Consider the following 72089-nt stretch of genomic DNA (forward strand, 5'->3'; position numbering starts at 1 on the left):
TTTCCATTCAGTTTTATATTTTGCTTCGCAAATTGTCTTGCAAGGTGGCCCCATGGCCAAAGTATGACATTATGTGTTCAGAGTCCCTTAGTCGCAATTTGGTACGCCAGGTTAGGTGAGGCACGGGGTGCTTGTCTCGCTCCTAGGTTCGGGGCGTGACAAACTTGGTATCAGAGCAGTTCTGTCCTAGGGAGTCTACAAGCCGTGTCTAGTAGGGTCTTGTTTATAGATGTGTTGTGCACCACATTATATAAGCAAGGAACTACAGGGCATTTAGGAGTTGGTTACACTTCTTTGAAATCTAAATCGTGCTATAGAACTGAGTTATAGGAAATTTGAATTAAACTTATGTGTTGGTGTTTGCATGCACAGATGACGGTGACTAGGAAGACTACGGCTAGCCAGAGGAGAGATACAGTAGTAGGTGAGGGGACCAACAGGGTACCCCCAGTAGATGGGGCCCAGTCTGAGGCTCAAGGGGAGACCCCTACTCAGCCATTACCGGCTCCTCCACCAACTACGGAGATTCCTAGGGAAACCGCACATCCAGTTCCCCCTCCACTTCCATCAGATCAGGACTTAAGGAGTGCGGTGCATTTGTTGACACAGTTGGTAGCTACCCAGCAACATGCTAGGGCATCAGCTAGTGCAGGAACTTCTGAGGGGTCTGGGAGTTCAAGGGTCCGAGAGTTTATTGCTTTGAGTCCCCCAGAGTTCACGGGGACAGATCAGAGGGAGGACCCGCAGGATTTCATAGATCAGCTTCACAGGATCTTTCGTGTTATGCATGCCACGGAGAAAGAGGCAGTTGAGCTAGCAGCTTTTCAACTCCGAGATATAGCCATCCTTTGGTATGAGGGATGGGAGAGGTCCAGGGGACGTGATACACCTCCAGCTATTTGGGAGAATTTTTCAGATGCTTTCCTTGACCAGTACTTATCGCGGGAGATCCGACAGGCTCGAGTCGATCAGTTTCTAGCCCTCAAGCAGGGTAATATGAGTGTTCGAGAGTATAGTCTCCGTTTTGACTCATTGGCCAGATATGCACCATCCATAGTTTCTACTATGCGGGACAGGATTCACAGGTTTATAGCAGGGTTAGCCCCAGAGTTAACCGAGGCATGTGCCACCGCTGCATTGCAGGATAGTATGGATATCTCCCGGATTCAGGCATTCGCCCAGAATATAGAAAGGGGTAGGCGTCGGCAGCAGGGTACAGAGAGGGCTGAGCAAGGGCAACGTAAGAGGATGAGATTTCCCAGGTCTCAGGAGCAATCTCAGGGTAGTTATAGGACCCAGTACTTCGGACGGCCACCTAGGCCTCCGCCACCTCAGTTATAGGGTTACGGGTATGACCACTATACTCAGTCAGGACCAAGTGAGAGCTCACGGGCGTCGGGTTTGCAGCGACAATGAGGTTCTGCGCAGACATGGTCATTTCCTCCGCGGTGTGACATCTGTGGTAGAGGACACTTGGGTCAATGCCGAGCAGGTTCTGATGCTTGTTATACATGTGGGCGTCCGGGGCATATGATGCGAGATTGCCCAAATAGAGATTCTGGGGGAATGGCACAACCAGCGAGTTCAGCAACAGGATCGTCTATGTCCGTGCATCCTTCAAGGCGTGAGTCTCAGTCTTCGGCTGGTAGAGGTCGAGGCAGAGGTAGAGGTTCCAGTTCAAGTGGTAATCAGAACCGTATCTATGCTTTAGCGGGTCGACAGGACCAGGAGTCTTCACCAGACGTTGTGACAGGTATATTAACCATTTGCTCTCACGATGCTTATGCTTTGATAGACCCAGGATCTACTTTATCGTATATTACCCCATTTGTCGCGAGGAAGTTTGGTATAGTGCCTGAAATACTAAGTGATCCTTTTGCGGTATCTACACCGGTCGGAGAATCGATTATTGCTAGACGGGTTTACCGAGGTTGTACGGTGACAATTTGTAGTCGTCAGACCTCAGCTGACCTAGTTGAGCTAGAGATGATGGACTTTGATGCTATCATGGGCATGGACTGGTTGGCAGCTTGCTATGCCACAGTTGATTGCCGAGCAAAGGTAGCCAAATTTCATTTTCCGGGTGAGCCAGTCCTTGAATGGGTAGGTAATACACCAACACCCAGAGGTAGGTTTATTTCCTATCTGAAGGCGAGGAAAATGATCGCAAAAGGGTGCATTTATCATATTGTGCGAGTTAGAGATGCAGATGCTGAGATACCTACACTTCAGTCTATTCCCATAGTCAAAGAGTATGCAGATGTGTTTCCAGATGAGCTTCCAGGTATTCCTCCAGAGCGAGAGATTGATTTTAGCATCGATTTGCTTCCAGGAACTCAACCAATATCCGTCCCTCCGTATAGAATGGCACCTGCCGAATTGAAGGAGTTGAAGGAGCAGTTAAAAGATTTGCTGGAGAAAGGTTACATTAGGCCCAGTACCTCACCTTGGGGTGCACCGGTACTATTTGTGCGGAAGAAAGACGGCTCGCTGAGGATGTGTATCGATTATAGGCAGTTGAACAAGGTAACTATTAAGAATAAGTATCCACTTCCAAGGATCGATGACTTGTTTGATCAGTTGCAGGGAGCTGGATGCTTTTCCAAGATTGATTTGAGGTCGGGGTACCACCAGGTCAGAGTTCGGGAAAAAGATATTCCGAAGACAGCCTTCAGGACCCGATATGGCCACTTCGAGTTCCTTGTCATGTCCTTCGGGTTGACTAATGCACCCGCTGTATTTATGGACTTGATGAATAGCCTATTCCGGCCATTTTTAGATCTGTTCGTGATAGTATTTATTGATGATATTCTGGTTTATTCCCGTTCAGAGGATGAGCATGCGGACCACCTGCGAGCGGTACTCCAAACCCTCCGTGATCGTAAGTTGTATGCTAAGTTTTCTAAATGTGAGTTCTGGTTGAAGTCTGTAGCATTCTTGGGGCATATTGTATCAGATGAAGGGATAAAGGTGGACACTCAGAAGATTGAGGCCGTGAAATCTTGGCCTAGACCTACCACTCCGACAGAGGTTCGTAGCTTTCTAGGCTTAGCAGGATACTATCGGAGGTTCGTAGAGGGTTTTTCTTCCCTTTCGGCACCATTGACGAAGTTGACACAGAAAGAAACTAAGTTTCAATGGACAGAGGCTTGTGAGCGGAGTTTCCAAGAGCTTAAGAACAAGTTGACCTCAGCTCCAGTTCTAACACTTCCAGAGGGTCTAGAGGGTTATGCCGTGTATTGTGATGCATCAGGTGTCGGGTTAGGATGTGTCCTGATGCAACATGGGAAGGTAATTGCATATGCTTCAAGGCAGTTGAGGAAGCACGAGAGGAATTATCCGACCCACGACCTCGAGTTAGCTGCGGTTGTCCATGCACTTAAGATATGGCGGCATTATTTATATGGTGTTCATGTTGATATATTTACTGATCATAAAAGCCTACAATATATTTTCAAGCAGAAAGAGTTGAATTTGCGACAGAGGCGATGGCTTGAGTTATTGAAAGATTACGATGTTAACATTCTCTACCATCCAGGGAAAGCTAATGTTGTAGCAGATGCCTTAAGTCGCCGATCTATGGGTAGCTTAGCACATGTAGAGCCCGAGAAAAGACAATTAGCTAGAGATATTCATCAATTGGCTTCGTTGGGGGTTCGGTTAGTAGATTCTGAGGATGGTGGAGTTGTAATCCAAAACACTGCAAAATCATCCCTCATAGCTGAAGTCAAGGAAAGGCAGTACGAGGACCCAGAGTTGGTCGAGTTGAGAGAGCGAGTTCCGCAGCAGAAGAAGCCATTGTTAGAGCTCAAGGGAGATGGGGTTCTCAGATACAAGGGTCGTTTGTGTGTTCCAGATGTAGCAGGGCTACGAGACAGGATTATGTCAGAGGCACATTATTCATGGTATTCCATCCACCCTGGATCGACGAAGATGTATCATGACATTAAGGATATGTACTGGTGGAATGATATGAAGAAGAACATTGCTGAGTTTGTCGCCCAATGTACTAGTTGCCAGCAAGTGAAGGTAGAACACCAGAAGCCCGGAGGGCTAATGCAGACTATAGAGATCCCGACATGGAAATGGGAGGCGATAAACATGGACTTTATCATGGGTTTACCTCGTTCTAATCGTAAGTTCGATTCCATATGGGTGATAGTCGATAGGCTCACGAAATCAGCTCACTTCCTACCGGTCAGATCTACATATACAGCAGAAGATTATGCAAAGTTATATATTAAGGAGATAGTGCGGCTACACGGAGTACCAGTTTCTATTATATCTGACCGTGGGGCTCAGTTTACAGCACATTTTTGGAGGTCATTTCAGAGAGGTCTAGGGACTCAGGTGAATCTCAGCACAGCTTTTCATCCACAGACTGATGGACAAGCCGAGCGCACAATTCAGACGCTCGAGGATATGTTACGAGTATGTGTGTTGGATTTTAAAAGAAGTTGGGATGAACATCTACCTCTTATCGAGTTTGCATATAATAACAGTTACCACTCCAGTATCCAGATGGCTCTGTACGAGGCTTTGTATGGGCGTAAGTGCAGATCTCCTATAGGGTGGTTTGATGTTGGAGAATCTGGGTTACATGGGCCAGACCTGGTTCAGCAGGCCATAGAGAAAGTAAAGGTTATCCGGGAGCGACTGTTGACAGCTCAGAGTCGTCAGAAGTCATATTTTGACGTGCGGCGACGAGACTTAGAGTTCAGGATTAATGACTGGGTATTCTTAAAGGTATCACCTATGAAGGGCGTGATGAGGTTTGGCAAGAAAGGAAAGCTTAGCCCACGGTATATTGGGCCTTATAGGATCATTCGGAGAGTGGGCCAACTAGCTTATGAGTTAGAGTTGCCCTCAGAATTGGAGTCTGTCCATCCGGTTTTTCACGTATCTATGCTACGGAAGTGCATTGGCGATCCTACCCGAGTGGTGCCCACGGATGATGTACAGATTACAGAGGACTTGTCATACGAGGAAATTCCAGTTGCCATCCTAGACCGACAAATCCGCAATCTACGAAATAAGGAGGTAGCTTCCGTAAAGGTTTTATGGAGGAGCAAGAATGTAGAAGAGATGACGTGGGAATCGGAGGAAGAAATGAAGTCTAAATACCCCCACCTATTTCAAAATGAAGATATGGTTCGAGATGGGACGCTACAACATAGCTCTATGTAGGCTAGCAGGTCATCAGGTAAGCTTTTATTTTTCACTTTCAATATTTATGATTTACGGTCGGTGAGGCAAATTGCTGCTATTTATAAAGATTGGCCATGTGTGGCATGCATAGTATGTTTCTGGCTACGTGCAGGTTGGTTTTAACCTAGTGTACGAAGGATACTCTGGAAAAAGTTTCCAAAGTCTCCAAGAGTAAACATTCGAGGACGAATGTTCCCAAGGGGGAGTGATGTTACACCCTATATTTTCGTATGTAAAAATGCGTCGTAAGCAAACTAATGTAGGACAAAAAAATGAGATAATATTTAAAAGTATATAAAGTAAGTTAATCATGTTACCTCTGAGGTTACAAATATTGAAGATCATGAACAACAAGTACAAAGAGGGTTGGACAGTTCAGAAGCTAAAACAATTAAATAAAATAATGTTTCATCGAAAGTCGACAAGTTGGGAATGTTATAACATGTACCTTTGGGGTGAGACTAGGGTGATTAACATGATAAAGAGATTATGTTATGATTTATATTAGTCGTATTACATCCGTGTGTTATGTTTTTAAGTCAAGCGAGTTGTGGAACAAAAGTCGATGAAAGTCATCACAAGTTACATTCATAAGTTTTACTGAAACTTTGGGTCAAATGTAACTGCAATTTTCTCCCAATATACTTAGAGTTATGGTGTGTTCCACCCATCAAATTAAAGATCTATGAGTCTATTTTCCAACGCATTAAACCATTTGTCAATACGACATCGGAGTAGAGAGATATGTGCATTTTTGCGATACTGCGCAAGCTGCTAGGTGACAAGTAGGTGTGTCACCTACTTGCTTAAATGAAAGCCCAAAAATGGGCCATTTCGGGTCGTCCAAAGAGGCCTTTTAAGGGCCTATTTTCTTCATATATTAGACTTAAAATAGAGCATAATAACCAGACATAAACTCTGCAAAGAATCCTCCCAAAAATTTCCCACAAACCCTAATTGATTTTCTCTCCCTTTCAAGTTCCAATTGGAGGTAAAACTTAGAGTTTGAAGAACCAAGATAGGAGCTGAGTTATCCAACAAATAAGGTGAGTTTACTGCTCTCTTTCATCCATTTTTTCTTCTGTAAATTCATGGTAAGTCGTTCTATACTTGTAAGAACTCACGGGATGGTGATCGGAAGCCGTGAGTTCGAGTTATTCACTTGTAGCGGACTGTTTTGTGGACTGTTTTGTGTTGCTGTTGGGCTGCGTGTTTTATTACTATTTTGTGGAGTTTTGGAGGAGGAAGGGGGTTTATAAACACCATATAAATGTAGGGTGGTTGGCTGGTCGTTCGTCATAACATTTTCGGGTCGTTTGACACTACTACGGTGGTCGTTTTGTGTACGAAGAGATTGGGGTGTGTTGGGCTGTTTTGTAGTATTTGATGGTGTATATAGGGCTGGAAAATGATGTATATATGTTGTTATTGTTCTGTCCTTGTATTGTTGGTGTTATCTTGAAGTTGGAGGAAGGGCATATTATAGGGGAGATGCTGCCCGTTTTAATACAAAATAGGTTTGTCGTTCGTTGTGCGATAGTTGTACCTTTCGTAACTTAACGATAGTATTATTATCATTCTTGTAGATTAAGGTGCGAAGAGGTGAGTTCAACTTGGTGATTGAAAAGATTGTGATAAGGTATGTTAAGGCTAAGCCTTCCTTCATTTTGGCATGATCTCGTAGCTACATGTGTTAGTAATGAGACAAAAGAGAAGTTCATATTCATGAATTTATTCACACTATTCTAGTCTCATAAGTTACAATATTATTCCTTATCGAGACTCTATATTCAATTTTAGTATTGTCTTCTTTCAGTCAAGAGAGCAGCAAGCCTATATATACAGTATTACAGTATTTTCATTACCATCGAGCTATAATCGATGGGCAGGCCCCTATTGGGCAACCTCTGATCAGATGGAAAGTTATATACCGAGCCTACTGTGGCCGAGCGCCTATGAGCGAGCCCAGCATGGTCGAGATACATAGCCTAGTATGGCCGAGCGCCTATAAGCGAGCCTACTATGGCAGAGCAGTTATATATATCGAGCCTTATAAGGCCGTACAATTATTTTACTTACTATATTGAAGGAGTTGAGTCAGTATCAGCAGGTAAGTATATCTCCAGATCATCTTTGACTCCCAGTTAATTTCAGTTATCATATTATCAGTTCAGTTTCAGATTTCAGTTATTTTATTGCCTTACATACTCGGTACATTATTTCGTACTGACGTCCCTTTTTTGGGGGCGCTGCATTTCATGCGTGCAGGTTCAGACAGACAGACGGGTAGACCTCCTCAGTAGGTGTTTTCCGAGTTCCGCCTGATCGGTAAGCTCCACGTCTTTCGGAGTTGCCAGGACTAGAGTTTTGTGTACATCTTATGTATATCTGTATATATGTTATGGGTAGGTCGGGGCCCTGTTCCGATCACAGTACATCTATCAGTAGAGGCTTGTAGGCATATCCTGTTGGTTAGTGCATTATGTTGGGTTTGTATAAATTGGTGGTTTGTCAGCTGTAGTAGCTATGACGGCCTTGTCGGCCTAGCTTTATATTGATATTTAGTTAGTGCTAGTTTCCATTCAGTTTTATATTTTGCTTCGCAAATTGTCTTGCAAGGTGGCCCCATGGCCAAAGTATGACATTATGTGTTCAGAGTCCCTTAGTCGCAATTTGGTACGCCAGGTTAGGTGAGGCACGGGGTGCTTGTCTCGCTCCTAGATTCGGGGCGTGACATAAGGTTAATTCCACTACGTGGCAGCCCCCCCTCCCCCATTAAAATTAAGTGCCTTATAAATCTAGTTGAAAGGTGGCAAACTAATATGTTAAACACAAGACACTACATTCTTCTACGTGTAAAGACATACTTAGAAGCTTGGCATTTTGGCTTCATTTGGCCTTTAGATGTTCAAGTAAGTAATCTTATAATGTTCTTCCTATTACAAACATTACAAAACAAACATTAGAATATATAAAGAGAATTCATAACATTTTCCTACTACAACACCAAAATAACCCACAATAGAGCACATGATTTTATAGCATCTTAAGCAACGTGAGATTTTGCGATTCTAAGAGAGTATGGGGCAACCTTACCCAAGAATATCATACGAATATTTTCCTACTCCAGGTATGTCAAGGCTAATCCCTTCTTTCATTTTGGCATGATCTCATAATTACATACGGTTGATAACGAGGCATAAAGAGAAGTTCGTACTCTCGAATTTATATACATTATCCTAGTCTCATAAATTATAATATTCTCCTTATCGGGACTTCATATTTAATTGAGTATTGTCTTCTTCCAGTCAAGAGAGAAGATAGCCTATATATACAGTATTACAGTATTTTCATTTCCATCGAGCTATAATCTATGGGCAGGCCCTTATTGGGCAACCTCTGATCAGATGGTAAGTTATATACCGAGCCTACTATGGTCGAGTGCCTATGAGCGAGCCTACTACGGCAGAGCAGTTGTACATATACCGATCCTTATAGGGCCGGACATCTATTTTACTTATTATATTGAGAGAGTTGAGTCAGTATCAGCAGGTAAGCATATCTTCAGATTATCTTTGACTCCCAGTTACTTTCAGTTATTATTTTATCAGTTCAGTTTTAGCTTTCAGTTATTCTGTTGCCTTACATACTCGGTACATTATTTTGTACTGAAGTCCCTTTCTCTGGGGACGCTGCATTTCATGCGTGCAAGTTCAGACAGACAGGCGGGTAGACCTCCTCAGTAGGTGTTGCCCGAGTTCATCTTTATCGGTAAGCTCCACGTCCTTCGGAGTTGCTGGGTCTAGGAGTTTTGTGTACATCTTGTGTATATATGTATATAGGTTATGAGTAGGTCGGGGCCCTGTTCCGATCACGGTACATCCATCAGTAGAGGCTTGTAGACATAACTTGTCAGTTAGTGCAGTATGTTGGGCTTGTTTGCCTTGTATGTATATTTTGTTAGTTTGTCAGCTTTAGTAGTCATGACGGCCTTGCCGGCTCAGCTTTATATTGATGTTTAGTCAGTTTTGGTATCCATTTAGTTTTATATTTTTCTTCACAAATTGTCTTGCAATGTGGCCCGTGGCCAAAGTATGACATTATATGCTCAGATTCCCTTAGTCGCAAGTTGGTACGCAAGGATAGGTGAGGCACCGGGTGCCGGTCTCGATCCCCAGGTTCGAGGCATGACAAAAGTGGTATCAAAGCAGTTCTGTCCTAGGCAGTCTACAAGCCGTGTCTAGTAGGGTCTTGTTTATAGATGTGTTGTGCACCATATTATATAAATAGAGGACTACAAGGCATTTAGGAGTTGGTTACCCCTCTTTCAAATCTAAATAGTGCTATAGAACTGAGTTATAGGAAATTTGAGTTAAACTTATGTGTTGGCATTTGCATGCACAGATGACGGTGACTAGGAAGACTACGGCTAGTCAGAGAAGAGATACAGCAGTAGGTGAGGGGACCAGCAGGGTACCCCAGTAGATGGGGCCTAATCGGAGGCCTAGGGAGAGACCCCGACCCAGCCATTACCTGCTCCACCACCACCTGAGGAGATTCCTAGGGAGACCACACATCCAATTCCCCCTCCGCTTTCATCGGATCAGGACTTGAGGAGTACGGTGCATTTGTTGACACAGTTGGTAGCTACCCAGCAATAGGCTAGGGCATCCGCTAGTGCAGGATCTTCTGAGGGGTCTGGAAGTTCAAGGGTCCGAGAGTTTATTGCTTTGAGTCCCCCAGAGTTCACAGGGACAGATCAGAGGGAGGACCCGCAGGATTTCATAGACCAGCTCCACAGGATCTTTCGGGTTATGCATGCCACGAAGAAAGAGGTAGTTGAGTTACCAGCTTTTCGACTCCGAGATATAGTCATCCTTTGGTACGAGGGATGGGAGAGGTCCAGGGCACGGAGAAAGAGGACGAATGCCATCCTTGACAAGTACTTACCACGAGAGATCCGACAGGCTTGATTCGAATAGTTTCTAGCCCTCAAATAGGGCAATATGAGTGTTCGAGAATATAGTCTCCGTTTTGACTCATTGGCCAGATATGCACCATCCATAGTTGCTACTATGTGGGACAGGATTCACAAGTTTATAGCAGGTTTGGCCCCAGAGTTGACCGAGGCATGTGCCACCACTATATTACAGGATAGTATGGATATCTCTCAGATTCAGGAATTCGCCCAGAATATAGAAAGGGGTAGGCATCGACAGCAGGGAACAGAGAGGACTGAGTCAGGACAGCATAAAAGGATGAGATTTGCCAGGTCTCATGAGCAGTCTCAGGGTAGTTATAGGCCCCAGTACTTCGAATGGCCACCTAGACCTCTGCCACCCCAGTCACAAGGTTACAGGTATGATCGCTATACTCAGTTAGGATCAGGTGAAAGCTCCCGGGCATCGGGTTTGCAGCGACAACGAGGTTCTGGGCAGACATAGTCATTTCCGCCGCGGTGTGACATCTGTGGTAGAGGACACTTGGGCCAATGCCGAGCCTATTCCAATGCTTGTTATACATGTGGACGTCCGGGGCATATGATGCGAGATTGCCCAAATAGAGATTCTGGGGTTATGGCATAACCATCGAATTCAGCAACAGGATCATCTATGTCCGTGCATCCTTCAGGGCACGAGTCTCAGTCTTCGGATGGTAGAGGTGGAGGCAGAGGTAGAGGTTTCAGTTCAGGTGGTAACCAGAATCGTAGCTATGCTTTAGCGGGTCGACAGGACCAGGAGTCTTCACCAGACGTTGTGACATGTATGTTGACCATTTGCTCTCACGATGCTTATGCCTTGATAGACCCAGTATCTACTTTATCGTGTATTACCCCATTTGTTGCGGGGAAGTTTGGTATAGTGCCTGAAATAATAAGTGATCCTTTTACGGTATCTACACCGATTGGAGAATCGATTATTGCTAGACGGGTTTACCGAGGTTGTACGGTGATAGTTTGTGGTCGTCAGACCTCAGCCGACCTAGTTGAGCTAGAGATGTTAGATTTTGATGCTATCATGTGCATGGACTGGTTGGCAGCTTGCTATGCCACAGTTGATTGTCGAGCAAAGACAACCAGATTTTATTTTTCGGGTGAGCCAGTCCTTGAATGGGTAGGTAATACAGCAACACCCAGAGGTAGGTTTATTTCCTATCTGAAGGCGAGGAAAATGATCGCAAAAGGGAACATTTATCATCTTGTGCGAGTTAGAGATGCAGATGCTGAGATACCTATACTTCAATCTATTCTAGTAGTCAAAGAGTACGCATATGTATTTCTAGATGAACTTCCAAGTATTCCTCTAGAGCGAGAGATTGATTTTGGCATCGATTTGCTTCAGGGAACTCAACCAATATCCATCCCTCCGTGTAGAATGGCACCTGCCGAATTGAAGGAGTTGAAGGAGCAGTTAAAAGATTTGCTGGAGAAAGGTTTCATCAGGCCCAGTACCTCACCTTGGGGTGCACCGGTACTATTTGTACGGAAGAAAGACGGCTCGCTGAGGATGTGTATCGATTATAGGCAACTAAACAAGGTAACTATTAAGAATAGGTATCCACTTCCAAGGATAGATGTCTTGTTTGATCAGTTGTTGGGAGCTAGATGCTTTTCAAAGATAGATCTGAGGTTAGGGTACTACCAGGTCAGAGTTCTGGAGAAAGATATTCCCAAGACAGCCTTCAGGTCCCGATATGGCCACTTCGAGTTCCTTGTCATGTCCTTCGGGTTGACGAATGCACTTGCCGTATTTATGGACTTGATGAATAACCTATTCCGGCCATTTTTAGATCTGTTTGTGATAGTATTTATTGATGATATTTTGGTTTATTCACGTTCAGAGGATGAGCATGCGGAGCACCAGCGAGCGGTACTCCAAACCCTCCGTGATAGTAAATTGTATGCTAAGTTTTCTAAATGTAAGTTCTGGTTGAAGTCTATAGCATTCTTGGGACACATTGTATCCGATGGAGATATAAAGGTAGACACTTAGAAGTTTGAGGCTGTGAAATCCTGGCCTAGACCTACCACTCCGACAGAGGTTCGTAGCTTTCTAGGCTTAGCAGGATACTACCGGAGGTTCGTAGAGGGGTTTTCTTCCCTTTCGGCACCATTAACGAAGTTGACGCAGAACCCAACTAAGTTTCAGTGGACGGAGGCTTGCGAGTAGAGTTTCTAGGAGCTTAAGAATAGGCTGACCTCAACGCCAGTTCTAGCACTTCTAGAGGGTCCAGATGGTTATGCCATGTATTGTGATGCCTCAGGTGTCGGGTTAGGATATGTCCCGATGCAACATGGGAAAGTAATTGCATATGCTTCAAGGCAGTTAAGGAAGCACGAGCGGAATTATCTGACCCATGACCTCGAGTTAGCTGCGGTTTTCCATGCACTTAAGATATGATGACATTATTTATTTAACTAGAGAGATTCATCAATTGGCTTGTTTGGGGTTTCGGGTAGTAGACTCTGGCGATGGTAGAGTTGTACTCCAAAATACTGCAAAATCATCTCTCATAGCTGAAATAAAGGAGAGGCAGTGCGAGGACCCAGAGTTGGTAGAGTTGAGAGAGCGAGTTCCGCAACAGAAAAAGCCATTGTTAGAGCTCAAGGGAGATTGGGTTCTTAGATACAGGGGTCGTTTGTGTGTTCCAGATGTAGCAGGGCTACGAGAAAGGATTATGTCAGAGGCACATTATTCGTGGTACTCCATTCATCCCGGGTCCACCAACATGTATCATGACATTAAGGATGTATACTGGTGGAACGATATGAAGAAGAACATTGCTGAGTTTGTCGCTTAGTGTCCTAGTTGCCAGCAGGTTAAGGTAGAGCACCAGAAGCCCGGAGGGCTAATGCAGATTATAGATGTCACGCCCCAAACTCAGGTAGCGCGACCGGCGCTCAATCGAGAGAACCCGGCCGAGCAAGCCTATTAGACTTACTTCAACCCAAACTCATCCATGAATAAAGAGGAGATGTACTCCATTAATCAATCACTGAAAAGATTTTATTAACAACTTCCTTTTCATTCCCATTAGTAGCTTCATTCATAATTTCCAAAACATTACGAGTTTATAGAATTAATGAAAAACATAATTTACAAGTACCAACATTTCTAGTTCAATTCCTAACATTAACCATAACCCACAACCTGTCTACAGAGCCTCTAAATACAATAGAAGAGTAATATGGAAATGCCGGCAATAAGGCCCCGGCTATACCTCAAAACACTGTACATGAGAAATAAAAGATATATGACCCCGAAATGAAGTGGGGCTCACCAAATCAGCTGAAAAGAGTGTACTGCTATCACTGATCAATGCCGCCTGCTGAAGAACCACCTGAATCCATTAAAGATGCAGTGCCCCCGACAAAAGGGACGTTAGTACTGTCCAATAGCACTAGTATGTATAGCTAAAAATCCTCTTTCAAAATAGAATGCCCATATAAGAAAAGGCAACACATAGAAATAGCAAGTCACAATCAACAATATCCAAACGTCCAGTTAAAACATAATAATTTTCAAAATACAAACTTCATACATAATTTTGGTTGGGAGATCATTAGCACCAATATACCATCATCTTTGTTAGCACGGAGTCCGATCACACCCGATCGGCTAGGCCATCTCCCCACGAACAATGTGGTTTGACATGTGATGCGAAAGAAAGTTGTTACCAAGAGTAGGACCACCATATGCGCAATATGGCGTCTGATCTCAACCCGATCAGCTAGGTCGCCTTCCCACATATGCCGTGTGGGTTGACTTTTCCAATCTACAAAGTTTCCAGTTTCATCCCAATTAAGAGGAATAATATCACAATCCACCCCTACACCGGCACGTGTAGTTTCAGGTGTGGGCCTTATGACCCACCCTTCCTCGGTATTGCTAATGATGCTCCCAAAAATAGTTTTGATTTGATTTGCAAACAGAAATATCATAAATACAATTGTACTCACCTCAACATCTTTCACATTGTATGAATTCTCATTAGTATTTCCAGTCATTCACAACGACAATATTTCCTTGGCTCATTAGGCCATTCACAAGATTCTTTATTCCTGGCACGATGGCCGTATTTCATATTCCACACTTTCACCTCTTTCAATTTCAAAGATCACCATCAAGTATCAACATATAGGATATTTTAAAAATCATATACTTCAAATCCATTTGAAATGGAAACTTCAAACACAAATGGTTTCTTCCCAAAGAATGAAGCATACCAACCAACAATAGAAATACACATGAAAAATCATAAACAGTTAATACACCATTTACTCTTGCAATACTCTCCCCCAGAAATGACAATATACAATTTCAACACATGCGTATATAGAACTTGAATCACACTGGGTATATTTCTAAATCAAAGCATTAGTTAAAACAACTACTAATGGGCATGAATTTAATACAAAAGCTTTTAGATAATTCTATCTTTCATTGAAACACGACTCAAAGCCATAACCTTTTAATACGTAACCCATACCTTGAAACTTACAGAAACATTATGGAATTCAATTCCAAGAGAGAAAGTTTAGCCAACATACCTCAATTGCGCTTCTTTAGACTCTAAAATTTTCCGGAACCCTTAGCAACCTCAATCTATTTTAGCAATATATAAATTGAACCTAAAATTAGGAAAACGTTCATGGTTCTAGTTCACTTCTTATTTTTCCCACACTCTTTATCACATGCATGCAAGATAAACAACCCTCACACCCATGGACCATCTTATTAATACCCCATTTTAGCTATGTTTAAAATTAAGAGCTGGGGTGATGAAGTCTTACCTTTTTGGATGAAGCATTTGGTACTTTACTTGAATATTTTCAAGCTTTGAGTGATGGTTGAAGATTAATTGGTGGGAATTAGGCCCTCCCTCTAGAACCCTCTCTCTCTCTCACACTAGAAATATGAGAAATGAGCTTCAAAATGGACTAAATGGGTGTTTTAACGGAATGGGGGTCGGGTTTTAAATTAAGAAAAATGGTGCCCCGACACAGGTCTGCGGTTGCATATGCGACTGCATGATGGTTATACGGTCCGCAAAGTGACCGTAGAAATGGCCCTCAGGGCCTTGAACTTACGACCCAGGTATGCGACCGATTATGCGGTCGCATAATCGACCGCAAAACTAACCTCAAGTTGGCCAAACTTACTGCTTCACTCTGCGGCCATTATGTAGTCCGCAGATTGATTATCCGACCGCATAATGGGCCGCAGAAATGCGTTCTTCTATGAAACATTTTCCTCTCAGAAGAATTTCTACTAATATAACGTAGGGATCTATCTTGGCACCATGAAACCCTGAGGTTTTGGTTTAAATTTTTTATGGGTCCTTACAATAGAGATCCCGACGTTGAAATGGGAGGCGATAAACATGGACTTTATCATGGGTTTACCTCATTCTTATCGTAAGTTCGATACCATATGGGTGATAGTTGATAGGCTCACAAAATCAGCTCATTTCCTACCGGTCAGATCTACCTATACAGTAGAAGACTATGCAAGGTTATATATTAAGGAGATAGTGCGGCTACACGGAATACCAGTATTTATTATATCTGACCGTGGGGCCCAATTTACAGCATATTTTTGGAGGTCATTTCAGAGAGGTCTAGGGACTCAGGTGAATCTCATCACAACTTTTTATCCACAGACTGATGGACAAGCCGAGCGCATAATTCAGACGCTCTAGGATAAGTTTCGAGCATGTGTGTTGGATTTTAAAAGAAGTTGGGATGAACATTTACCTCTTATTGAGTTTGCATATAATAACAGTTACCACTCCAGTATCCAGATGGCTCCGTACGAGGCTTTATATAGGCGTAAGTGCAGATCTTCTATAGGGTGGTTTGATATTGGAGAATTTGGGTTACATGGGCCAGACCTGGTTCAGCAAGCCGTAGAGAAAGTAAAGCTTGTCCAGGAGCGATTGTTGACATCCCAGAGTTGTCAGAAGTCATATTCTGATGTGCGGCGACGAGACTTAGAGTTTGGGGTTAATGAATGGGTATTCTTAAAGGTGTCACCTATGAAGGGCATGATGAGGCTTGGCAAGAAAGGCAAGCTTAGCCCAAGTTATATTGGGCCTTATAGGATCATTCAGAGAGTGGGCCAAGTAGCTTATGAGTTAGAATTGCCCTCAGAATTGGAGTCTGTCCATCCGGTTTTTCACATATCTATGTTACGAAAGTGCATTGGTGATCCTACTCGAGTGGTGCCCGTGGATGATGTACAGATTATGGAGGACTTCTCATATGAGTAAATTCTGGTTGCCATCCTAGACCGACAAATCCGCAAGCTACGGAATAAGGAGGTAGCCTCCGTGAAGGTTTTATGGAGAAACAAGAATGTGGAAGAGATGACGTGGGAAGCGGAGGAAGAAATGAAGTCTAAATACCCCCACCTATTTCAAACTGAAGATATGGCTCGAGGTGGGATACCTCAGCACAGCTCTATTCAGGCCAGTAGGTCATCAGGTAAGCTCTTATTTTTGACTTTGAGAATTTATAATGGACAGCTGTGTGAAGCCAAGTGTTGCTAATTATAGACATTGGCCATGTGTGGCATGTATAGTATGTTTTCTAGCTGCGTATAGGTTAGTTTTAGTCTAGTGCACGGAGGAGACTCTAGAAAAATTTTCAAAAAGTCTCTAAGAGTAAACATTCGAGGATGAATGTTTCTAAGGGGGGAAGGATGTTAAACCTCATGTTTTCGTACGTTAAAGTTTCGTCTTCAGTTAATTGACGTAGACTCAGTGGTGTGATTTTCTTGAGGTTATAAGCATTTATGCTATGTATAACAAGCAATAAGTAAGTATCGTGAAAGATAAAGGGTAAACAAATCAAATAAAATGAGTTTCGTTGAAGGTTGTTGATTTGGGATAAAATACGGTACGAGCCATAATACCCGGTATTTATGGACTAGTGCCATACAAGGTACTACATGACCATGATAGTAAGGTGTACAAGGTATGTTAAAAGTGAGTAGTATTTTAAGTAAGTTGAGACAATTCTTATTATGTGGATAATTGGTTAATTATTAGGTAGTGGGATATTACCTAATTAATTAGGGAATTATTGGATAAGGTTAATTCACTACGTGACAGCCCCCCATTCAAATTAAGTGACTCATAAATCTAGTTGAAAGGTGGCAAATTAATATGTTAAACACAAGACACTACATTATTCTACATGTAAAGACATACTTAGAAGCTTGGCATTTTGGCTTCATTTGGCCTTTAGATGTTCAAGTAAGTAATCTTATAATGTTCTTCCTATTACAAACATTAGAAAACAGGCGTTAGAATATATGAAGATAATTCATAACTTTTCCTACTACAACACCAAAATAATCCACGATGGAGCACTTGATTTCATAGCATCTTAAGCAACGTGAGATTTTGCAATTCTAAGGGAGTACGGTGCAACCTTGGTGATTGAAAAGAGTGTGATAAGGTATGTTAAGGCTAAGCCTTCCTTCATTTTGGCATGATCTCGTAGCTACATGTGTTAGTAATGAGACATAAAGAGAAGTTCGTATTCATGAATTTATTCACATTATTCTAGTCTCATAAGTTATAATATTATTCCTTATCGAGACTCTATATTCAATTTAGTATTGTCTTCTTCCAGACAAGAGAGCAGCAAGCCTATATATACAGTATTACAATATTTTCATTACCATCGAGCTATAATCGATGGGCAGGCCCCTATTGGTCAACCTCTGATCAGATGGTAAGTTATATACCGAGCCTACTGTGGCCGAGCGCCTATGAGCGAGCCCAGTTGGCCGAGATACAGAGTCTAGTATGGCCGAGCGCCTACTACGGTAGAGCAGTTGTATATATACCGAGCCTTATAGGGCGAGACAACTATTTTACTTACTATATTGAGAGAGTTGAGTCAGTATCAGCAGGTAAGCATATCTTCAAATTATCTTTGACTCCTAGTTACTTTCAGTTATTATATTATCAGTTCAGTTTTAGCTTTCAGTTATTTTGTTGACTTACATACTCGATACATTATTTTGTACTGACGTCCCTTTCTCTGGGGATGCTGCATTTCATGCGTGCTAGTTCAGACAGACAACGGGTAGACCTCCTTAGTAGGTGTTGCCCGAGTTCAACTTTATCGGTAAGCTCCACGTCCTTCGGAGTTGCCGGGTTCAGGAATATATATAAGTTATGAGTAGGTTGGGGCCCTGTTCCGATCATGGTACATCCATCAGTAGAGGCTTGTAGACATAACCTGTCAGTTAGTGCAGTATGTTGGGTTTGTAGGCCTTGTATGTATATTTTATTGGTTTGTCAGTTGTAGTAGTCATGACGACCTTGCCGGCGCTGCTTTATAGTGATATTTAGTCAGCTTTGGTATCCATTCAATTTTATATTTTGCTTCACAAATTTTCTTGCAATGTGGCCCGTGGCCCTGACATTATATGCTTAGATTCCCTTAGTCACAAGTTGGTACACAAGGATAGGTGAGGCACCGGGTGCCGGTCTTGCTCCCCAGGTTCGGGGCGTGACAGGTTTTGTCAAGGGAAGGAGTATCTTTGAGAATATATTACTTATTCAGGAGATTATAACAGACATAAGGTTGAGGGGGAAGCCAGCTAATGCTGTGATCAAATTAGATATGGCTAAGGTTTATGATAGGGTTTCCTGGAAATACCTCCTTCATGTGTTGAGAAAAATGGGATTTGCTGAGCACTTCATCAACATGATATAGAATCTGATATCAAACAATTAGTATTCAGTGCTTGTTAATGGCCAAATTTCTAGTTTTTCAAGTCAACAAGAGGTGTCAAACAAGATGATCCTTTGTCACTAGCTTTGGTACTATCCAGATCATTGACTAAGTTGTTCGAGGATAAAAGCTTTAAAGGTTATGGGATGCCAAAGTGGACTGATCCATTGAATCATTTGGCTTATGCTGATGATACAATAATCTTTGTTTCTGCCGATCCATATTCCATAGAGAAGGTGGTTGATGTTATCACCCAGTATGAGCAAACTTTTGGACAACTTATCAAGACAAAGAGCTCATATTACATGCATGCTAAAGTCGCAAGATCTATTACATCTACTGTAGGTACAATCACAGGATTTCAAAAAGGTGAGTTTCCATTTACTTACCTAGGCTGCCCTATATTCTACACAAAAAGGAGGAAGGATTACTATAATGATGTCATTAACAAGGTGAAAGCAAAAATGCATTCCTGGAAAGGAAAATTACTATCTTATGGTGGCAAGGAAACACTTATAACTAGTGTACTTGAAAGTATGACTGGATTCTCCTAAAAATGTGCTTGAACATTTATACAAAACCTTCGCAAGGTTTTTCTGGAGTAACAAAGAAGAAGGAAGAAGCATACACTGTGCAAAATGGCTTAACTTAACTTTACCAAAGGAGGAAAGTGGTATGGGTTTTAGATCATTATTTGATGTATCCAAGGCCTTATTTGTCAAGCTATGGTGGAAATTCAGAACTACAAAGTCCCCATGGTCTAAGTACATGTGGAATAAGTACTGTAAGAAGGAAATACCTATAGTAGTTCAATTTAGACAAGGGTCACATGTGTGGAGAAAAATGTTAGAAGCAAGAGAAGAGGTAGAACATGACATTTTATGGGAGATGAATAGGGTATCAACCAATATATGGCATGAAAATTGGACTGGATTAGGTGCACTCTATGATGTTGTACCTCTAAATTTTCCTATCAATGAAAAATTACATGAAGTGGCTGAATTGAGAGATCAAGACAGTTGGAATGATTATTTATTGGAGCAGTCATTCCCAATTGATATTGCAGACCGTGTAAGGCAAGAGGTGCATTTTAATGGCTATGATGAGTACTGGGATACTCCCAAGTGGATGCCAACAGCCTCAGAGCGTGGGGAGTGCTTGGCAGATTCTGAGGCACAGGGCCACTACAAATGGAGAATACAAAATGATGTGGATTAAAGGTTTACCTTTTAAAATATCATTCTTCCTATGAAGATTGTGGAAACGTAAGATACCAACTGATGATCGTTGGAAGAGAAATGGTTATATAGTGGTGTCTAAGTGTTGGTGTTGCTTGAAACCAAAAGAAGATACATTCCAGTATCTATTCCTAACAAGTGATATTGCAACCAGGGTGTGGAAAACATTCATTCAACCAGCAGGTATAGTTGTCAACATGGTGCAGGTACGTCAATTCATAAAAACATGCTAGAATACACAATGTTGCAACAAACTTATGCCATTGATTCAGGCAGTACCATCAGTGGTTACATGGGAGCTTTGGAAGAGGAGAAATACCATGAAGAATGGAGGATCAGTGTCTTGCAACAGGGTCATTCATGAGGTAAATAAGACTCTACATAATCTTGCAAAAGTCAGATACCCTTGAATGCAAAATATTCCATTACAGTGGCCGGATCTTATCAAGTTTCTTGAAGTTTACAAACCTTATGTTGTGACCAAGAGAGTAATCTGGCAGTTTCCATTTGGTAGTTTTTTTAAGTGTAATAGAGATGGTGCTTCTAGAGGCAATCCAGGACCTAGTTCCTATAGCTTTTGTGTACGTGATTGTCATGGAGATTTAGTGTATGCTAGAGCTAATAAAATAGGTGAAACTACCAATATTGTAGCTGAAGCAAAAGCAATAGCTGAAGGGTTGGCCTACTGTGTGGAGAAGCAGCTATACCCCCTCATAATTGAGACAGACTCTTTGACAATGAAGAAGATAATTGAAGGGGAATGGGATCCACCTTGGTGTATTGGTACAGAAGTGAGGAGGATAAAGGAGAAGAAAGAACAATTCAATATCATCTTCCAACATGTTCTATGGGAAGGAAATATAGTGGCAAATTATTTAGCTAACCTGGTTTTTTCTTATGCAGGTACAATTTCATTTAACTCTTTCTCTGAATTTCCATTTGCAGGAAAGACATTAATCAATCAAGATAAAGCTCAGATACCTAATCTTAGGATTAGGATAGCAAAAAAAAAGCACCAGATTGATGAAATTCTTCATGACTGCAATGCATGCCTATAATGGTCTAAAAATTGATTTCTACAATACAGTCTCAACCTGTCAGCCAATGCTATTTATAAGGAAAAAACCGTATCCTGGAGTTGGTTGGACACTGTATGACAACCACAGTGCAGGCAGCAATCACATTAGGTTGCACACAATGCTACAAGGTGAAGATTGTGACAACTTCTCTACTTCTGCAGGTCCTAAAACATTGATTCTTAGTGTGCAAAAGCATACACAGTTTTGGTTCTACAATAGAAAGGTTAGGTTACTCGCAGAACTCACATGGTCAGCTGCTGCTTCTGCAAGATCATAACTGTTAGGTAGTAATGGATCATTATCCAGTGGTATCACTGTGTTTTCACACTCAATCTGGAGATGAAATGTTTATACATGACGCCTATTTTCTAAGAAGGCAGCTATGGCACAAAGGCATACAGAAATATCTTTGGTACTATCCAGGAAATCTTGTTACTGATACTTCAAATAATTAATTTGTGTGGAAATGGAAATCAACGCTGAATTGTTCAAGATAGAGAAATACTTCGCCCCATCAAATCTAGATAGCTTCTTCTAAGATGAATGCTGGGATAAATACCTGCTGGATTCATATTGAACAAGAGGCTAAACAATCTATTTTTGCACTGAACGTAACGAAGTCCAGAAGAGCAAGAATTAGTTAATATACATGGAACAACAAAGGTTTCCATCAGAACTGAGCCGGAATGCTTCCTTACAGTGGTATGATCAATTGGAATTCACAATTGCCATGTTCATTTTTTATGGAATACAAAATAGCGATAGAGGTGCTACTTCTTTTTTGCCCTGGGCATTTGGAGTTAATTGCACTACTGGTTTATCGAAGCATACAACATATATCTTTGTATTAGCTAGTTTAATTGTAGTAGCTAGCTATAACTACATATTGTATTTCATTTCGAACAACTTGTACTTGGACCCATTTTTATGGGCTTTTATTTATATATATTAATCACTAGGCAACCTGCCTAGTGCCATATTTGCTTTAAAAAAAAACTCTCCAAATGAGAAAAACCACAAAACCCTTCGAATATAACTTCTGTCCAGCAAAACCACACTTGCGGTCAATGTGGTCGCATCTGCGACACCGCTTCTGTGGTAAAAGGTCCATTTCTGCGGAATTCACTTAACTCCCGACCAAGTGCACCTGCGGCCCTCCATGCGCACCTGCGAGACCGCTTATGCGGTCCAAACTCGGCATCTACAAAAATCACACATTCCCTCAAATCTCGCATCTGCAGACACGGAGATGCGGAACAAGTCTCGCACCAGCGCTCCTTCCAGCTCCAGTCAAGATCTGCTTCTGCGGACTTCCTAGTGCATCTGCGCTTCCCAGTCTGCATCTGCGACCACTGCCAATCCCAGCTTCCTCCACTAACGCGACACATCTGTCACTTTTGCGGCTTCGTACCTGCAGCCAAGACTTCGCAGGTGCGATCACACTAGAAGCCGTAAGGTTCAACAATACACCAAGTCCAAAGACTAATCTGAATTCAATTCGAATCACGCCCGAGGCCCCCGGGACCCCATCCAAACATACCAACAAGTCCTAAAACATAATACGAACTTAGTCGAAGCCTCAAATCACATCAAAATCATGAATCGCACCCCAATTCAAGCCTAATAAAACTAATGAACTTCCAACTTCTAAAACCAATGCCGAAACATATCAAATCAACTCCGAATGGCCTCAAATTTTGCACACTAGTCCCAAATGATACAACTGACCTATTCCAACTCTCAGAAATAAAATCCAAACCCAGTATCAACAAAGTCAATTCTCGATCAAACATCTCAAACTTCCAAACCTTCAACTTTTCAACTTTTGCGAAAAAACTTCAAACCAACCTACGCACCTCCAAATCAATATCGGGACATACGCCTAAGTTCAAAATCACCATACAAAGCTATTTGAACCATCAAAGCTCCATTGTGGAGTCGTCCACATAAAAGTCAAACTCCGATCAACTCTTTCAACTTAAGCTTCCAACCTTGAGACTAAGTGTCCCAATTCACTCTGAAACATCCGCGAAACCAAACCAACAATCCCGGCAAGTCACATAACCACAAATGAACATAGAAGAAGTGATAAATAGGGGAACGAGGCTACAATACACAAAATGATCGGCAATGTCATTACATTCTCCCCCTCTTAAATAAATATTCATCCTCGAACGGGTCTATAATCATACATGGAGTCTTAAATAGGTGTGGATAACTGCTCTGCATCTCCCGCTCGGTCTCCCAAGTAGCCTCCTTGACTGGCTGACCTCTCCATTAGACCTTCACCGAAGCTATATTCTTTGAACTCAACTTTCAAACCTGCCGGTCTAAAATGGCCACCCGCTCCACATCATAAGTCAATCCCCATCTAACCGAACTGTGCTGAAGTCCAAGACATGGGACAAATCACCATAATAATTTCGGAGCATAGAAACATGAAACACTGGGTGAACACCCGATAGACTAGGTGGCAATGCAAGCTTGTAGGCCACCTCTCCAACTCTCCCAAGCACCTCAAAGGGACCAATATACCGAGGGCTCAACTTGCCCTTCTTCACGAATCTAATCACACCCTTCATGGGCGAAACTCTAAGCAACATCCTCTCACATACCATATATGCAACATCATGAATCGTACGATCAGTGTAACTCTTCTGCCTAGACTGTGTTGCACGAAGCCGTTCCTGAATCAACTTGACTTTTTTCAAGGCATCCCGAACCAAATCAGCACCCAACAATCTAGCCTCTCATAGCTCAAACCAACCAACTAGAGAACTACACTGCCTCCCATATAAGGCGTCTTAAGGAGCCATCTGAATACTTGATTGGTAGTAGTTGTTGTAGGCAAATTCTGCAAATGGTAAGAACCGATCCCATGAACCCCTGAAATCCATGACACAGGCGCGCAACATATCCTCCAAGATCTGAATGGTGCTCTGGGACTACCCCTTCATTTAGGGGTAAAATGTTGTACTCAACTCAACCCGCGTACCTAACTCTCGCTGTATTGCTCTCCAAAAATGTGATGTGAACTGCATGCCTCGATATGAAATAACAGACACCGTCACACCGTGAAGATGAATAATTTTACGGATAGAGATCTGAGCCAGCTGCTCTAACTGGAATGAAGTGTTCAGACTTGGTCAGTCTATCCACAATAACCACACTGCATCGAATTTCTTTAATGTTTGTGGGAGCCGAACAACGAAATTCATGGTAATACGCTCCCACTTCCACTCAGGACTCTCAAGTCTCTGAAGCAACCGCCCGACATCTGGTGCTCGTATTGCACCTGCTGACAGTTCAAACACCGAGCCACATACTCCACTTTATCTTTGTTCATTATTCTCCACCAATAGTGTTGCCTCAAATCCTGATACATCTTGGCGGCACTCGCATGAATGGAATATCGGAAATTGTGGGCCTCCTCAAGAATCAACTCACGCAACCTATCCATATTGGTCACACAAATCCGACCCTGCATCCTCAACACCCTATCATCTCCAATAGAAACCTCCTTGGCATCACCGTGCTGCACCGTGTCCTTAAGGACAAGCAAATGGGGGTCATCATACTAACACGCTCTGATGCGCTCATACAAGGAAGTGTGAGAAACCATGCAAACAAGAACCCGACTACTCTCTAAAACATCTAACCTCATGAAATTATTGGACAAATCCTGAACATCCAATGCTAACGGTCTCTCATCAACTGGAATATATGCAAGGCTACCCATACTCACATTTTTTCTACTCAAGGCATCGGCCACCACACTGGCCTTCCTGGGATGATACAAAATAGTGATAACATAGTCTTTTAATAGCTCTAAACACCTCCACTGTCTCAATATCCTTTTTCTTAAGCAAGTGACACAGAGTTCGATGATTTGGGAATACCTCACAAGACACGCTGTAGAGATGGTGCTTCCAAATCTTTAGTGCATGAACAATGGCTACCAACTCTAAATCATGAATGGGGTAGTTCTTCATATGGGGCTTCAGCTAATGCGAAGCATAAGTGATCACGCTACTCTCCTTTATCACGACACATCCGATGCCAATCCACGAAGCATCACAATAAAATGCATATGAACCTGATGCTGACGACAAAACTAGAATTGGAGTTGTGGTCAAAGAAGTCTTGGGCTTCTGAAACCTCTCCTCACACTTATCTGACAACCTAAATGGGACACCCTTCTGGGTCAATCTCGTCAAAGGTGCGACAATGGATGAAAAGCCCTCCAGAAAACGACGATAATAACCTGCCAATCCCAAGAAGTTCCGAATCTCTGTAGCTGAAGATGGTCTGGGCAACCTCTGAACTACCACAATCTTCTTCGAATCTACCTTGATCCCCTCACTAGACACCATGTGGCCCAAGAACGCCACCGAGTCAAGTCAAAACTCACACTTGGAGAATTTAACATATATTTTTTTTCTCTGCTTCTACATGGTTTTTCGGTGTTGTCCCGTATTGTTTTTTCTTTTATTGTGGTACCTATGCTTGCCTGAGCCGAGGGTCAATTGAAAACAACCTCTCTAGCTCCACAAAGGTAGGGGTAAAGTTTGCGTACACACTACCCTCCCCAGATTCCACTATGTGGGATTATACTGGGTATGTTGTTGTTGTAGTTTCTTCTCCCTCAAGGTCTGGACTACAATCCTCAGATATTGCTCATAATCCTCCTGTCTGCATGAGTACACCAATATGTCGTCAATGAAAACAATGACGAATAAATCAAGATACGATTGGAATATACTATTCACCAAGTGCATAAAGGCTACTGCGACATTGGTAAGCCCAAAAGACATCACAAAAAACTCATAGTGACCATAGTGGGTCCTAAATGTCATCTTCAGAATATCAGAATCCTGAATCTTCAATTGATGATACCCTGACCTCAAATCAATCTTTGAAAATACCCTAGTGGCCTGAAACTGGTCAAATAAGTCATCAATGCACGGTAGTAGGTACTTGTTCTTAATTGTAATTTTTTTCAACTGCATGTAATTAATGCATATCCACATAGTACCATCCTTCTTCTTCACAAATAGAATCGGCACACCCCAAGGTGACACACTGGGCCTGATGAAACCCTTATCAAGCAACTCTTGAAGTTATTCCTTTAACTATTTTAATTTTGCTGGTGCCATGTGATATGCTCGAATAGATATAGGTTGGGTGCCCGACACTAGATCAATACCAAAATCAATATCTCTATCGGGTGGCATGCCCGACAGGTCTGCAGGAAATACATCTAGAAAGTCTCTCACTACCGGAACAGACTCAATGGTAGGAGTATCAGCACCAACATCCCTCACGAAGGCTAAATATGCCAGGCATCCCTTCTCAACCATCTGTCGAGTCTTCAAATATTAAATCACTCTATTGGGAACATAATCTAGGGAATCTCTCTACTCAACCTTAGGAAATCTCGGCATCGCTAACGTCACGGTCTTCGCGTGATAATCCAGAATAGCATGACATGGTGGCAACCAATCCATGCCTACAATCACGTCAACATCAACTATGCTAAGCAGAAAAAGATCAACTCTTGTCTCCAATCGCCCAATAGTCACCACACATGACCGATACATACGGTCCCCAATAATAGAATCACCCACCATTATAGATACATGCAGAAGTATAACTAAAGAATCACGTGGTGTATCCAAATAACGAGCAAAGTATGATGACACATATGAATAAGTGGATCTAGGATCAAATAGTACTAAAGTATCCTTGTGGCACACTGAAACAATACCTGTGATCACAACATCAGAATCAACTACCTCTGCCCAAGTGAGAAAAGCATAGCATAGAGCCTGACCGCAACCTGATCGACCTCCCCTTCTGGGGCGATCCTGAACTGCTTGAGTCCCACCCCGACCTGACTGCATGGGTGGTGAAGTAACTGGTGCGGAAGTAGTAGCTTGTCCTCTCTGCTGAATAGGACCTCCGGTAAGACGGGGACTATACCTCCTCATCTTCCCCAACTCCCCACACTTGAAGCAACCTCGATCTAAGGATGACTGCAGGGCATGAATCGGACTTCTGGAGCTTGAATAAATATTGGAAGAACCCGGTACTGATGAACCCTAAACTGATGGAGCACGGTACAAACTCTGAGCTGGGAGTGCACTGAATGTTGACTGAACCGGTCAAGTACTGTAGGAACCATGACTAGCTGATTCACCACGATGAACTGGACGATCCATCTGAGCGAGCCTATAAGGACGACCCCTGCTGTGATGTGACTGACCTCTAGATGAGGTACTACTGAAACCACATGAACTACGGGGCCTTTTGCTCTCCCGCTTCTCGCGCTCAAGCCTGCAAACTGACTCCAAGTGCCTAGCAATCTTGACCACCTAGTGAAACCTAATATATGTCTCAGCCTCTCGACCCAAATTGGAATGTAGGCTATAGTTGAGGCCATTAATGAACCTCATAATCCTCTCTCTCTCGGTAGGAACTAACCACACTGCATGACGAACCAGATTTATGAACCTCATCTCATACTGAGTCACTGTCAAACCCTCCTGGTGTAGCTGCTCAAACTAACTACGCAACTCCTCCCTGCGAGTATGTGGGACAAACGTCTCTAAGAAGAGAATTCAGAACTCATGCCACGCAAGTGGTACTGCAGCGGCTGGCCTACTCAACTCAAAGGCCTGTCACCATCAGTAGGCTGCCCCTATCAATTAAAATGTAGTGAATGCGACCCCATTAGTCTCCAAAAGACCTACTGTGCGAAGAATCCACTGAAACCTATCTAGAAAATCCTAAGCATCATTTGACTCTGCCCCACTGAAGTCTGGAGGCTTAATCCTCCCAAACCGCTCCAGTCTCTTCTACTTCTCATTATTCATAGGTGGGCCAACCTCGGCTCGAGAAGCGTCAACCAATTGGGTTGGTAGTATTGCCGGTGTCTGGAGTCCCTAAGATAGCTTCTCTGGAGTACGGGTGGGAGGAGTGTGGGCACCTCCCCCAGTCTATGAAGTGGATGGTGCATCTGAAACTGAAACCTCCTTAGCAAGGCTTGTACATACCGTCAAAATCTGGGCCAAGGCCTCCTGAAGGCCATGGGTAAGAATGCACATTGCTGGTGCCTGAGCTGGTCCCACCGGTTCAACAACATCTTGTGTCTGATCCTCAGCTGGAGCAACTAGTGGCTCCACAAGTGCTGCCCTAGCTGTAGTACGAGCCGTACCTCGGCCTTTACAACGGCCTCTCGTGGCCCTAATTGGTGGTACCGGTGGTCGTCCGCCTAATCTGATTGTACGTGTCCTCACCATCTATGAGAGAATAGAAGAGCCATATTTCAAGCTTCAGAAATAACAAATCTACATGACAAGAATGCAAGAGAGTGAAGTTTCCTAATGGTTCGGTAGCCTTTCGAAGATAAGTACATATGTATCCGTACCGATCCGCAAGACTCTACTAAACCTGCTCTTGACTTATGAGACCTAAGCAACCTAGTGCTCTGATACCAAATTTTCACGACCCAACTCCCACCGAAGCCGCGACGGCATCCAATACTACATGCTAGGCCAACCAACATTCATAAAATAGCTAAGCATTTGGATAAACTTGGTTTAATAAACATAATAACATAATATCATAATATCATAATTATCTTATCAAAACAGTAGCAAGACTACTACAACCATTTCCAAAATCTAGTGTCAATGAGTACATGAGCACTACTAAGTATCAATACATAAACCAAATCTGTAGTACAAATATCTGAATAATAGAATAGTATTAAGAAAATAAAGGAAAGTGAGTCAAGGTCTACAGACATCATAGTAGCTACATCAAAGTCTCCAGATACTGGAACCAACACGGATCTACCAATCACCAAGTCCAGATACACCTAAATATGCACACGAAATACAAAGTGTAGTATGAGTACAAACGACTCCATGTACTCAATAAGTAACATAACTAACCTTGGGTTGAAAGTTGTGACGAGCTTAGAAGAAGACAATCAGAATCCAATATAATGACAAAACATATATGATGATGCCATTAACAATAAGTAACTCAACGAACTATAATAATTGGCTCATTCATATTACAAAAATTTAGACATGCTTTCAAGTTTAACAATTAAAACCCAACACCGATAAGAACATGTCAAATACAGCTATCATGAGGAATGGTACATCTATATGTCTACATGACAAGTATGCATGTCAAATGAATGATTTCATGGTGATATTCCCAAGTACTCTCACTTTCAGCATACTCAATCTATCTGCTACAATGCCCACTCATCACACACACATAATCACACAGCACTATACGGGTGCCTGACATCAATGCCTCTCACCAAAACACGTGTATATATATATCATTGTGCCTGTGCTCACTTCTGGTATATCAAATTTCGGAGGGGCGGATCCTGCCCAAGCGCTAATCAAAAGCCAATAAGGCCTATTGCAGCGTGCAACCCGATCCACATAATAATAATAGTAAAGCCAATATGGCCGGTTGTAGTGTGCAGCCCGATCCACAATAACACTCTCAATATAGATCTCAGTCACACCTCAGTTATCAATTTCTCAAGTCTCAAGGGCTCGCAATCACATACCACTCAGCCCAACAACTCCACATATGGAACAACAATGATAATAGACGATGCAACAATGAATGACGAACAAAGACTGAGATATGATATGCCAAATGAAGAACCATGACTGAGTGTAGAATTACAATTAAAATAGATAACTCAAAACAACAGAAATAGCCCCATTAGGTCCCAATCGAATAAGTACATAGCCTAAACATGATTTCTAACATGAATCACAACTCAATTACTCTAACAAGTAGGAATAACACGGGTAAAACAGAATATGATAGCAGCATAGTCCAAAAATAAACCCGGATCACAAATACCCCGGTGCACGCCCACACGCCCGTCACCTAGCACGTACGTCACCCCAACACATTACAAACAACATAGTTTCCAGGGGTAAATATCCTCAATTCCAAGTTTAGAGACGTTACTTACCTCAAAATGCGCCAATCAATACTCCAAAAAGCCCTTGCCTTATGAATCAGCTTCTGAACGACTCGAATCTAGTCACAACAACTTAATAGCATCAATAATAGCCATAGGAATCAATCTCAAAAGATAAAACTAGAATCTTCAATCAAAATCGAAAATTCAATCCAAAAGATTGACCCCGGGCCTGCACCTTGGAACCTGAAAAAATTCATGAATTCCAAATACTCATTCAATTATGAGTCCGACCATACTAATTTTATCCAATTATATCCACAAATCGACCCTCAAATCACCAAATCTCACTCTCCAACAACATTGCCAAAAATCGCCAAATTGTACTTCAAAATCATATAAACTACGTGTAATAATCAATGGGAGATCAATATTTATCAATAAGTATGAAGAATCTTCACTTACCTCTTCAATTGTAGACAAAAGCCTCTCAAAAATAGCCCTTAGCCAAGTCCCAAAACTCTCCAAATGAGAAAAACCACGAAACCCTTCGAATATTGAAATGACCCAACTGATCGTTTTGAGCAGTTGTATTTTGTTCAGCTATTTAAAGTCTTGAGTAGCTTTGTATGATGTATTATGACTTGTTTAAATCGTTGGTTTTAGTTTTCAGGTGATTCAGGATTGATTTGGAAGAATGATTCTCAACTAGGAAGCTTTAAGTTAGAAGAGTTGGCCAAGTTTGACTTTTGTGTATTTCACCTTGGAATTGATTTTTGATGGTTCCGTTAGGTCCGTATAGTACTTTTGACTTGGGCATATGCCCGGATTTGCATTTGAATGTCTCTAGAAGGTTTCGGTACTATTTGGCGAAAGTTAAAAATTTGAAGGTTTGGAATGTTCATAAGTTTGACCGAGAGTTGACTTTGATGATACCGGGTTTGAATTATTGTTATCGGAGTTGGATTAGGTTTTGTTGTTCTGGGAGTTGGATTAGGTTTGTTATGTCAATGGGAACTGGTATACAATATTTAAAGTCATTCCGGGTTGATTTGATATGAATCGACGTGAGTTTTAGAAACTGAAAGTTCAAAAGTTCTTCAAGTTTAATTTGAGGTCGATTCGTCGTTTCGATGTTGTTATGTGTAATTTGAGGTCTTGAGTAGGTCTGTGTTACATTTGGGACTTGTTGATATATTCGGATGGGGTCCCGAGGGGCTCGGGTGAGTTTTGGAACGTATTGGATCATTTTGGCTATGTTGGTTTGGTAGGGACCTGGTGTGACCACACCTGCGGAGACTTGGGCATAGGTGCGGAGCCGTAGAAGCAGTACTTGTAGTGCAAAAGCATAAATTGGAGTTAGGGGAAGTTGTCCACAAATGCGGAGATTTCATCGCATCTGCGAATGCAGTAGCTTTGGCGCAGAAGCAGGATGGGCACAGATGCGGAGCATTTCCTCGCACATGCAATGTCGTATAAGTAGAGTATATTCCACAGGTACGAGAGGTCTGAGGTTAGTGATTTTCACAAAAGTGAAGCAAAAGAGGAAATTTTGTCGCAGGTGCGACTTACCTGAGCATACTCACTATATATCGAGGTTTTGGTTCTTTTTATCACAATTTGAGATTTGGTGTTAGGTTTTGGGTAATTTTGGAGAGGATTTTTACCATATGAATTGGGGTAAGTGATAGCATCCTAGGAAGCTCAACTCTATTCAAGGACAAATATGAAGCTTTAGAATTTCAAAGAGGGCCTTTAACAAGATGTCAAGCTAAAGAGTTGCAAAACAAGGTCATTAGACTTCAAGTGCAAATAAAGAAGTTGTTAATTGGGAGAAAGAGCTCAAGGATAAAGGATGTGAATTGGCTACCTGTAATAATTATTTTATGGCCCAAATTTATGTCCAAGAAGAGGAGGATTGGGTCCCAAGAGACATCCTTTGAAGAAAGTCCTAATCAGTTCAATTTTCGATCCATTTGGCACCTATAATATATCCAAACTTGCAGCCCAATAAGTCCTTCATGAAGTCACATTTTTATAATACAAATAGGACTTACTTTATGTTCAAGAAGGGTAAAATAGGCGTGCTATAAGTTGAGTGCATGTTGGTGCCAAGTTGCTTGCAAATTTCCTTCAAGATTTCCAAGATCCTATCTAAGCCTGGTTTGAGACTTTCAAGATCCTATACTAAATTTGTTTAACTTATTTCTATATATTTTGGGACTATATTTATTGCTTTCCTAGGTAGTTAAGGTTATGTTTTCCTTTTCCTAAGATTGTTGGAATTACTTTCCAAGAATGAATTGGTTTTTGTTTCTTAGTATTTTCCTAAGATAGTTGGACTTGTTGTCCAAAGTAGTTTAAGACTTTACTTCCTTGTTATTTTAGCCTTAATTTTGTGACCCCTTCCTACCTATATAAGGGATGTCTTCTTTGTTTTCATACTTAGATTGTTATAGACAATATCAATAAATATTATGAGGTGTTTCTTGCACTCTTGTGTGTGGCTACTCTTGGATTTATTTTTCAACCTTCAACACTCAACTTAAGGTAGTAAGATGAATTCTTTGAAATCTTAGATCACTTATAGGTATTCAAGAAAGGTGAAAAGTTTAGTCTTATTGTTGTTCATGTTATTCTAAAGGGTCGGGTTTCACAATCAATTTTTTGTTTTTAATTCTCTACCAAAGGCGATTAGTTCTTCATTAGGTAATTGTTGTTGTTAGGATTCAACTTGAGGAATAGACTTATTGAATTCAAGAAACTATTTCTTAGGTTCAATCTATCTTTAATTTCTATCTTCTTTTTTCATTTCTTTACCTTCTTTTAGCTTCCGCACGTTTCTTAATTTTCTTATTTTCTTTAGTAGTTCTTGGACCCCTATCATGTGGTATCAGAGCATAGCCTAATCAAGATTTCAATCTTGATAATCTTGGGAGGTTCTTGGGCAAACAAAAAACCCAAAAAAATGAATATCAGTCCAAGAAAAGTGTTATTGTTCATTATTATTTTTTGAATTCAAGTATTATTTGGTTTCCAAGTCAAGAAAGGAAACACGAAGAGGGAATTCTAATTCTTGAATATTAAGGTAACTTCTTTCCTTATTCTTGTGGGTTTTGGGTTTCCTAAATTCTTTCCTTTTTTTTTTCTACTAATCAACTCCTATTCTTCCTAGGTTTGATCCTTCACTTTCCTTTTCTTTTTCTAACTCCACATTCTTATCACTAAGGTTGTGACTAGTAAGGTTTATTAATAAATCTTAAGATTAACGACCAAGAGTTGCTTTGAGTGAAAAAAGCAGGATAGGTGAGAACATTAGAGGAAAAAAGCCAAATTTAAATGATTATATTTCTTGTAATCTATGTCAAGATGTCTCAAACAGGTAGTTATAGTGAAAGGAGGCGAGCTATGACTCAACAACTTGAAAATTCAAACTTACAGTACACCGAATGGAAGGAAGACGATGGTAAAGTTATTTTTCAAACTAGAGCTAAAGTGATATCTTTGAGTTGTGGCCTTAGAATTGACAAAGAGTTTGGCTATAACTCCACTAGCACTTATACGTTTGAGAAATCGAACTTGCCTTGTGTTGAGCATATTGAAACCTACATGTTGAGAGGAGTAAAGGTAGATAAAAAGGTATTATTACTATTCTCTATTGGTAGGTACGAGGATGCGATCTAGTGTGATGTGATTCCCATGATTAATTATCATATATTGTTAGGAAAGCCATGGTATCTCTATATATGAGCTTCATATAGCATTGAAAAAAATAGATACTCTTTTGAGGTTAACGGGAAGAAACTCATTATTGGGCCTTTGACTCCCTCACAAATTTGTGAAGATGAAAAGACTATTAAAGAAAGTATGGAAAAATATGAGAGAAAATAATGAGAGGAGTAAGGGAGTGAATGTTGATATCCCAAGAGAGGAAAAAGGAGAGGTTATATTGAGTGAAGAGAATGGGATGTCAATTGAGAAAAAGAGTGATCTTGAGGGAAAAGAAAAGAGAGAAGGCAATTAGATAAAAAAAGTCTATGAGGTAGAGCGAGCAAAACAAGAGGTTTTGAGTGAAGCAAAAGAAAAAAACTTTAGTGAGAGAAAAGAGGCTAAGGGTGAGGAAAAAGTTAGTCTTTTGATAAAAGCCAAAGAGAGTGTAATCAAGAAAAAAAATTCTTTACTTCCTAACCCATTAACTCTTTCTTGTTTTAGTTCTTGTGCTTTTGTGCAACCACGCATTAAAAGACCTTTTGAAAGGGGAGGTGAGGAACAAAAGATGGTGGCAAAGGATCCAATTGGAATCCAACATAAATTTGGCGAAATCAATTCTTGTTGGATGGTGGAAGATAAACGCTTGATTAAATTCTTTGTTATTGAACCTTTTGACTACTTTGATTCTTATTTTCAGGTTTATAACGTGGAGTACCCTAAAGCCATTGCTATGTTGGAACCATTGCATAAAAGAATACAAGGTGATGATGTTTCATTTGTAAATAAGCCCAAGTATGGTATGTATAATTGGTTTATTCACATTCTTGGCCTTTTTAGAACACATAAGGTATTTTTGGAGATAATGAACTATACTCTTATTTATTATGTTGGTGAATTTATAATTTTTGTGGATGATGATATTTTGATGCATATCAAGTCATTAACTGTAATATCTAAATTCAAGTGCAAGAGTAATTTGCTTCCTTTTGAAATTGAGTATAACATAGATGATTATTTATTCCAACTGGCTGGAAAGAGACATAAATTTATGAGAAGAGACTTGCGAATGAGTTAAATATATTCTTCTTCTTTTATTCAAGTGTCTAATGAGTTTTCATGCAATAAATTACTAGAATATGATTTTTGTTGTGTGATGGGGAGTCATTCTTCAAGTCATGTTGATTGTGAGCTTGTAAAAGTATTTGCTACTAGTAAAGAGGATATACATGATTATTGTGACGCTGGTGACCAAATACTCATTCATGATACTATCTATGACTCTTATTGTGAAAATTTGAGTAATTGTTTAGAATCCCTTGATGTTGCGAATATTATTGGGGAAAGTTACAATCATGAGCTTGAATGTATTGAAATTTTTATTTTGAGATTTATGGGTTCTTCTAACCTTCTTGAGAATTTATGTGCTTCTTTGAATAGCTTACATGTAGAAGAATCCATGGGATTTGTAATTGTAGATACTTGGCTATATCATAAAAGTATCTTATTTGATACATGTGGTAGAGATACTTGTATTAAATGGATACGTGGTCAATATTTTGTAATATTGTTTTCATGCATATCATCTAAGAGAGGTTTTTATTATACTAATCTAAGTAGGCATAAATTTTATTAGGATGATGATGTTCATATATTTTATAAGGGAGTATTTACACCTATTAGACTAAATTGGGTTAAGTGGACACATAGTCACTATCTTGTTTTGTTCCTACCATTTTTTCAGTTTAATGTATGCCATTTACTAGTGCGTGTTTTCTTTTTCTTGCAAGGTCAAAATTCGAGGACTAATTTTCTTCAAGAAGAGGGAAATGATAGCATCCTAGGAAGCTCAAATCTATTCAAGGAAAAGGATGAAGCTTTGGAATCTCAAAGAGAGCCTTTAACAAGATGTCATACTAAAGAGTTGCAAAACAAGGTCATTAGACTTCAAGTGCAAATAAAGAAGTCGTTAATTGGGAGGAAGAGCTCAAGGATAAAGAATGTGAATTTCCTAGGTGTTACAATTGTTTTATCGCCCAAATTTATGTCCAAGAAGAGGAGTATTGGATCCAAAGCGATATCCTTTGAAGAAGGTCCTAATTAGTCCACTTTTGGACCCATCTGGCACCTAAAATATGTTCAAACTTGCAACTCAATAAGTCCTTCATGAAGTAACGTTTTTATTATATAAAAAGAAATTACTTTATGTCCAAGAAGGGTAAAATAGGTGTACTAGAAGTTGAGTGCAAGTTGGTGCCAAATTGCTTGCAAATTTCCTTCAAGATTTCCAAGATCCTATCCAAGATTAGTTTGAGACTTTCAAGATCCTATCCTAGATTGGTTTTAACTTATTTTCATATATTTTGGAACTATATTTATTTCTTTCCTAAGTAGTTAAGGTTATATTTTTCTTTTCCTAAGATTGTTGGAATTACTTTCCAAGAATGATTTGGTTTTTGTTTCCTAGTATTTTTCTTTTCCTAAGGTATTTGGACTTGTTGTCCAAAGTAGTTTAGGACTTTATTTCCTTGTTATTTTAGCCTTATTTTCGTGACCCCCTCCTACCTATATAAGGGGTGTATTCTTTATTTTTAGACATAGATTGTTATAGACAATATCAATAAAAATTGTGAGTTTTTTCTTGCACTCTTGTGTGTGACTACTCTTGGATATATTTTTCAACCTTCAAGACTCAACTTAAGATGGTAAGATGAATTCTTCGAAGTCTTAGATCACTTCTTGGTATTAAAGAAAAGTGATAAGTTTAGGCTTATTGTTGTTCTTGTTATTCTAAAGGGTCGGGTTTCACAATCTATTTCTTGTTTTTAATTCTCTACCAAAGGCGATTAGTTTTTCGTTAGCTAATTATTGTTGTTAGAATTCAATTTCAAGAATGGACTTCTTGAATTCAAGAAACTATTTCTTGGGTTCAATCTATCTTTAATTTCTATCTTCTTTTTTCGTTTCTTTACCTTCTTTTAGCTTTCACACGTTTCTTGATTTTCTTGTTTTCTTTAGTAGTTCTTGGACCCATATTGTATTGTTATCAGTAAGTTTTTTGACTCGATTTTGATTATATTTCATGAAGTTATCTTCGATTTTTGCATTTGGACTATGAATTTTAAAGAGAAATTGGAGAGGGGGGGGGGTTGTCTAAACTTTTCAAAAATGAATTTTTGAGTTTTGAACATGGATTCGGAGTCGGATTTGAGTGAAATTAGTATAGTTGGACTAGAAATTGAATGGGTTGTCAGAATTGGTGAGTTTTGTCGGGTTCCGAGGTGTGGACCCGAGTTTGAATTTTTGGTTGACTTTGAGTTTTTGATTGAAGATTCGAACTTTATCAATTGGGTTTGTCTCCTATGGCATTATTTGATATTTTTGAGTTGCTTTTGGATAGTTTCGAGATGTTCGGAAATTGATACGCGGGGGATGGCATTTCTAGAGTGTCGTTTGGCTTGCTTGGTATGGCTAACAATGAAATATATCATTCAACGACGTAACGTAGCATGAAAACAATATCGACCATAACGTCATAATCTTTTTATTACCAAAAGGATAATCCTTAACATAAACTGTATAAGTGGAGCATAATTCATAGAAAGTAAGCTCTTAACATTTTCATAGAAAACAACTATATAGTTATTCAAAAAAGTGAGGGCACTTCTTCTTCATCTCTTCCTATACCTCTAGGTGGCCTCTTCAACCTGTTGGTTTTACCATAAAACTTTCACGGAGGCAATCGCTTTATTCCTTAGCTTCCGGACTTGCCTATCAAGAATGGCAATCGGAATCTCCTCATAAGTCAATTCTTCATTAACCTCAATAGCCTCAATCGGAACAATGAGTGGCGGGTCTCCAACTACCTTCTTCAACATAGATACATGAAACACCGCGTGTGCTAATGACATCTCTTGTGGTAGCTCAAGCCTGTAAACCACCTGACCAATCCGGTGAATGATTCTGTATAGCCCGATATACCTAGGACTCTTCGAACTCCAAATCCCTGCGACGCACTTCATGGGGGAACCTTCATGAATACCCAATCATCCTCTTCGAACTCCAAATCCCTGCGACGCACGTTCGAATAGGACTTCTGGCGACTCTGAGAAGTTCTCAACCATTCCTTAGTGATTTTAACCTTCTCCATAGCCTGATGCACGAGGTCTGGCCCTATCAACTCTATTTCCCCAATATCACACAACCCAATGGGAGATCTACATCTCCTAACATATAGGGCCTTGAACGGTGCCATATGAATGCTAGCATGGTAACTGTTGTTGTAGTCAAATTCGATGAGCGGCAAATGATCATCCTAACTACCCTTGAAGTCAAGAACACAAGTGCGCAACATATCCCCGGGTGTCTGAATAGTCCGCTTTGCCTGCCCGTTGGTCTGTGGTTGGAAGGTTGTACTAAGATTCACCTGAGTACCCAAACCTTGCTAAATTCTCTTCCAAATATTAGCTGTGAACTCTGCCCCTCGATCTGAGATAATAGAAACTGCAGTTCCATGCAACCTGACTATTTCCTTGATATACAACTGAGCATACTGTTCTGCTGTGTCGGTAGCCTTAACAGGTAAGAAATGTGCTGATTTCGTGAGTCAATACACAATCACCCAAATCGAGTCAAAATTACGTGGCATATGAGTTAGTCCTACCACAAAGTCCATATTGATCATCTCTGTCATGCCCCAAACTCAGGGAGCGCGACCGGCACTCAACCGAGAGAACCCGGCTGAGTAAGCCTATTAGACTTACTTCTACCCAAACTCATCCATGAATAAAGAGGAGATGTACTCCATTAATCAATCACTGAAAAGATTTTATTAACAACTTCCTTTTCATTTCCATTAGTAGCCTCATTCATAATTTCCAAAAAACATTACGAGTTTAAAGAATTAATGAAAAACATAATTTCCAAGTACCAACATTTCTAGTTCAATTCCCAACATCAACCATAACATACAACCTATCTACTGAGCCTCTAAGTACAATAGAAGAGTAATATGGAAATGCCGGCAATAAGGTCCCGGCTATACCTCAAAACACTGTACATGAGAAGCAAAAAATACATGACCCCGAAATGAAGTGGGGCTCACCAAATCAGCTGAAAAGAGTGTACTGCTATCACCGATCAATGCCGCCTGCTGAAGAACCACCTGCATCCTTTAAAGATGTAGCGCCCCCGGCAAAAGGGACGTTAGTACTGTCGAATTGCACTAGTATGTATAGCTAAAAATTCTCTTTCAAAATAGAATGCCCATATAAGAAAAGGCAACACGTAGAAACAACAAGTCACAATAAACAATTTCCAAACGTCCAGTTAAAACATAATAATTTCCAAAATACAAACTTCATATATAATTTTAGTTGGGAAATCATTAGCACCGATATACCACCGTCTTTGTTAGCATGGAGTCCGATCACGCCCGATCGGCTAGGCCATCTCCCTACGAACAATGTGGTTTGACATGTGATGCGAAAGAAAGTTGTTACCAAGAGTAATACCACCATATGTGCAATATGGCGTCTGATCTCCACCCGATTAGCTAGGCCGCCTTCCCACATATGCCGTGAGGGTTGACTTTTCCAATCCACAAAGGTTCCAGTTTCATCTCAATTAAGGGGAATAATATCACAATCCACCACTACACCGGCACGTGTAGTTTCAGGTGTGGGCCTTATGACCCACCCTTTCTCGGTATTGCTAATGATGCTCCCAAAAATAGTTTTGATTTGATTTGCAAACAGAAATATCATAAATACAATTGTACTCACCTTAACATCTTTCACATTGTATGAATTCTCATTAGTATTTTCAGTCATTCACAACGACAATATTTCCTTGGCTCATTAGGCCATTCACAAGATTCTTTATTCCTGGCACAATGGCCGCATTTCATATTCCACGCTTTCACCTCTTTCAATTTCAAAGATCACCATCAAGTATCAACATATAGGATATTTTAAAATATCATATACTTCAAATCCATTTGAAATGGAAACTTCAAACACAAATGGTTTCTTCCCAAAGAATGAAGCATACCAACCAACAATAGAAACACACATGAAAAATCATAAACAGTCAATATACCATTTACTCTTGCAATACTCTCCCCCAGAAATGACAATGTACAATTTCAACACAGGAGTATATAGAACTCGAATCACACTGGATATATTTATAAGTCAAAGCATTAGTTAAAGCAGCCACTAATGGGCATGAATTTAGTACAAAAGCTTTTAGATAATTCTATCTTTCATTGAAACACGACTCAAAGCCATAACCTTTTAATACGTAACCCACACTTTGAAACTTACAGAAATATTATGGAATTCAATTCCGAGAGAGAAAGTTTAGCCAACATACCTCAATTGTGCTTCTTTAGACTCTACAACTTTTCGAAACCCTTAGCAACCTCAATCTATTTTAGCAATATATAAATTGAACCCAAAATTAGGAAAACGTTCATGGTGCTAGTTCACTTCTTATTTTTCCCACACTTTTTATCACATGCATGCAAGATAAACAACCCTCACACCAATGGACCATCTTATTAATACCCCATTATAGCTATGTTTGAAATTAAGAGCTGGGGTGATGAAGTCTTACCTTTTTGGATGTAGAATTTGGTACTCTACTTGAATATTTCCAAAGCTTCAAGTAATGATTGAAGATCAATTTGATGAAAACTTAGACCCTCCCTATTGAACCCACTCTCTCTCTCACTCTAGAAACATCTGAAAATGAGCTCAAAATAGACCTAAGAGGTATTTTAACGGAATGGGGGTTCAGGTTTTAAATTAAGATAAATGGTGCCCCGACACAGGTCTGCGGTCGCATATATGCGACCGCATAATGGTTATGCAGTCCGCAAAGTGACAGTAGAAATGGCCCTCAGGGGCCTAAACTTTCGGTTCAGGTATGCGACCAGTATGCGGTCCGCATACTCGTTCTGCGATCGCATAATGCACCGCAGAATTCCCTCCGCAAAAACTCAAGAGGGATTATGCGAGCGATATGCGGTCGCATAATCGACCGCAAAACTGACCTCAAGTTGGCCAAACTTACTGCTTCACTCTGTGGCCATTATACGGTCCGCAGAGTGATTATGCGGCCGCATAATGGGCCGCATAAATGCGCATTTTTGCCAAAAATTTTCCTTTACTTTCCGGTGCATTGTTCAACCCAAAAAGTCTGAACCGCGGTGAGCAAGCTCACCGCGAAGATCTTATATCATCCTCAAACACGTAAGCCTACTCCGGCACCACGAAAACTTGAATTCACTTGCAAAATTTACACGGCTTTACACTGAAATACTTCAAAATTTTTCGGGGTGTTACATTCTCTCCCACTTAGGATCATTCGTCCTCGAATGAGGATCAAAATCCATCATTAGCATTCAATGTGGTTCAACTGTTGGTTCACACACACTAGTAGTTTTAAAATTTGGCTAACTCCCTAAATTTCAAAAAACTTTTGCCAGAGTCTCCCCTGTAACTGGGCCTATCCACCTGCCAGAGTAACACCAAAATAATTCCTAACAACACATCCACAACTTGACAAAACATCACCATGTATAACAACGTCACTAATCTCATCATTACATGTATTATGCTATCAAGAGTGGTATTTGGACATGAGTTGCACATATTTAAATCATACAACACAGAAGTACCTTTCAAATCACAATCATTTAACTATACACTCAAGTGGGAACATTTTATTTCCTTAACACTTTTGCCCCTCCATGTGGTCTCCTCGACTTTCAGACTTCGCCATAACACATTAACAGATACAATCTCAACCCCCAGACTTTTCTAACAAGGATAGCAAATAGTTTCTCCTCACAATCCCATTATCCCTTATCTTCACCTTATTAGACATAGATAATGAAACATCGGGTACACGGAGAACAATAATAGGGAAACATTATACTCATAGTTTAGCCTATTTCCTTTCAAAATTCCATAAGGACTAATGTGACTTCACATACTTTACCTTTATTGACAATTCACATAGCATCCTCATGCAAAAAAAAATAATATTTATAATAACCCATTCACTTTCTTCAACTCTAAATCTCCACGCCGAACACCCAAACTAAACCTTTGGCAACTTCCAACAATTTCTCTAAGATGTGCTAGCTTGACTATGACCATAAAATTTCCTATCCCATATATTTGATCACGGGATGATGCTTCTTGTTTGACATGCCTGAACCTACAATACTCGATATATTTTCTACAAGCAGGAACAACAAGTTTCGAGTTTTCGCTAGAAATATTCAAGAATCCATCAACGTGCTGAGCACGGCATTTCAGAAGGTGATATCATAAGAGACATGAAGGTCACTACCAATAGTGCTGATATGGAGATTCGTTGTGGTGACACCATCGGTTCAACAAATGAATCATAGAGTTTCCTAGTAGGCATAGATAATGTAGGGATCAAGATCATGATTGGGAGATTTAAATAAATGAGTCATTTTACAAATATGACATATGGGAGGCATGGTCTGGAGGATAAAGACATTAGCGTCAGTTATTCTTGGAATACTATGAGCCAAGAAAAGGACAACAATAATTGTTTCATTCCATACATGCCTTATTTGGCAATAGTAGGCCTCAAAGAGAGATAACACTTATGTGACACCAGTCGGCTCTTGAAATGTAGGGAAAATCAGTTTAACTCGAAATGAGATTATTCTAGCACCCTGAATATGATATGGGTTTCAAGATACACAAAGTTGCATTACACTCTTAACACTAACTAGCACAAGGAATCTATGCCACAAGCTTATGAGGATGAAAAGAAGTTGAACACTTGTGAGATTATTATCATTCCCACAGCTTAACCTTTGCCAATATTTGATCCTATGTGAGAGGACTAGAGATACGACGAGTTTGTCTTTCAATTCAATATGCTCATCATAAGGCTGCTCAACTTTCAATCTCACACAAGTGGAATCATGTAACTAGGACATCTTAATGTTGGATGAAATCATGTATTAGTTAGAGAAAATGAACACTTTGCCATGAGCTAGACATGTTTTTGCCATAACAACTCTCAAGTTTCCATATCAGGCCAATTCACGGGCAACCACAATACTGGGAACAAGGTGAGTTACTTACTGAGGTATGATCTAGGTGGACATGAAAGTCATACTGAGATGGGTAAACAACAAGACATCCCTGTGACAATTTTGTGATAAATCTCAAGTTGCTCAGAAACTTTATGCGGATAAGTGGCCCCTTTCAATTGGCATGTACGCACATGATAGGTGCTAAGATATACTCTCATGTTACTAGACAATGAAAAGGATTCATGATACTATTCATAAAGGAGTAGAATAATTGTTCCAACCATAGAAGTCACATATACCGAAGAGGAAAACAGTGACTCAAGAAGGATCTCAAATCTAGGATGCTTTCCATTGGATATGATACCGTATAGGTAAATATTACGGTGATGCATGTATAGGCACAATTGAGTAGATGTTATCCATTTGAATCAAAAAGTTCTGTACGAAATTCATCAGGTATTATCCCTTGTTGAGAATTTAGGGAAGCAGTGGGAAGTATTAACCTAGGGCTATAACGCAATTCAAGGAACCCATTATAGAACTCAATTTCTCAAGAGGTTGTAAATATAAGGAATTGTGATAAAGAGGCTTCACGAATACTGTGCCTCATTCTAAGAGTAGATACAGAGGACGACGCATAAAGTTGTTTCGGTTCTATCCCAACTTCCATAGTAACATAAGAGGTGACATATGACAAAGTGGAACCGGGATCAATAAGAACATACACATCATGAGATCAGACAGTCAATATACCAGTAACCACATCTGGAGAAGCCTCAAACTTTTGACGTCTCCTCATAGCATAAAACCTGTTGGGCCCTCCCGAGCTCTGAATACCACCCCTAGCTGTTCCACGCCGTGCAGGCGTTATAGTGACTCTAGCTGGGGGAGGCGTTGTGGATGTAGTTGCTACAGAACTGGCTGGATGTGCCATACCCTTGCCCATGCTCTGGCAAGACAAATAACAATCTCTTTGAAAGTGGACCGTCATACCACACTTCCTTTGTACCATAGTGACACACTCCCAGATGGCATCTCCCATACTTCACACAACGGGGATGAGGTCCCCTGAACTGACTCGTCTCACTGACCTGATATTTACCCTTTTTGCATAAATCATAAGCATACCCCTTATCCTTCCTCCAAGCTTCCAATGCGCGATTAACAATTCCAGCACCAGATTGTTGTGTGGGCCTTTGGAATTGCCCAAAGATACCACCTCTAATGCGCTGCTGAGCATACTCACAACACGACGCCAAATGTTCCTTCCCGCATGACTGACATAACTGGATGGGTGTACCCAACCTAGGGCATTTGTTCTTCTTGTGCCCCCTCTTTCCACAGCCATAACATATTTCAAGGGTCATCCAACATGTTCCCAAGTGTCGCTTCTTGCAAATCACACAATCTAGTTCATTAGCACCAACAACCCTCTTTTGTTTCTTAGATTCTCTCACCACACGATCCGGTGCTGCGGTGACAGTGGAAGGAATAAGGACACTTCCATTAGCAATAAGTTCTTCCAACCCCTCCACCGCTCGACGCATTCTCCCAACGAACTCTTGTGTAATCTTCCCTAGATTCAATGGAGCGGTCATTCCCTCCCCATTGTGTTTAACTCGTGGATTACTCATCTGAAAAATATCATGAGACATAACGAGGAAATTAGCTTCCTATCTTGAGATCTATCGCATGATCTGGAGTATCAAAGAAGTGTGAAAGTCCTAAATGTCCAAGTAGCCTCCTCATTATAGATGTGGTCGACAACACACCGATAAGAAGGACTCTACTAGACACGGCTCCGAGACATCCTAGGACACATTAAAACCTTAGGTTCTGATACCAAGTTTGTCACGCCCAAAACTCAGGGAGCACGACCGGCACTCAACCGAGAGAACCCGGCCGAGCAAGCCTATTAGACTTACTTCTACCCAAACTCATCCATGAATAAATAGGAGATGTACTCCATTAATTATTCACTGAAAAGATTTTATTAACAACTTTCTTTTCATTTCCATTAGTAGCCTCATTCATAATTTCCAAAAAATATTACGAGTTTATAGAATTAATGAAAAATATAATTTCCAAGTACCAACATTTCTAGTTCAATTCCCTACATCAACCACAACCCACAACCTCTCTATGGAGCCTCTAAGTACAATAGAAGATTAATATGGAAATGCCGGCAACAAGGCCCCGACTATACCTCAAAACACTGTACATGAGAAGCAAAAGATACATGACCCCAAAATGAAGTGGGGCTCACCAAATCAGCTGAAAAGAGTGTACTACTATCACTGATCAATGCCGCCTGCTGAAGAACCACCTGAATCTATTAAAGATGCAGCGCCCCCGGCAAAAGGGACGTTAGTACTGTCGAATAGCACTAATATGTATAGCTAAAAATCCTCTTTCAAAATAGAATGCCCATATAAGAAAAGGCAACACATAGAAATAGCAAGTCACAATCAACAATATCCAAATGTCCAGTTAAAACATAATAATTTTCAAAATACAAACTTCATATATAATTTTGGTTGGGAGATCATTAGCACCGATATACCACCGTCTTTGTTAACACGGAGTCCGATCACGCCCGATCGGCTAGGCCATCTCCCCACGGACAATGTGGTTTGACATGTGATGCGAAAGAAAGTTGTCACCAAGAGTAGTACCACCATATGCGCAATCTGGCATCTGATCTCCAGCCGATCAGCTATGCCGCCTTCCCACATATGCCATGCGGGTTGACTTTTCCAATCCACAAAGGTTCCAGTTTCATCCCAATTAAGGGGAATAATAACACAATCCACCCCTACACCGGCACGTGTAGTTTCTGGTGTGGGCCTTATGACCCACCCTTCATCGGTATTGCTAATGATGCTCCCAAAAATAGTTTTGATTTGATTTTCAAACAGAAATATCATAAAAATAATTGTACTCACCTCAACATCTTTCACATTGTATGAATTCTCATTAGTATTTCCAGTCATTCACAACGACAATATTTTCTTGGATCATTAGGCCATTCACAAGATTCTTTATTCCTGGCACAATGGCCGTATTTCATATTCCACGCTTTCACCTCTTTCAATTTCAAAGATCACCATCAAGTATCAACATACAGGATATTTTAAAAATCATATACTTCAAATCCATTTGAAATGGAAACTTCAAACACAAATGGTTTCTTCCCAAAGAATGAAGTATACCAACCAATAATAGAAACACACATGAAAAATCCTAAACATTCAATACACTATTTACTCTTGCAATACTCTCCCCCAGAAATGACAATGTACAATTTCAACACAGGAGTATATAGAACTCGAATCGCACTGGATATATTTATAAGTCAAAGCATTAGTTAAAGCAGCCACTAATGGGCATGAATTTAGTACAAAAGCTTTTAGATAATTCTATCTTTCATTGAAACACGACTCAAAGCCATAACCTTTTAATACGTAACCCACACTTTGAAACTTACAGAAACATTATGGAATTCAATTCCAAGAGAGAAAGTTTAGCCAACATACCTCAATTGCACTTCTTTAGACTCTATAATTTTTCGGAACCCTTAGCAACCTCAATCTACTTTAGCAATATACAAATTGAACCCAAAATTAGGAAACCGTTCATGGTGCTAGTTCACTTCTTATTTTTCCCACACTCTTTATCACATGCATGCAATATAAACAACCCTCACACCCATGGACCATCTTATTAATAACCCATTATAGCTATGTTTGAAATTAAGAGCTGGGGTGATGAAGTCTTACCTTTTTGGATGAAGAATTTGGTACTCTACTTGAATATTTCCAAAGCTTCAAGTGATGATTGAAGATCAATTTGATGAAAACTTAGACCCCCCCGCTTGAACCCTCTCTCTCTCACTCAAGAAACATCTGAAAATGAGTTCAAAATAGAACTAAGGGGTATTTTAACGGAATGGGGGTCAGGTTAAAATTAAGAAAAATGGTGCCCCGACACAGGTCTGCGGTCGCATATGCGACCGTATAATGGTTATGTGGTCCGTAAAGTGACTGCAGAAATGGCCCTCAGGGGCCTAAACTTTCGGCTCAGGTATGCGACCAGTATGCGGTCCACATACTCATTCTGCGGTCGCATAATGCACCGCAGAAATCCCTCCGCAAAAACTCAAGAGGGATTATGCGATCAATATGCTGTCCGCATATCGATTATGCGGTCGCATAATCGACAGCAAAACTGACCTCAAGTTGGCCAAACTTACTGCTTCACTCTGCGGCCATTATGTGGTCCGCAGAGTGATTATGCGGCCGCATAATGGTCCGCATAAACGCGCATTTTTGCCAAAAAAATTCCTTGACTTTTCGGTGCTTGGCCTCGCGAACGCGATGCACACTGTCGCCCAACACTTAGCAGAATCCAAAAACGGGAATTGGCCATTTATTTCATTTTCTAAAAAACCAAACAGACTAGAGGCGATTTTCAAGAGTTGTTTTCTTCTCCAAAGTGTTGGTAAGTGATTTTAAACCATTTTCTTTCAATTATCCATTACATTTTATAAATTATCAACCTAAAATCTAGAGTTTTTATGGTAGAATTAGGGGTTGGGGTAGAAACTAGGGATTTCGGAAATTTGGGGATTTAGACCTCAATTTGAGGTTGGGTTCCAAAATTAATTATATATCCGAGCTCGGGGGTGAATGGGTAAATGAATTTCTTTCCGAACCTCGGGTTTTGACCAAGCAGGCCCGGGGTCGATTTTCGACTTTTTGGAGGAAAATTTGGGAAATCTAAATTTATGCAATGTAATTGATTCCTTTAGCAATATTTGATATTATTGAGTCTTTTTTGAATAGATACAAGTGGTTTGGAGGTGGATTCTAAAGAAAAAGTTGTGATTGAGAATTAAGTGGCCTTCGGAGCGAGGTAAGTGTTGTGTCTAACTTTGACTTGAGGAAATTAGGAACCTCAGATTAATTGCTATGTGAAATTCATGTGAGCGGCGTATATGTGAGGTGACGAGTACTTATGCACCGCCAATTTACCTGTTTTCCATGTTACTTCCGTTTTTTTTATATTCTCTTTTTCCTATGCCTAATTGTTACGTATTTATACTAGTGTTGTTAAATTGACCGTTCTTATCATGTTTACAGATTTTCTGGTGATAATTGAGTATTTATTTCAAAGTTGAGATTAATATTGTGGAACTAAATGTTGAAGTAAGGTTTGTACTTGTTATTATATCTCCTTGTTGTTATTTATTCATTGCATTATGGTAAGGGAGAGTGTTAATGCACGAAGGGTGATGTCGTGCCATATTGTGAGTGTAAAGCACGAAGGGTGATGTCGTGCCATATTGTGAGTGTAAAATCACGAAGGGTGATGTCATGCCATATTGTGAGTGTTAATGCACGAAGGGTGATGTCGTGCCATGATATGAGAGTTAATGCACGAAAGGTGATGTCGGTGCCGTTTCTATTGATTTTATGGTGAGATTGAGAGTAAAAGCACGAAGGGTGATGCTGTGCATTTTTCCTTTACTGTATTCATTTTTTCTGCTAATTCATTATATATTGGTTATTCTAGTTATCCTTCTACTGTGGTTCTCTATCTCGTATTTCCCCCAGCATGTTTCCCCCTCCCTATATTTCCTGTCTAGCTCTACATTACAGTTATTTGTATATACACTATTAAATTGTACAGGTGGAATTGTAGGTGCCTTGCCCTAGCCTCGTCACTACTTCATCGAGGTTAGGCTCGATACTTACCAGTACATGGGGTCGGTTGTACTGATACTGCACTCTGTACTTTCTGTGGAGATTTTGGTACCAGCTCGGGTTGATCGAGATTTTAGTTGTTGGACCCGCCATCCGGAGACTCAAGGTAGATCTATCGGCATTCACATACTTTAAAGTCCCCGTCTATCCTTCTGTTTTACTGTTTCTTTCATACAGGAAGTTGTATTTCTTTCAGAGTATTACTTGTAGTAAATTCTAGAATGCTCGTGAATTATGACTTCAGATCCGAGTGGTAGTAATTAATACAGTTTGTATATTATTCCGCACTTATTATATTTCATCTTAGCTAATTATTGTTATTTATTTAATGTAAATAAGGATTGGGTTTAATGATTTACTAACGTTGGCTTGCCTAGCAAATGAAATGTTAGGCGCCATCACGGTCCCGACAGTGGGAATTCCGGGTCATGACAAGTTGGTATCATAGCACTAGGTTGCCTAGGTCTCACGATTCACGAGCAAGCTTAGTACAGTCTGGAGGATCAGTACGGAGATGTCTGTGCTTATCTTCCAGAGGCTATGAAGTTTAGGAATAAATTTCACTTCTATTCTCCTCTATCATGCGATGTAGTTTTCTTAATACTGATTGGACTCTTCTACTCTTATTCTCTCGCAGATGGCGAGAACAAGTACCGCTTCCTCAGCTGAGCAGTAGCCAGAGCCTCCAGTGGCAGCTCCTACGAGGGGCAGAGGCCGAGGCAGGGGAAGGGCTCAGCCTAGAGCCCGAGCAGCAGCCCCAACTGTGGAGCCTTAGATAGAGCTTGACGAGGAGGTTCCAGCAAGACTGTTCCTGCCGGGCCAGCTCAGGTTCCGGAGGGGTTCATTGCCACCCCAGTACTTCAGGATGCTTTGGTCCGTTTGGTGGGCCTTATGTAGAGTGTGGCCCATACTGGCGCATTTCCCATGGCACCAACTGTCTCTCAGGCTAGGGGAGGAGCCTAGACTCCCACTACTCCCGCTCCGGAGTAGATAACTCCCCAGTATCAGGCTCCAGCAGCTCAGCCAGTCGGAGTGGTTCAACAGGTTGTTGCGGCACAGGCCGGAGATGGGCCAGCTATGTCTTCTGAGGCTTTATGGAGATTGGACAAGTTTACCAATAGGGTCGATTTTGCTGCATTTCAGATGACTGATTCCGCCAAGAAATGGTGGAGAGATTATTTGCTGACCAGACCAGTTGGTTCGCCTGCTCTTACTTGGGACCAGTTCTCTCGGCTCTTCATAGAAAAGTTTCTACCTATCACATTGAGAGAGGAGCGTCGTCGTCAGTTTGAGCATCTCCAGCAGGGCAATATGACTGTTACTCAGTATGAGACCCGTTTTGTGGATTTGGCCTGTCATGTTATTCTTTTGCTTCCCACCGAGAGAGAGAGAGAGAGAGGGTGAGGCAATTTATTGATGGACTTGCTCAGCCTATCAGATTGCAGATGGCTAAGGAGACTGGAAGTGAGATTTCTTTTCAAGTAACTACTAATGTCGCCAGATGAGTCGAGATGGTTCTTGCTCAGGGAGGTCAGGGGTCTGACAAGAGATCTCGTTATTCCGGTGAGTTCAGAGGTGCCTCATCTAGAGGCAGGGGTACTTTTGGTAGAGGCCATCCTCCAAGGCCGTTTCATTCAGCACTCCAGGCATCCCACAGTGCCTCAGGTGGTCGTGGCACTCAGATGCATTATTCCGACCAGCTAGCCTACAATGCACCACTAGCTCCTATTAGTGTACCTCCACTCCAGAGTTATCAGGGTGGTTACTCAGGTCGACAGGGTCAGTTTCAGGGTCAACAGTCACAGCAGCCGAGGTTATGTTATACTTGTGGTGATCCAAGGCATATTTCTAGATTTTGCCCTCGGGCAATGGGTAGCTCTCAGCATCCGAGTTCTCGTGCCATGGTTCCGGCACCAGTTGCTACACCACCTGCTCAGCCAACCAGAGGCAGGTGTCAGGCAGCTAGAGGTAGAGGTCAGACTGTTAATGGTGGAGGTCAGGCCGTTAGAGGTGGAGACCAGCCAGCTAGAGGCCGTCCCATGGACGTAGTTTAGAGTGGTGTGTTATGCTTTCCCAGCCAGGCCTGAGGCTGAGTCATCTAACGCTGTTATCATAGGTACTGTTTCAGTTTGCAGTAGAGATGCTTCAGTTCTATTTGATCCGGGGTCTACTTACTCCTATGTATCATCCTATTTTGCTTCATATTTGGTTGTGCCATGTGATTCTCTGAGTGCTCCTGTGTATGTGTCCATGCTAGTGGGGGATGCTATTGTTGTAGATTGTGTTTATTGTTCGTGTGTGGTCACCATTGGGAGTCTTGAGACTCGTGTAGATCTTCTACTTCTCGATATGGTTGATTTTGATGTCATACTCGGTGTGGATTGGCTGTTACCTTATCATGCTATATTAGATTATCACACCAAGAGGATGACCTTTGCCTTGCACGGGTTGCCTCGATTAAAGTGGAAAGGGACACTTGGCCATTCTCCCAGCAGGGTTATCTCTTATGTGAAGGGTCGGTATATGGTCGAGAAGGGGTGTCTAGCTTATTTTGCTTATGTTTGCGATTCTAGTGCGGAGGTTCCTTCCATGGATTCAGTGCCGGTTGTTCGTGAGTTTCCAGAGGTGTTTCCTGCAGACCTGCCGGGGATGCCACCCGATAGGGATATTGATTTTTGCATTGATTTGGATCCGGGCACTCAGTCCATTTCCATTCCGCCATACTGTATGGACCCGCTAGAGTTGAAAGAATTGAAAGAACAGTTACAAGATTTGCTTGATAAGGGCTTCATTAGACCTAGTGTCTCGCCCTGGGGTGCACCTGTGTTGTTTGTAAAGAAGAAAGATGGATCGATGAGGATGTGTATAGATTATCGGCAGTTGAACAAAGCCACCATCAAGAACAAGTACCCATTGCCGAGGATTGATGATTTATTTGACCAGCGTCAGGGTGCCCAAGTGTTTTTGAAGATTGATTTGAGATCTGGCTACCATCAGTTGAGGATTAGGGCATCTGATGTCCCTAAGACAGCTTTTCAGACTCGATATGAGCATTATGAGTTTCTAGTGATGTCATTTGGGTTGACAAATGCCTCAGCGGCATTCATGGATTTGATGAACCGGGTATTCAAGCCCTACTTGGATTCCTTCGTGATTGTGGTTATTGATGATATCTTGGTCTATTCCCACAGCCGAGAGGAGCATAAGCAGTACCTTCAGATCGTTCTTCAGACTGAGAGACAGCCAGTTATATGCTAAATTCTAAAAATGCAGAGTTTTGGTTGAGTTTATTTTCTTTCTTGGGTCAGGTTGTATCAGTAGAGGATATCAGGTGGATCCTAAGAAGATTGAGGCAGTTTAGAACTGGCCTAGACCCACATCAGCTACAGAGATCCGTAGTTTCCTAGGTTTAGCGGGCTATTACCATCGATTCGTGGAGGGGTTTTCATCCATAGCAGCCCCGTTGACCCAAAAGGGTGCCCCGTTCAGGTGGTTAGATAAGTTTGAGGCGAGCTTTTAGAAGCTCAAGACAGCTTTGACTACAGTGCTGACATTGGTATTACCCACAGGTTCAGGATCGTATACAGTATATTGTGACGCATCTCGTATTGGTCTGGGTGCGGTATTGATGCAGGGTGGTAAGGTTATTGCATATGCTTTGCGACAGCTGAAGGTTCACGAGAAGAATTACCCTGTTCATGATCTAGAGCTGGCAACCATTGTTCACGCGCTGAAGTTTTAGAGGCACTATCTTTACGGCGTGCCATTAGAGGTATTCACGGATCATCGGAGCTTGCAAAATTTGTTCAAGCAAAAGGAGCTCAATTTGAGATAGATGAGGTGGTTGGAGCTATTTAAAGACTATGATATCACCATATTGTATCATCCCGAGAACGCCAATGTGGTGGCCGATGCTTTGAGTAGAAAGTCAGCTAGTATGGGTAGCCTTGCTTATATTCCAGTTGGTGAGAGACCGCTTGCATTGGATGTTCACGCCTGGCCAACCAGTTTGTGAGGTTGGATGTTTCTAAGCCCAGTCGTGTTCTAACTTGTACAGTTGCTCGATCTTTTTTGTTTGAGCGCATCAGGTGACACGGTGGTGCCAAGTAGGTTACTGTTGGAGATGACGGAGTTTTGAGGATGTAGGGTCGTATTTGTGTGCGTAATGTGGATGGACTTCGTGAGTTGATTCTAGAGGAGGCCCACAGTTGCCGGTATTCTCTTCATCCGGGAGCCGCCAAGATGTATCAGGACTTGCAGCATCATTATTGGTGGAGGAGAATGAAGAAAGACATAGTTGCATATGTAGCTCGGTACCTAAATGTCCAGCAGGTAAAGTGTGAGCATCAGAGACCTGGTGGTTTACTTCAAAGGTTAGAGATTCCTGAGTGGAAGAGGGAACGTATCACTATGAATTTTGTTGTTGGACTCCCACGGACTCAGAGGAAGTTCGACACAGTTTGGGTCATTGCGGACAGGCTGACCAAGTCAGTGCACTTCATTCTTGTGGCAGTTACCTATTCTTCGGAACGATTGGTAGAGATTTACATTCGTGAGATGGTTCGTCTTCACGGTGTGCTCGTGTCTATCATTTCTGATCGAGGTACGCAGTTCACCTTGCACTTCTGGAGGGCAGTACAGTGTGAGTTGGGTACACGGGTTGACTTGAGCACAACATTTCATCCTCAGACGGACGGGCAGTCCGAGCGCACTATTCAGATCTTGGAGGATATGCTCCGCGCATGTGTTATAAACTTTGGAGGATCGTGGGATCAGTTCTTGCCCTTTGCAGAGTTCGCCTATAACAACAGCTACCAGTCGAGCATTCAGATGGCTACCTATGAGGCACTATATGGTAGGCGGTGCCGGTCGCCAGTTGGGTGGTTCGAGCCGAGGGAGGCTCGGTTGCTGGGCATAGACTTAGTACAAGATGCCTTGGATAAGGTCAAGATTATTCAGGATCGACCTCGCACAGCTCAGTCCAGGTAGAAGAGTTATACCGACCGCAAAGTTTGTGATATTGTATTCGTGGTCAGAGAGAGAGTGTTGCTTCGGGTATCACCCATGAAGGGTGTAATGAGGTTCGGAAAGAAGGGAAAGTTGAGCCCTAGGTATATCGGACCTTTTGAGATTCTAAAGAGGGAAGGAGAGGTGGCTTACAGGCTTGCATTGCCACCTAGTTTAGCCGTTGTTCATCTGGTATTCCATGTGTCCATGCTTCGAAAGTATCACGGCGTTCCGTCCCATGTGTTAGATTTCAGCTTGTCCAGTTGGACAAGGATTTGACTTACGAGGAGAAGCCGGTGGCTATTCTAGCCCGGCAAGTTTGCCAGTTGAGATCAAAGATTTACCCTTCAGTTCAAATGTTGTAGAGATGTCAGCCTGTTGAGGCAGCCACTTGGTAGTCCGAGTCCGATATGCAGAGTAGATATCCCCACCTTTTCACCAGCCCATGTACTTTTCTATATCCGTTCGAGGACGAACGGTTGTTTTAAAGGTGGAGAATGTGATGACCCAAAAGGTCATCTTATATTTTGGAACTCGATTCTACGCTCTTAAGCCTTTAAAATCTCATTTTTACCCTCCTTAATTTGCGTGCGCAGTCCGGGTATTGGCCCGAAAGACTTATGAGTTAAAAATTGATAAAAATAAGAACTTTTACCTTAAAAGTTTATTTTAGTTGACTTCGGTCAACAATTTTAGTAAACGGGCCCGGATCCATGTTTTGATGGTCCCGGTGGGTCCGTATTAAATTATGGGACCCGGGCGTATGCCCGAAATTGAATTCGGAGGTCCCTAGCTCGAGGTATGAATTTTTGATAAAAATTAAAAGTCAGAAAATTATTTATTTTTAAGAATTGATTAATGTTTGGCATTGTTAGTACCAAGTCCGTATTTTGGTTCCGGAGCCCAGTACAGGTTCATTATAATACTTAATACTTGTCTGTGAAATTTGGTGAGAAACGGAGTTGATTTGTCGTGATTCGGACGTCCAGTTGAGAAGATAGAAATTTTAAAGTGTTCTTGAGAATTTCATTTGATTTGGTGCTAAATTCGTAGTTCTAGGTGCTGTTTTGGCGATTTGTTCGCGTGAGCAAGTTCGTCTAATATTAATAGACTTGTGTGAATGTTTGGTTTGGAGCTCCGAGGGCTCGGGTGAGTTCCGGATAGGCCACAGGATGTTTGGACTTTGGAAAATCTAGTTTTCTGCAGATTCTGGTGTTCTGGCATGTCCTTCTTCGCATTAGTGAAGGTACTCTCGCGAACGCGAAGAGTAAACTGGTCAGCTGGGATTTCCTTCTTCGCGAATGCGAAGGCTTGGTCGTGAACGCGTAGTGACGGGGGATTTACCCTTCGACGAATGCGGTTGGCTCATCGCGAATGCGAAGTATAAGGGACCTGGGGGAGGGTTGGTCGTTCCTTCATCGGGAACGCGAGCAATGTCTCGTAGAGGTAGCCTACGCAAACGCGAACAAGGTCTCGTGAACACGAAGGCTTGGCAGCCGATACTCTTCGCGAACGTGACAGTGGCCATTTATTTCATTTTCTCAAAAACCAAGCGGACTAGAGGCGATTTTCAAGAGTTGTTTTCTTCCCCAAAAGTGTTGGTAAGTGATTCTAAACCATTTTCTTTCAATTACTCATTATATTTTATTAATTATCAACCTAAAATCTAGAGGTTTCGTGGTAGAATTAGGGGTTAGGGTAGAAATTAGGGATTTCAGAAATTTGGGGATTTAGACCTCAATTTAAGGTTAGGTTCCTAAACTAATTATATATCCGAGCTCGGGGGTGAATGGGTAAATGAATTTCTGTCCGAACCTCGGGTTTTGACCAAGCGGGCCCGGGGTCGATTTTCGACTTTTTGGAGGAAAATTTGGGAAATCTAAATTTATGCAATGTAATTGATTCCTTTAGCAATATTTGATATTGTTGAGTCATTTTTGAATAGATACGAGTGGTTTGGAGGTGGATTCTAAAGGAAAAGCTGTGATTGGGAATTAAGTGGCCTTCAGAGCGAGGTAAGTGTTGTGTCTAACTTTGACTTGAGAAAATTAGGAACCACAGATTAATTGCTATGTGAAATTCATGTGAGCGGCGTATATGTGAGGTGACGAGTACTTATGCACCGCCAATTTACCTGTTTTCCATGTTTCTTCCGTTTTTCTTATATTCTCTTTTTTCTATGCCTAATTGCTACGTGTTTATACTAGTGTTTTTAAATTGATCGTTCTTATCATGTTTACGGATTTTCTAGTGATAATTGAGTATTTATTTCAAAGTTGAGATTAATATTGTGGAACCAAATGTTGAAGTAAGGTTTGTACTTATTACTCTATCTCCCTATTATTATTTATTAATTGCATTATGGTAAGGGAGAGTGTTAATGCACGAAGGGTGATGTCGTGCCATATTGTGAGTGTAAAAGCACGTAGGGTGATGTCGTGCCATATTCTGAGTGTAAAATCACGAAGGGTGATGTCGTGCCATATTGTGAGTGTTAATGCACGAAGGGTAATGTCGTGCCATGATATGAGAGTTAATGCACGAAGGGTGATGTCTGCCATTTCTATTGATTTTATGGTGAGATTGAGAGTAAAAGCACGAAGGGTGATGCCGTGCATTTTTCCTTTACTGTATTCGTTGTTTCTGTTGATTCATTATATATTTTGTTGTTCCAGTTATCATTCTGCTGTGGTTTTCTATCTCGTATTTCCCCCCAGCACATTTCCCCCTCCCGATATTTCCTGTCTAGCTCTTCATTACTGTTATTTGTATATTCACTGTTAAATTATACAGGTGGAATTGTAGGTGCCTTGTCCTAGCCTCGTCACTACTTCGTCGAGGTTAGGCTCGACACTTACCAGTACATGGGGTCGGTTGTACGGATACTGCACTCTACACTTTCTATGCAGATTTTAGTACCGGCTCGGGTTGATCGAGATTCTAGCTGTTGGACCCACTATCCGGAGACTCAAGGTAGATCTGTCGGCGTTCACAAACCTTGAAGTCCCCGTCTATCCTCCTGTTTTACTGTTTCTTTCATTCAGATAGTTGTATTTCTTTCAGACTATTACTTGTAGTAAATTCTAGAATGCTCGTGAATTGTCACTCCAGATCCGGGTGGTAGTAATTAATACAGTTTTTATATTATTTCGCACTTATTATATTTTATCTTAGCTAATTATTGTTATTTACTGAATGGAAATAAGGATTGGGCTTAATGATTCTCTAACGTTGGCTTGCCTAGCAAGTAAAATGTTAGGCGCCATCACGGTCCTGACGGTGAGAATTTCGGGTCATAACAACTAGGCAAGCCGACAATCACATAACATCTACTCATTTGAATTAAAAACATGATTTAATAAGCTCAACAATGGAAAGTCTCATAAATAACTAATAAAAACAATTGTATCTCTACTACAACCATCCCAAAATCCTGGTGTCACCGAGTACAAGAGTTACTAAGTGTCAACATAATCTGAGACTCTAGTACAAGTGTCTGAGAAAATAAAACAGTACTGAATAAAAATAAAAGAAAGGAGAGTCAAGGTCTGCGGGCATCATAGCAGCTACTTCAAAGTCTTCAAGTAGGTACTAGCACCAATCTAACAATCACCACGTCCAGATGTACTTGGATCTGCACACAAAGTGCAGAGTATAATATGAGTACAGCCAACCCATTGTACTCAATAAGTAACAGGACTAACCTTGGGATGAAAGTAGTAACGAGCTTAGAAGAATTCAGTCAGGATCAAAAGAATGACAACACAAATATAATAAAGAGAATGATAGTAAAAACTCAGAGAAACTTCCATATTCAGCTCGTTCATAGTACAGAAATTTAGGCATGCTTTCAAGTTCAACAATTTAAGCCCAACACTAATAAAATATGCCAAATACAGCTAGTATGAGAAATGTTACATCTCTATGGCTGCATGTCAAATGTAATGTATCACAGTAATATTCCTAGGTACTCACACTCTCGGAGTGCTCAATCCGTCTATCTCATATTCCCACTCAACACATACAATCACTCAGCACTGTACGGGTGCCTGGGATCAATGCCCCTCACCAAAGCACTAGTATATAAATCAGTGTGCATGTGCTCACTGCTGGTATGTCAGACTCCGGAGGGGTGAATCCTTCCCAAGCGCTAATATAAGGCTTGCTGCGGCGTGCAACCCGATCCACAATAATAAATAAGCGAATAAGGCATGTTGCGGCGTGCAACCCGATCTATAATAACACACACAATCCGTCTCTTAGGCTCAACGCATTCATCAATCTCTCCAGTTTCACGGGCTCACAAGTCTCATACTACTCAGTCCAAACAATGATAACATGATGTTATAGTAAATGATAACAGAGACTGAGATATGATATACAAATGAATAAACATGACTGAGTACATAATTGCAGTTTAAGTAAATAACTCAACAGTAGACATAACCACAGTGGGTCCCAACAGAATAGGCACATAGCCTAAACATGATTTCTAACATGAATCACAGCTCAATTACTCTAACACGTAGGAATTACACGGATAAAACGAGATTAGATAACTACACAACACCACAGAATCAACCGAGTCATAATTACCACGGTGCACACCCACACGCCTGTCACCTAGCATGTTCTTCACCCTAACACCAACCATATAACACGTATTCCAAGGATTTATACCCTCAATTCAAACTTTAAAAGTGTTACTTACCTCAAAGTACGCAACTCAATGCTCCAACAAACCCTTGCCTCACGAATCGACCTCCGAACGACTCGAATCTAGTCACAAACAACTTAATATAATTAATACAAACTATAAGAATCAATCTCATACGGTAAAGCTAAGTTCTTTAACAAATTCAAAAGGGCAACCTAAAAGGTCAACCCTGGGCTTATACCTCGGAACCCGACAAAATTCACAAACTCCGAACACCCATTCAATAACAAGTCCAACCATACCAAAATCATTCAATTCCAACCACAAATCTTTCCTCAAATCCACAAATCTTACTCTCCAATACCTAGTCCAAGATCCACAAATTTCACCTCAAAAACACATAAGCTAGGTGGGAAATTAATGGGTATTCAATATTAATGGACAAAAGTGATCAAAAGTAGCTTATGTCTTGATTTGTAGTGAAATACCTCATAAATATCGCCCCTTGCCGAGCTCCATAAGTTAAAATATAAGATAATACTCTAACTCACGATTTGGGTTTTTTAAATCTACCCAGGTGCTCCTCCTTTGTGAACGTGGAAAATGCCTCGCGTTCGCGAAGCATAAAAAGAACCAGCTGAATACTCCTCTTATGCGAACGCGACATCCCAATCGCGAATGCGATGACCCAAGCCTTGCCTCCCTTCTACGTGATCGCAATCGCGATGAACAAAAATACATGTCACCCTAGGCCTTGCCTCCCTTCTACGTGAATGCGACCTTCCTCCTGCGTTCGTGATGCACACTTAGCAGAACCTTCACGAACGCATCCAACTTCTCGCGAACGCGATGCATAAACTTTACAGTCACCCAAGGAATCTTCACGATCGCGAGCTCACGAACGCATATAAGGAAACCAGATACAACAATTTTAGCAGTCCAACAAGTCTAAAAATGAGCCGAACATGATTTGAATCACACCCGAGGCCCCAGGACTCCATCCAAACGTACCAAAATGTCCTAAACTATGACAAAACTTAGTCGAAGCCTCAAATCACATCAAACAACATCGAAATCATGAACCACACCCTACTTCAAGCCTAATGAACTATTGAACTTTCAACTTCTAAAACCAATGCCGAAACACACCAAACCAACTCCGATTGACTTTAAATTTTGCACGCAAGTCATAAATGAAACAATGGACCTATTCCAACCCCCAAAACCAAAATCCGAGCCCGGTATCAAAAAATTCAACTCTCGATCAAACTTCTTAACTTTCCAAACCTTCAACATTCCAACTTTCGCCAATTTAAGCCAAAACGACCTACGGACCTCTAAATCAATATCCGTACATACTCCTAAGTCCAAAACCACCATACGAAGCTATCAGAACTATCAAAACTCCATTCCGTAGCCATTTACATATAAGTCAACATCCCGATCAACTCTTTGAACTTAAGCTTCCAATTTTGGGATTAAGTGTCACAATTCATTCGGAAACGTTCTCGGAACCAAACCAACCACCCCGGCAAGTCACATAACCAAAAATGAGCATAGAATAAGCAATAAATGGGGGAATGGTGCTACAATACTCAAAACGACCAGCCGGCTCATTAAATTCTCTCCCCCCCCCCCCAAATAAATGTTTGTCTTTGAAAGGGTCTAAAATAATACCTGGAGTCTAAAAAAGGTATGGATATATGCTCCGCATCTCCCAATCAGTCTTTCAAGTAGCCTCCTCGACTGGCTGACCTCTCCACTGAACTTTCACTGAAGTTATATTCTTTGACCTCAACTTTCGAACCTGTCGATCCAAAATGGCCACCAGCTCCACATCATAAGTCAAATCCCCATCTAACTGAACTGTGCTGAAATCTAAAATATGAGATGGATCACTGTAATACTTCCGGAGCATGGAAACATGAAATACTGAGTGAACACCCAATAGACTAGGTGGCAATGCAAGCTTGTAGGCCACCTCTCCAATTCTCTCAAGCACCTCAAATGGGCCAATATACCGAGGGCTCAGCTTGCCCTTCTTCCCGAACCTCATCACACCCTTCATGGGTGATACTCTTAGCAATACCTTCTCTCCCACCATATATGCAACATCACAAACTTTTCGATCGGTGTAACTCTTTTGTGTAGACTATGCCATGTGAAGCCGATCCTGAATCAACATGACCTTTTCCAAGGCATACTGAACCAGATCCGAGCCCAACAACCTAGCCTCCCAGGGCTCAAACCACCCGACTGGGGATTGACACTGCCTCCCATATAAGGCCTCATAAGGAGCCATTTTAATACTCAATTGGTAGATGTTGCTTTAGGCAAACTCTGCAAGCGGTACAAATTAATCCCAAGAACCCCTGAAATCCATAACACAAGCGCATTGCATATTCTCCAATATCTGAATGGTGAGCTCGGACTGTCAGTCCATCAGGGGGTGGAATGTTGTACTCAACTCAACTAGTGTGCCTAACTCTCGCTGCACTGCTCTCTAAAACTACGATGTGAACTGTGTGCCCTGATCAGAAACAATGGACACCGGCACACCGTGAAAACGAACAATCTCGCGGATATAGCTCTCAGCCAACTGCGTGGAATAATAGGTAGTCATAATCGGAATGAAATGTGCGGACTTAGTCAACCGGTCCGCAATCACCTAAATAGCATCGGATTTCTTCAAACTCCGTGGAGCCCTACGACAAAGTCCATGGTAATACGCTCCCATTTCCACTCAGGAATATCAAGCCTTTAGAGCAATAATTCTACCCAAGTCCTGATACATCTTCGCGGCACCCGGATGAATGGAATACCGTGAACTGTGGGCCTCCGCAAGAATCAACTCACGTAACCCATCCACAATGGACATACAAATTCGACCCTAAATTTGCAACACCCCATCATCTCCAATAAAAACCTCTTTGGCATCATCGTGTTGTACTGTGCCCTTAAGGACAAGCAAATGGGGGTCGTAATACTAACGCTCTCTGATGCGCTCAAATAAAGAAGACCGAGAAACCATGCAAGCTAGAACCCGAGAAACCATAAGGAAGACCGAGAAACCATATGGGGAGCATACCTTGCTAAAGAATCAAACAACATACTATACTCTCGCACACTCATATTACCTTGTCGAAGGTTCAAGAACTTATTAGCTCTAGCTCGTCGTATCTTAACTGGCAAGTAGTGACGAAGAAATGCCTCAGAAAATTCCTTCCACACAGCTGGAGGAGCGTTCAGACCCCTAGATCTCTCCCAACTATCATACCAGAAAACTACTAACTCCCGTAACTGATAAGAAGCCAACTCTACTGCCACATCATCACTGGCATGCATAACCCGCAGTGTCCGATGAACCTGATCAATAAAAGTCTATGGGTCCTCCTTAGGGTCTAATACGTTAAACACTAGAGGGTCTAGATTAATAATATCATGAACTCTCGCACTAACCGGTATTCTGCATCTTAGACTGAGCAGCTACCAATCTAGTCAACAACTGCAAATGCACTACACATATCCTGGTCTGTTATTCCAGACGCATGAACTGGAGGTGCTGGGTCTGTCCTAATATCCTTTGGATGGGACGGAGTAGATGAGGTGTGAGATGGCATCTCACTCTAAGCCTCAGTTTGGTCTGCTCTAGCTTGGCTCACCTGACTGGTACCCTCTCCCGCAGTTGTATCAAGCCGTCTACTAATTGTTTGCTTCCTAGTCGAAGGCATCGCTAAAAGAAAACAAGGTGAATATTAGAGACGAACACTTACGACTCAACTCTACGCACGATCTAGATTCAGGAAGAAGGTAACAACCCTAGATGTCATGTAGCCTCCTGATTATAAATGTGGCGCGCTACACATCCATAATCAAGACTCTACTAGACACGGCTCATAGACAACCCCTAGGACAGACTTGCTCTGATACCAAGTTTGTCACGACCCAAACTGGAGGGCCATGACTAGCACCCGACCACACTTGCCGAGCACCAACGTACATTTCATCTAACCTTCATTATTATCTTTTAGGGCTGACGAGATCAATATAAATGGTAGACCTGGATCATAAACAATAAAAAATGACAGATAATGGCATGAACATACATAACATGGGCCGACAAGGCTGTCATGAAGCTATATATAAGGTAAGAGACAAGCTGCCATGAGAAACTATACAACAAAAATCAGCCGACAAGGCTATCAAAACTATACATGAGATGACACTTGCCTATGAGCCTGTAAAGGAACATAAGTGTTGCAACATTACTGGAACAAGGCCCCGACATAACCATAATGTCTATAACAAAAATGCATACCAAGACCACGGCAAGTCCGGAGAAGAGATCTCGCCAATAACTGCTGAACTAGGCAGCCCATTGTGGTGGGGGAGCTTCGTCTACCTGTCTATCAGGACCTGTAGCATGACATGCAGCATCCACAAATAAAAGGGACATCAGTACGAATAAAATACTGAGTATGTAAGGCAGGAAAGCATAAATAAGAACATTAATATAAACATGGATAGACAATATAGAACCTGTAACATCTGAGTGCCTCTGAGGGCGACTGGCATGAAATGCATGATATATATATATATATATATATATATATATATATATATATACATACACACACACACACACACACACACACACACACACACACACACACATATACTTTTAAAACATACGCCTCTGTGGGCGTCATCATCATCATATTGTACCCGGCCGTAATAAGCTTGGTAAAAACATACCTGGCCATCATAAGGCTTGGTAGAATTGTACCCGACCACGTGGAGCTCGGTAAAACCCAACTGATCAGTGGTTGCACAATAGGTGTCGTACCCAGCCGACTATAGTGCGGCTCGGTAGAGTAAAATAGGTACATATATATAATACATGCTGGACTCAATGGAATCACCTTCTGAACCTTTCAGAGTGACGTAAGGTCGGTAACCTTTGTACACGTTATTAGGACTAACTCTTCATCATGAACTTATAAGAATAAAAAAATACCAACAACATTGATAATATAAGAATAAGAGAAGAAACATCAACATCAATCGTTCCGTAAGAAGGGAAACAATGTAAGTACTGCTAGCTTCTAAGAGTGGAATATCTTTGGAATCTCATTCGTTACACTATGTACTATCAGAGTCATGCAAAAGAAGGAAAGGGATAGCCTCACATACCTTGAATATACTTCCCAACCTCAAGCTATGCAAATGTCACGACTCCTTAGTCTACAATAAGATAAATGATACTATCGTTATCGTTTAAGCGTCGTAACTGTTATATATCGACCGTAACCTATTTTACGATAAGACGGACAGCACTTCCCCTATTTATATGACTTCTCACAAGTTATAACAATCACCAAACAGCCCAAACAACATCAATAATAATCATATTAAGCCTCCCAAATAGTCCACCAATCAACAACATTACTAACAAGCTTCCAATAGATATCTCACATGTTCTAGCCTCAACGACTTAGCCGCAATTTGGATAAGCTTAAATACATATAGATTAAAAGGTTCCTTACCTTTTTACAGATAGAACAACTCTAATTTGACCTTACGTCACCACGAAATATCCTTCCAATATAGCCACAAGAACAAGGAAGCAAAACTAGCAATCAATTCAGAGTTTTCGGAACTAGAATCACTTTAGAAGACTTGAAATCACCTAGGGTTGATATTAAAAACTTGAGAGAGTATTTTACAGAAGTTAAACCACTTAAAACAACCTCCCACACGAGTTGGAACCACACAAAAATCAGCAATTAGAAGAACAAGAAACTCACTAGCGCTCTGGGATTCCCGACACTTGATTTGTATTTTTTGCACTTTGTTTGGGTCTTGTATCATGAGAGAACTTTGCGATAAAGTTTTTAGGTCTCTAGGGCCTGAATCCAGTGAAAAATAATGAATTAAAGCGGGCTTTAGGCGTCTCATATATCAATATGTCTCAACCGCCTAAGTGGATACCATAGAGAGCTGCTTGCGCAGTCTCGTGAAAATGCAAATATCTCTCTTTACTCCGACATCGTATCGATGAATGATTTAATGCGCTGGAAAATAGACTTTTAGATATTCAATTTAGGGGGTAGATTACCCGGTAATTCCAGGTACATTGACAGAAAAGCCTAGTAACATTAGACCTAAAGCATAAGTAAAATTATGAACGTAAGTTGCGACAACTTTTGTTGACTTTTGTTTCATAACTCGCTTGACTTCAAGACTTATACTAGGGATATTATTTGATTCAAATACCTTAAAACACGACCTCCTTATCATATTAATCACCTCTAGTGTTTACCTAAAAATACGGGTTATAACATCTTTGGATCGTTTAACTTCTAACTTCTAATACATGTTAACCATTTTAATACACCCTTGTATCATTAAATATCAATAGGATTAACTTTTTATCATCTCAAAGATAATATCTTCTCGTATTTACATCGACTAACTTAAGGCATGAATTAACGTACGTGAATATGGGTTTTAACAGTATGCTTTAGCATATAGTTTTATTAGTACCATATAAAAAGTAGTAGCAACTACTTGTAGGTACAAAAAGAAATGGTAGTGTCTCTACCATATGTAGTTGCGCCATTTTTTATTCTTTTTTACTCTTTATTGATATTGATAACCGTTATATAGTTTCATTCAAGATACAAATAGACAGAACAGTAGTAGGAAAAAGATGACAAAACTTTTATGAATTAGTTTGTTTGGTATTTTTTTTCTCAATGTAATTATGTGTACTGATATGTTTTATTTTCTTTTTAAGGTTATCCTTATAGGAATTTGTCTCTTCATTATTTTTGTCTCCCCCTCCCCCTCTTTGGTATTAGGGGAAAAAGAATGAAGTGTCAACAAAGGCACACCATCACCGGAGATGGTGCTTACACTTGACTGTAGTTTAGCTCTTTTTGGGACTTTCCAATCATAGTTGTTTGAATTTCAGGAAATTTTGGGTCTTATGATTTATATTTATAATGGCCAAGCATGATTTATTTACTTCAATTGTTCAATCATGGTGATTAAATTTATTCATTTATTTTTCAAATAAAGTAGTTAGAGAAGTGTTTACTAAACTGACATGAACTTGTTATTTTAGCAAATCAAAAATTTGATGTATGATCACGTCATTGAAGAAAGTGCAAAGAAAGTTGATGAATAATAAATTTTATAGCTTTCTTAGCAGTTGTGTAGGGATTTTATAATTTGTACATATGTTACCATTTCGTTTTCTCTCTTTTAGGAGTTTATAATGAGAAAGTCATACAGTTTAGATAGGTATATATTCTAGTAATGTGTTGTTTTATTTGTTCTTTCTAATTAACATATTAATTTTATGTGAATACATATTGATTACTTATTATTTTTTCTGATGCGTGAATGAAAGTATATGGAATAGTGAATATTATTATGCAAACACAGGGAAAATTATGATATTATCTAATTGCATTTATTAAAATTTCATATTAGCAACAACTAAATTGTTAAATAGGTATTAACGAAAATAAATTTGGTCGTTAAAAATGTTATCATTAAAAATAACATACAATTAACGAAGGGTAACTTTGTCGCTAAGAGTAATTTCAGTAATCAAATTTGAGGTTGCTTTTAAAGAGCTTTAACGACTGGATGACAAATGAACGAGGGGAGAATTCGTTCATAATAGAGTAAGCATAACGACTATAAATTATGTTATAGCTAACGAATCTTTAATGACCGACCTCCAATACGGTCGTTAACTTTTAATGATGGTGCATTTAGTGATCGTTGACGACTAGTTTTTGCCCAGTCATTAATGACTTATAGAGACCATATTTAGGCTTTTAACGACTGGATGTTCCCTCGCTAAAGATCACTTTTCTTGTAGTGTCAACTGATGAAATGACCCGACCGGTCGTTTTGTGTATTGTAGCCATATTCTCCTATTTATCGTTTCTTCTATGTTCATTTGTGGTTATGTGACTTGTCGGGGTGGTTGGTTTGGTTTTTGGGATGTTTCAGAGTGAATTGGGAAACTTTGTCTCAAGGTTAGAAGCTTAAGCTGAAAGAGTTGACCAAAGATTGACTTTTGTGTGGACGACTTCGGATGGAGTTTTGATGGTTCCAGTAGCTTCGTATGGTACTTTTGGACTTGTTTGAGGCTTTTTGGCAAAAGTTGAAAAGTTGAAGGTTTGGAAGTTTAAGAGGTTTGACCGAGAGTTTACTATGCTGATACCGGGTTCGCATTTTGGTTTCAAGTATTGGAATAGGTCCATTGTGTCATTTGGTACTAGTGTGCAAATTTTAAGGTCATTCGGAGTTGATCTGATATGTTTCGAACATTACTTTTAGAAGATGGAAGTTCATAAATTTTATTAGGCTTGAATTGGGGTGCAATTCATGATTTTGATATTGCTTAATGTGATTTGAGGCTTTGACTAAGTTCGTATCGTGTTTTAAGACTCTTTGATATGTTTGGATGGGGTCCAGGAGGCCTCGGGCGTGATTCAAATTGAATTCAGATTAGTCTTTGGACTTGGTGTATTGCTGAAGCTTATGGCTTCTGGTGTGATCGCACCTGCGAAGTCTTGGTTATAGGTGCGAAGCCACATAAGTGGCAGATGTGTCGTAGAAGTGAAGGAAGCTAGGATTGGCAGTGGTCGCAGATGCAGATGGGGAGCCGCATATGCGCTAGGAAGTCCGCAAAAGCAATCTTGACTGGAACTAGAAGGAGCGTAAGTGCAAGACTTGCTCCGCATCTGCGTGTCTGCAGATGCAGAGATGTGAGCGCAGATTTGAGATTGGAGGGAATGTGTGGTTTTTGCAGATGTGGAGTTTGGACTATATTAGCGGTCCCACAGGTGCGCTTGGTCAGGAGTTAAGTGAATTCCACAGAAGTGGGCCTTTTACCACAGAAGCAGAGTTGCAAATACGATTGCATTGAGTGCAGGTGCAGTTTTGCTGGACAGAACTTATATTTGTCAAGAACAAAAATTTAACTAGTCGTGATGACACCTAACCCAACCTGCTAGGTAAGCCAATTATCAATAACACAATCCAGCTAACATTAATGAGAAATAAATGATGAAATAACTGAACTTTTATATAACAACCCAAGGACTGGTAGTACAAGGCATGAGGCACTAAGACTTATATTTACAAAACTGAAATGAAATAATTATAACATCTGTTTGGAATGTACATGAACATAATTCAAATCTAAAGCTACCAATGACAAGTGATAGTCATAACTGAAATGCGGGTACACCTTCAATGCTAGCTCTCTCCATACACAGCAGCATCAACTCCAAGATCTGCACGCAAGGTGTAGAAGTGTAGTATGAGTACAACCGACCACATGTACTCAATAAGTATTCTAACTAACCGCGACGAGGTAAAAGAAGCAAGAACTATAAATGATACTCACTAACACATGTACAGTTCATAGTTTCAACAAGTATAAAATAGATATATGATCAAATCAAGAAAACTCTGGTAAAACCATCTTGATGCTCACAATTCTTTGTTTAAAAGTGGTCTGCTCTAGTCAACAAACCAGCATATAAGGAAGATATGCAAGTAAATAAGGTAAACAGTCAAGGAAATTACAAGTAAAGATGAAATACAATAACCAAATATCAGCCCGTTGCGGCACGCAACCCGATCCAAATAATAGTAACCCGCTCTCCTAGAGCTCACATCAATTAGAAACCCGTCGGTTTCTCACCATCCGCGTGTACGTCATCAAGAGAGAAACATGAGAGGGTGGCCCTAGGGGATGGATCCTTATCCACGTGCAAGCATAGCCAATTCAACGTGCTACCAGCCCGACATGGTCACAGGCTCAATATCATAATCTGCCCAGCGTGGTCACAGGCTCAATATCATAATTCGCGCGGCGTGATCACTAGCTCAAAATAATGGGTTCGCCCGGCATAGTCACAGGCTATGTCACAATCCGCCCGGCGTGGTCACAAACATATAAACACAATCCGCCCGGCATGGTCACAGGCATAAAAATACATTACGTCTGGCATGGTCACAGTCATAACAATACAATCCGCCAGGTGTGGTCACAGGGATAATAATACAATCCGTCTGTCGTGGTCACATGTATCCAGTCTAAATCGTATCATATAGAAGCAAGTATGCAAGAACACATATTCTGAATAAATATCAGATTTCATGCTCCTAGACTGGTATAATAACATGCTAAAGTGTAGGCATGTACAAAGTGTGCTATCATAGCTCAAATCGGTAATTTTATCATAGAAATAGCAATTACCAAGTTTATTCTTAGAATTAGCCTCTTCGTAACCTCAAACATGGCTCAAATAGTTTACAACCATATTACAAATATGAGAAATATTATAGCTTAAATCTTAACTATCAATTCTTCGCATAACATAGCATAAGCACTACCCCGAGCATGGACAGATACCGCAGTGCTTGCACATGGGCTGACACCCCATACATATGTGCACCTGTAGCACGTAGCTATTACAAATAATTCAGGCAACCAGTGCCTCAACCAATTTGAGATAAGATACTTACCTCAAACAAGCCAAAACAAATACCGAGCAAGCCAAACGACACTCTAGAAAGGCCAACCCGCGTGTATCAACCTCTGAACAGTTAAAAACTAGCCAATAGCAACTCAAAAATATCAAATATTGCCATATGAGACAAACTCAATCGATAAAGGTCAAATCTTTAATCAAAAACTCAAAGTCAACTAAAAAGTCAAACTCGAGCCCGCACCTCGAACCCAACAAAACTTACCAATTCTGACAACGCATTCAATTACGATTCCAACCATACTAATTTCACTCAAATCTGATTCTGAATCGATATTCAAAACACAAAAATTCACTTTAGGAAAGTTTAGAAAGAAACCCCCCAATTTCTCTTTAAAATTCATAATCCAAATGCAAGATAGATTCATGAAATATAATAAAAACCAAGTCAAAAATACTTACCCCAATCCATGTGGTGAAAATCCTCTTAAAAACCGCCCAAAACCGAGCTCCAAATATCAAATTGTGATAAGAAGAACCAAAACCTCGATATATAGTGAGTCTGCCCATGTAAGACGCACCTGCGACAAAATTCCCGCTTCTGCAGAACCGCATGTACGTCCCCAACCTTCGCTTCTGCGAAAATCACTGATCCCAGACCTCTCGCACCTATGGAATGTACTCCGCTTCTACTACATCGCAGGTGTGAGGAAATGCTCCACATCTGCGCCCATCCCTCTTCTGCAACAAAGCTACCGCATCTGCACCTTCGCAGATGCGATGAAATCTCTGCATATGCAGACTCCTACCCCTAGCTCCAATTTGTGCTTTTGTGCTACAAATGCCACTTCTTTGGCTCCGCACTTGCGCCCAAGGCTGTGTAGGTGCGGTCACACTAGGTTCCTGCCAAATCAGCATAGCAAAAATGATCCGAACCACGTCTGAAACTCACACGACCCCTCGGGACCCAGTCTGAATATACCAAAAAGTCCTAAAACATAAAACTGACATACTCGAGGCCTCAAATTACACATAACAACGTTGAAACGACGAATCAAATCTCAAATAAAATTTGAAGAACTTTTGAACTTTCAATTTCCAAAATTCGCGTTGATTCATATCAAATCAACCCGAAATGACTGCTAATTTTGCACACAGGTTCCAATTGACATAACAAACATATTCCAACTCCCGGAACGACAATTCGAACACGATATCACCAAAGTTAACTCTCGGTCAAACTTATGAGCATTCCAAACCTTCAAATTTCTAACTTTCGCCAAATAGTGCTGAAACCTTCTAGAGACATCCAAATGCAAATCTGGGCATATGTCCAAGTCAAAAATCACTATCCGGACCTAACAGAACCATCAAAATTCCAATCCAAGGTCAAATACACAAAAGTCAAAGTTGGTCAACTCTTCTAACTTAAAGCGTCCTAATTAAGAATTATTCTTCCAAATCAATGTCGAATCACTTGAAAACCAAATCCGGTGATTCAAACAAGTCATAATACATCATACGAAGCTACTAAAGACTTCAAATAGGTGAACGAAGCGCAAATGTTCAAAACAACCGGTTGGGTCGTTACATTCTCCCCCACTTAAACATATCATCCTCGAACGTGCCAAGAGTCATTCCAAAGACATAGAATCACTGTGTAACCTTACCATGCACACAACCGGGATCATCCCAATCCATATAAGTCTGTCAACTCAACATGACCAAAGATTCTTCCTTCAACCTTAGACCAATAACCTTGGAATCCAATTTCCAATATCCAGAATTCATTATAAGACCCAATTCTCACATCTATACACTGCATAAGTCTGAACAAGTTATACCAAGCCATAACCATAACCCAAGATGTAAGCAAATGATATACCACATAACTCAGATACTCACATCAATAACTTTTGACCACAATAGCTTCCCAAAAACAAACCTGGTACAGGTAACAAACCTCATATCAACTAAACCCTTGTCTCAAACCTTCGTACACTACCAAATTCATAACCACTTATCAAATCAACCAGTCATGGAGCTCTCTCGTTCAACAAGAACCATAGACACATTCTAAGCTGATTAGTGACATTATTCTTCCAAACATACATTAATCAAACATGATAAAATCAATTCTAGGTCCAATGATCTTATCTCATCAAATACAAGCTACTCTACTGACATGGTCCACTAGTAAAACCTAAAGCCACAAACTGTGCAATCCATGCACCAATAAGCAACAACTCTAATGTATCCAAAATAGAAAGTGGGTCAAATGAGAGAATCGCCTGGCAAGCTCAACAGGCACCACCACGAGTACAATTCTATAAACCCATTACACAGGGAGAACCAAGACTCACGAAATCAACCCAAAGGATCATAACCCAACATAACTCCACTGCGATTCGTAACCCAATCCAAACACCGGTCCATATGAAATACCTCGATTCCTAATACTCAAAATCAATAACCACATGCAAATCAACATCAAGCACATGAAGTGCATGACCATAACCATGGAGAAACTAGCACAATATACCAGTGCCAGGAAAAACCATAACTAAGGTGGAATCAACCATTCGACATCCCAAGTACCATCTCGCACGAATTCTACCATAAGGCCCAAACAGAACTGCATCATGCGTGCAAATAACCAGCATATCACAACCCAACGTAGCTTAGAAGAGTAACACCTAGATCATATCAGAACACGAATAAGTTTAACTCTAACCGAATGACACACCCCACAATAATAACCATGCTGAGTCAATAGATCCATCCCAGTGTAGAATACACATCCTCATTAGGCTTACCAATGGCCTCAAAATTGATTTCGACCCTTCTGAAATGAGTAGATAACCTTTCCAGAGATTCACTGGAACCTATTCGCAACACATACCATCATCTGGCTAACTTGGCCATATCTTTGCAGTCCACAACCAAGAAACAATTTGCCCTGAGACTCCCAGTCTAAAAAAACCACAAGAATACAAAAGAATCACTAGATCTGATCCCATATCCACCACTCAAATAACTGACACATCCTTCATACATAATCATTCTATGAGAAATACTTTCATAAT

General features: G+C 40.9%; 1 protein-coding gene across 1 annotated transcript; it reads left to right on the forward strand.

Moving 5' to 3' along the window:
• The first annotated feature begins 19636 nt into the window (after positions 1-19636).
• Positions 19637-21257, forward strand: LOC142175230 (uncharacterized). Its single transcript, XM_075241809.1, has 5 exons — positions 19637-20115; positions 20216-20405; positions 20472-20564; positions 20631-21102; positions 21145-21257. Exons 1-5 carry the CDS (start codon positions 19637-19639, stop codon positions 21255-21257), a joined length of 1347 nt encoding a protein of 448 aa, XP_075097910.1.
• Positions 21258-72089: the final 50832 nt, after the last annotated feature.

Source organism: Nicotiana tabacum, chromosome 21, assembly GCF_000715075.1.
Source record: "Nicotiana tabacum cultivar K326 chromosome 21, ASM71507v2, whole genome shotgun sequence".
In the NCBI taxonomy this organism is placed as follows: Eukaryota; Viridiplantae; Streptophyta; class Magnoliopsida; order Solanales; family Solanaceae; genus Nicotiana; species Nicotiana tabacum.

What these genes read in the sequence shown, in the direction of transcription:
- LOC142175230 (XM_075241809.1), top strand. Translation starts at nt 19,637, where the DNA reads ATGGGTTTTAGATCATTATTTGATGTATCCAAGGCCTTATTTGTCAAG. An exon ending in GCAACAGGGTCATTCATGAG is followed by an intron (nt 20,565 to 20,630) that starts GTAAATAAGACT and finishes ATTCCATTACAG; the next exon opens with TGGCCGGATCTTATCAAGTT. An exon ending in CCTGGTTTTTTCTTATGCAG is followed by an intron (nt 21,103 to 21,144) that starts GTACAATTTCAT and finishes TTCCATTTGCAG; the next exon opens with GAAAGACATTAATCAATCAA.